Source organism: Pan troglodytes, chromosome 1 (assembly GCF_028858775.2).
Source record: "Pan troglodytes isolate AG18354 chromosome 1, NHGRI_mPanTro3-v2.0_pri, whole genome shotgun sequence".
Taxonomy (NCBI): Eukaryota; Metazoa; Chordata; class Mammalia; order Primates; family Hominidae; genus Pan; species Pan troglodytes.
Window position 1 is genome coordinate 163,530,065 of NC_072398.2, and position 71,372 is coordinate 163,601,436.

At 41.2% G+C, this 71,372-nt stretch overlaps 2 protein-coding genes and 1 non-coding gene across 37 annotated transcripts in view; 1 reads left to right on the plus strand and 2 right to left on the minus strand.

Moving 5' to 3' along the window:
- Positions 1-25,685: 25,685 nt before the first annotated feature.
- Positions 25,686-47,315, plus strand: SERBP1 (SERPINE1 mRNA binding protein 1). Of its 5 annotated transcripts, none has more exons than XR_010153584.1 (8): positions 25,686-28,411; positions 32,113-32,263; positions 33,148-33,288; positions 33,412-33,483; positions 34,093-34,170; positions 38,196-38,373; positions 43,031-44,334; positions 44,938-45,242. XR_010153584.1 is itself a non-coding variant. In XM_513475.9 (8 exons), the coding sequence occupies exons 1-8, from the start codon at positions 27,910-27,912 to the stop codon at positions 45,159-45,161; spliced, it is 1,416 nt and encodes a 471-aa protein (XP_513475.6). In that variant the 5' UTR covers positions 25,686-27,909; the 3' UTR covers positions 45,162-47,315. The 5 variants fall into 5 exon arrangements, 4 of the variants coding, with proteins under 4 accessions (XP_513475.6, XP_001164455.4, XP_001164349.5 ...); XM_513475.9 differs by having other exon boundaries at positions 33,394-33,483; positions 34,048-34,170; positions 43,031-43,204; positions 45,105-47,315; XM_001164455.8 differs by having other exon boundaries at positions 33,394-33,483; positions 43,031-43,204; positions 45,105-47,315.
- LOC112207048 (U6 spliceosomal RNA) lies at positions 41,059-41,163 on the minus strand. Its single transcript, XR_002941529.1, has one exon. It is a non-coding gene; the product is annotated as a U6 spliceosomal RNA (small nuclear RNA).
- Positions 47,316-59,613: 12,298 nt separating the features above from the next.
- IL12RB2 (interleukin 12 receptor subunit beta 2) overlaps positions 59,614-71,372 on the minus strand; it is a 90,470-nt gene continuing 78,711 nt past the window's right edge. For 20 of the 31 annotated variants that reach the window (XM_009460316.5, XM_063800616.1, XM_001163965.7 and 17 more), the window contains 2 exons: positions 68,172-68,271; positions 61,144-62,762 (listed from right to left, as the gene is read on the minus strand). In XM_009460316.5, the coding sequence (XP_009458591.1) occupies positions 62,220-62,762; positions 68,172-68,271 (643 nt within the window). In that variant the 3' untranslated portion in view covers positions 61,144-62,219. Of the gene's footprint in view, positions 59,805-61,143; positions 62,763-68,171; positions 68,272-71,090; positions 71,184-71,372 lie in introns of those variants that run through there. The other 11 variants (XM_063800618.1, XM_063800619.1, XM_063800648.1 and 8 more) reach the window with 4 other exon arrangements.

The window sequence follows — 71,372 nt, forward strand, 5'->3', positions numbered from 1 at the left end:
TGTAAGACTATTGACAGATTTTCTCATGCTGGCATTTAGAAACGTGTTTTCAACTTTTGACTATACCTATGTTTCCAAAAATATATTTGCCTTTATGTGTTTAGTAGAAATGCTTGTTTTGGGGGATTCACAGCTTCTCTCTTAGTTCACCTCCTCAGTTACTAAACTTAGCCTTACATTTTGATTCATACTAATGCTCTTCTCAGAGGATTTTGAGTCCATTCTTTGTTTGTTTGTTAGGTTTTGGTTTTGTCTTTGAGATAGGGTCTTGTTCTGTCCCCCAGGCTGGAGTGCAGTGGTATGATCATGGCTCACTGCAGCCTTGACCCCCTGGGCTCAAGCAATCCTCCTGCCTCTCAGCCTCTCGAGTAGCTGGGACTACAGGTGTGCACTACCACACCTGGCTAATTTTTTATTTTTTGTAGAGAGAGGGTCTCACTATGTTGCCCACACTGGTCTCGTACTCCTCCAGGCCCACCTCAGCCTCCCAAAGTGCTGGGATTACAGGCATGAACCTACTGCACCTGGCCAAGTTGAGTTGGTTCTGAGAAAAACTTATAGCTCAACGCCATGTTAACTATAGGGTATTTAGGTTTTAAGTGGGAAGCCACACTAGATGACATTTATTGTCCTTCTGAATTGAGGTTTTATGGTTCTATGAATAGAGCAGGGGAAAGAGAGATGCATGGGAAAAGTTGGAGAGTTGAGGCAGGGGAATAAGAGGAGGCTGGAGGCCAGATCTGATTTAATTAACTAAAAAAGTTATCTTTACCAAACTGGACAGAGATATGGAATTGTGTATGTTGAATTTTCTCTACTTTCATTGTTTATTGGCAAATGCTACTTTTGGCAGCTATGTATCCAGGGAGGCTCTTCTGTGAGACAAACTAGGCAGTTGCTCAGAATTGTGCCTGTGCAGTGGCCCCCATTGTGTAACGGCCCAGGTACCTTGCATAAGATCACTAAAAACACTTCCCAACTCCATGCAGGAACTGGTTTGGCCTCAATTCCATTTAGCTAAGTAGCTTGTTCTGTCCAGTAATTCATTTATTCAAATAACTTTTACTGAGCACTGAGCCAGATGCTAGCATAGAAAAATAAGGAAGATTGTTTCCACCCACAATCTAAGGAAGAAGAAAGATGTACAAATAATGGTTTTAAAATAGAAAGTTTAGTGTTTTGCAAAAGGAACATGAAAAATGCTGGGGGATTCAGAGGACAGAGATATACCTCCAAGTACTGCTTTAGTTGTATCCTGCAAAGTTTGATATGTTGCACTTTCATTTATTTCAATGAATTTTTTAAAAGTTCTCTTAAGACTTCCTTTTTGACCCAGGAATATTTATATGGATGTAGTTTTGCTTTCAAGTGTTTGGAGATGTTTCTGTTATCTTTTTGTTATTCTACTTATATTTCATTGTGATTAGATAACACATTTTGTATGTTTTCATTTCTTTTAAATTTGTCAAAGTTTTATGGCCCAACGGATCACGAGGTTGGGAGATCGAGACCATCCTGGCTAACATGGTGAAACCCTGTCCCTACTAAAAATACAAAAAATTAGCCAGGCACGGTGGCGGGCGCCTGTAGTCCCAGCTACTCAGGAGACTGAGGCAGGAGAATGGCGTGAACCCAGGAGGTGGAGCTTGCAGTGAGCCGAGATCGCGCCATTGCACTCCAGCCTGGGAGACAGCGAGACTCCATCCCAAAAAAAAAAAAAAAAAAGTCTTATGGCCCAGGATGTCGCCTATCTGTATATATGATCCATGGACAATTGAAAAGTTTGTTTACTCTGTTGTTATGGGGTGGGACAGTCTATAAACATCAGTTAGAGCCTGTTGATAGATGATATTGTTGAGTCCTTGTTAATTTTTTGTCTACTTATTATATTGGTTGTTGAAAGAGGTGTACTGAAGTCTCCAATTATAATTGCTAATTTGTCTATTTCTCTTCTCAATTTTGTCAGTTTTTGCTTCACATATCTTATAGCCCCGTTGTTTGGTGCACATACATTTAGGATTGTTATGTCTTCTTGATGTAATCCTCTTGGTATAGTGTTCCTTTTATCATTATACATGATCCCTCTCTCTCTCTCCCTCTCTCTTTAATAACTTTTTTTCTGCTGCAGTCTACTTTATCTGATATTATTATGGCCCACTCTTTCTTTGGATTAATATTTACATGATAACCTTTTTTCTATCTTTTTACTTTCAACCTGTCTCTGTCATTATATTTGAAGTAAGTTTTGTTTTTGTTTTGTGCTAACATGCTCAGCTTAATTTGTTTTGTTGTTGCTGTTGTTGTTGTTTTTCTTTTTTGGTAGAGATGAGGTCTCACTATGTTGCCCAGGTTTGAAGTAAGTTGTTTATAGACAACACTTAGTTGAATCACGATTTTTAATTCAGTTTTCCACTCTCAGTTATTTGATTGGTGTATGTAGATCATTTACACTTAACGTAATCAGTAACATGTTAGGTCTTAAGTTTGTCATTTTATCTTTGTTTTCTGTTTGTTCTGTCTGTTGTCATTTCTGTTTTCTCTGTTTTCTTTTTTATACCTTCCCATGAGCTACTTGAACATTTTTGATAATTCCATTTTGATTAATCTATAGTGCTTTTGAGTATGTCTCTTTGTATAAGCTTTTTAGTGCTTGCTTTTGGTAGCAATATTAAATACACATAACATATCTACTGGCATCATCTTTTTACTAGTTTGAATGATATAAGTGATTGAATCAGGTGAAGTTCTTTCCAAAGTCTTTAGTATTTAACAATAACACGTCACTTGAGAAGGTCTTGATGTCATAGAGGCCCAGATTTCTAACCTTCCTCAGGTCTTCAGAGGTGGCTGTCTATGAAATCCAGGCTGTCAACTCCATAGGAAAAGGAAATGTACTGAAATGTTCACCTAAAAAGCTATCAGTTATCCATGCTGGTGAGCAAAGGGAAGACTCAATAATTAAAATTCAAATGGAGCTTCCCAAATTCCAAATGTTAGCTGCATATGCCAATTTGTTAAAGTTTTAAGAGGAAGGCTTAAAAATAACAAAATTGAATTACTCAAAAATTTCACCTGATTATTTTATTCTCTTGCTAACTTTTTTTTTTTTTTTTGAGACAGAGTCTTGCTCTGTTGCCCAGGCTGGAGTGCAACGGTGTGATCTCGGCTCACTGCAACACCTCCTGGGTTCAAGCAATCCTCCACCTCAGCCTCCCGAGTAGCTGGGATTACAGGCACCCACCACCACGCCCTGCTAATTTTTGTATTTTTAGTAGAGATGGGGTTTCACCATCTTGACCAGGCTGGTCTTGAGCTCCTGACCTCGTGATCCACCTGCCTCAGACTCCCGAAGTGCTGGGATTACAGGACTGAGCCACCATGCTCAGCCTCTTGCTAACATTTTATGTAAAAAATGAAATGGATCATAAACGACTCACACTGGATCATCAGACTGCGTGTACTTTGAGTAAAGCTGTATGAATTGGCTATTTGGACTTTTGGAAGATGTTGAAACTTAAATGTCAGAGAGCTGTAAGGTTGAATCTCAGCTTTGCCACTTGCTATCTATATGACATTCGATAAATTACTTAACTTTTTGGATACCTTGTTTCCTAATTTGCAAAAGTTAATCACTTTTCCTGCATATAAATTATGAAAAAAGCCTAGCCGAGAGAAGGTGATCAGCAAAAATGAGTTCCCTTGCTATGATCCTGTTTACTTTTCACAGAGAAAAAGCAAATATCTCTGTTTCCCAACTCCATGCAGGAATTGGTTTCAGTGTATGTGTATTTCCAAACTAGACCTCTCTCACCAACCAAGGTTTGTATTTATTTATAGCATCTTGATGCATAGGCACGAGGTGGCTTATCAGAGAGCAGAAAGGTATGCTAAATAGTTAATATTTTTGTAGCAGTAAAGAAGGCCCTTCTTGGCCAGGCGTGGTGGCTTATGCCTGTAATCCCAGCACTTTGGGAGGCTGAGGTGGGCAGATTACTTGAGCCTAGGAGTTCGAGACCAGCCTAGGCAACATGGTGAAATCCTGTCTCTATCTTAAAAAACAATTTTTTTTAATTAAAAAAATAAGGAAGGCCCTTCTTAAAGAGCTTTTTTTTTTAATTTTTTCATTTTTTTTAAATTTATTTTTGGGATGGAGTCTCACTCTGTTGCCCAGGCTGGAGTGCAGTGGTGTGATCTCAGCTCACTGCAAGCTCCGCCTCCTGGGTTCATGCCATTCTCCTGCCTCAGCCTCCCGAGTAGCTGGGACTACAGGTGCCCACCACCACGCCCACCTAATTTTTTTGTATTTTTAGTAGAGATGGGGTTTCACCGTGTTAGCCAGGATGGTCTCGATCTCCTGACCTCGTGATCTGCCCGTCTCGGCCTCCCAAAGTGCTGGGATTACAGGCGTGAGCCGCTGTGCCTGGCCCAAGAGCTTCTTTTTTTTTAAAACCAGCATTTACTGATCACTGACTATGCGATAAGCAGGGAGTGGGCACTTTGACATCTGACATCATGGGTGTCTTTTCTTGCATCCATCTTGTCATCTCTGAGATCCAGAGAGACAAAGTGGCAGGCAGAAAAGGAGATGACCTGAAAATTAAAGTCTGGGATCCAGACTGAAGCTGCTTAGGTAATTGTTTGACCTTGAAGGAGTTACTTAGCTTCTTTACACCTCAGTTTCCTCATTTAGTAAATGAGGCTAGACCTGTCTTTGAGCAAGTTGTAAGGGAGAATTAGCTCATGTCCATAAAATACTTGAGGTCTTTGGAAGAAAAGCATTTACAAACCTATAAACGGCATAATTAATGTCATCATCACCATTATTATTGTTGATGATGGGGAATAGTTCAATGCACATGCCAACTTCAGAGTTGGGAATATTTGTTACAGAGAATGTGAACCTAAAGACTACTATGGATCATCTTTTTCCCACTCCATTTTCTACTGGATTAAAACATCCCACTCTCACAGAAGTATTCTTGTTCATAGAATTGGTGTTTTATAGCTGGCAACAAAATATGTGCCTATAAAGTCTCCTGACCCATCACTCTTCTTTTTCAAAATGATTCAGAGTCCCTTAGGAGTATCTTAGATGGAACCAGAAAGATTTTCACCTACTTAAAGCCTTATCTGTAATGCCATACTTTCTATGTTAATATTAACAACTAACACTGATAGAGCACCCAGTGCATTCCAGGTACTGTGCTAAGAATTCACCTGTGTTATCTCATTTAAATCTCATAACAACCTGATACACTCTTCACTCTCTCACTTTTGTTAGTCTCTACTCAAAGGGGAGGCTTTTCAGATCACTCTATATAAAAAAGTAACCTACCCACTCACTTCCTTTCCTTTTTCCTGGCTTCCCCCCTCCCCCCATAGCAATAGTTACCATCTGACATATTTACATTTCTTGGCTCATTCTCTGTCTCTTCCATTGAAATGCGAGGTCTATACAGGTAGAATTTTGTTTGGTTAACTGGCTATCCCCATCATATAACACAGTGCCTGGCATACACTGGGTGCTCAAAAAATACATATATTTGTGAGTGAATTATTGGCCCTGTGAGTTAGGTGTGATTATACCATTTATTGATGATCAAAAAGAGGCTTCAAGTTGTGCCCATGGTCACGCGATAAGTGGCAAAGCCGGGAATGGAACATTTCTGATTATGGCCTGATCACCAACCACTGATCTCATGCCCCACTTCCTTCAGGGAACAACACAAAGGTGATAATTTATTGCTGTGGGATGTTTCTATCAGAAGAGTCATGAAAGCAATAGAAATGAAATAAAGGCAAGTGTTGTGTCTAAAGCATCAGATAAACTGGAGGAAATAATTAGATTCTAGTAAGTGGCACTTTTCTGTCCTTCTAACATCTTTCACATCTAGAAAAGGTATCTCAGTCAATTTTCTTTTGAGGTTTAGCTAAGAAGACCTGTAATTTCAATTGCCTCAGGTGTCTCCCCTCTCTTGTCTAACTTCCATAACCTCTTCATCAGTTTGCTGGTGCCACAAGTTCCTATACGGAGAAAGAGGGAAATCACATTTATTATTTAATACACATCTCCACTGCATTAGGTATGCTACATTCTTTATCTGTACTACTCATTGATTTACTAGCAGCAGCTATTTTAAATTTTACAAATGAGAAAACAAAGTCTCAAAGACATTAAATGTCTATTCCAAGGTGTCTCAACCTGACTTCAAACCTCATGCTCTTTACCCGTGTAGATTACAGAAGACAGTAAAAGAGACTACTGGATTTGCCTATTGGGTAAACCCACTGGGATTTTCCTACTGGGATTCTGTTTGTTCTGCTAGGATATTGCTGACAAATGCCAGATCTTAAATATGATGATAGTCAAGATTGCAGGATTGCAACACCAGAGCAAAATGACAAGATTACTATCACTGTACATGAGTGAGCTATGTCACCACCGTCTTCCACAACTTGTCCTCAGATGCTCTCATACATACAAAAAGAGCAGGGTCCAGGACTGGGCATTCTCTATTCCTGAGGCTTTATTCTCTCCAGGTAGAGAGCCTATGCTTAGAGAAGAAGGTCTTGATTAAAATAAGTTATCCTAGGACTATAGCAGAGTTGGGCCCTAAGAAAATGAATCTGACTCTGGAAAACAAAAGGACAGGAGTATTGAGAGAAGGCAGCCTAAGACAGGAAAGGTGGTTAGGCTCCCCGGGAAGGACAGGAATTAGACCTGACACTTCCTCCTAATTCTCCACCTTCTTCCCCAACTCCTTTCCTAATTCCTCCCACCCACACCCCCTCTACCACTACACATATTCACTTTCTGTCCACCCTCCACCTACTTCCCACTCTCTCTACCCCACCCCGCCATCCTGCATTCTTAAAGGACTCCCTCTAACAGAAACAGGCTTAGAGAGAAATACAAATACTTAATCAAGATAAGAAAAGCTGCCAAACCTCTCTGGAAACCTAGGAAATGGAGATTTAAAACAAAGCTAACAAACCTTAGAAAAGTTTTTAAACAGGGAAGGGATGTGGTCAGAACATTTTTTAAAATACACCTTTGTTCAACTTTAGATTTTAATGCAGCATATAATTCCTTGAATACATTTCAAAAAATGAACGATTCCATTTCATGTTTAAAAAAAATACACCAACAAATACACTGATGTTTTGGTATTTAAAAATACTGTGGTATTCTTGTATATGGAAAACTAGTTTTGCAATTACTTGTTATCTTTCTTCTTCCATATCTGAAGAACTTCTCTTAAACTTCTCTTACCTTGGGACTTATAGGACAAGCAAAGAAACAAAATGGTCACTAATGAAGAAGCAAACGACAGCACACACTCTAACAAGAACAATTTACACTTCATAAATATTAATTGAAATATGACGGTTGAGTATCCCTTTTCTGAAATGCTTGAGACCAGAAGAAGTGTTTTGGATTTCTGGTATTTTCAGATTTTGGAATATTTGGATATACACAGTGAGGTATTTGGGAGATGGGACCCAAGTCTAAACATAAAATACATTTATTTATTTATTTATTTATTTCGAGACGGAGTTTCGCATTTTCACCCAGGCTGGAGTGCAGTGGTGCGATCTCGGTTCACTGCAACCTCCGCCTTCTGGTTTCAAGCGATTCTCCTGCCTCAGTCTCCGGAGTAGCTGGGATTACAGGCGTCCACCACCACGGCTGGCGAATTTTTGTATTTTTCATAGAGACTGGGTTTCACCATGTTGTCTAGGCTGGTCTCGAACTCCTGACCTTATGATCCACCTGCCTCTGCCTCCCAAAGTACTGGGATTACAGGCGTGAGCCACTGCACCTGGCCTGAAGTTTATTTAAATTTCATATATGCCTTATACATATTGCCTGAAGGTAATTTCATACAATATTTTTAATAATTTTGTATGAGACAAAGTTTGTGTATATTGAACCATCAGAAAGCAAAGGTGTCACTGTATCAGCTACCACATGGCATTATGTGCCTAATGAATCCTGTGGGATCCTAGTGATAAATTCTTCCTCTTTAGTAATTCCTCTTTAGTAATTCAGCACTCAAAAAGTTTCAGATTTTGGGACCCTTTAGATTTTGGATTTTCAAATTAGAAATGCTTAACCTGTGTGTAGATGTGCATGTTTTTTGTTTGTTTGTTTGTTTGTTTGTTTTTAGTTTTTTCTTGAGATGGAGGCTCACTCTGTCACCCAGGCTGGAGTGCACTGGTGCTATCTTGGTTCAATGCAACCTCTGCCTCCCGGGTTCAAGCGATTCTCCTGCCTCAGCCTCCCGAGCACCTGGGATTAAAGGCACAAGCCACCATGCCCTGTTAATTTTTGTATTTTTAGTAGAGACTGGGTTTCGCCATGTTGGCCAGGCTAGTATCAAACTCCTGATCTTAGGTGATCCACCTGCCTCGGCCTCCCAAAGTGCTGGGATTACAGGCACGTGCCACTGCACCTGGCCTCATAAATGTTATTTAATAGAAAGCATACATTTAGAGTGGTAGTAGGGTTAACTGCATAACTCAGAAATCTTTGAAAAGTTTTAAAAATTGAAAGTTGGTGGTTTTTTGTTTCATTTTGTTTTGTAACTCATTCTGTGGCAAGACCTAACATAACCTGAATTCATTTAGTAGCAAAACCTGAACTGAGCTCACGTGTCATGTGGCTATATATATTCTTTATTCACCACTTACTATGGGTATTCTAAATTTCACTGCAGAAATTACATTTGATTATGATTACAAGTCTGCTTTATTGGAGTGTTACATAATATACTTTACATGCACATATTATCTTTCCTAAATCTGAAAAATTCTTAATTCTGATAAACTCTGCCTCCAAAGGTTTTAGATAAGGAATTGAGGACACCTTTCTCTCACCTCAGGTATTAACAGCTGCTTAAAATGTCAAAGATAGAAACTATCTTACAGCAGTAAGTCCAACATTATCCCCTGTTTAAAGGGAGAAAACTAATGTCAATAGAGAAGGAACATACACAAATGGTTACTCATAAGGCTGGGGCCAGCATCCCCATGTCACATATCTGATTCTGGAGAAACTCAGCCAGGGAGTAGCACCTGTGGTGTCTTGACCTAAATCATCTATTTTCACTGTCATGATTCTGAGCCTGGCTTTCCCCTACCTTGTCTTAGAGGCTGAGAGAAGCCCAGGCCATGTATGGGTTTTGAAAATCTTGGTGGCCGGGCGCGGTGGCTCATGGCTATAATCCCTGCACTTTGGGAGGCCAAGGCAGATGGATCACTTGAGGTCAGGAGTTCGAGACCAGCCTGGGCAATGTGGTGAAACCCCATCTTCACTAAAAATACAAAAATTATCCAGGCGTGGTGGAGCATGCCTGTACTCCCAGCTACTCGGGAGGCCGAAGCAGGAGAATTGCTTTAACCCAGGAGGTGGAGGTTGCAGGGAGCCGAGATCACACCACTGCACTCCAGCCTGGGTGACAGAGTGAGACTCTGGCTTAAAAAAAGAGAAAGAAAAAGAAAATGTTAATTGATAACACATTACAGTGGTGGGGTCCAGTAATGAAACACAAGTTTAAAATTGCATAATGAACATGATTTTCTTTCAATTCTGTAAGTATATCTCTAGGACAAATATATAACCTCATTTGAAAATAACATCAAAAAAACCCAAGAATTACCCCCTTTGCCTGCCATGGGATGCGTGGAGATGGCTGAGAGTTTGTGTTTTATAAAGTGGGAGAAGGGATTGTATAAGGGAAAGTGGAGACTGAGAATCCCTATCACCTCATTTATCAGTGGGTTCTTAGTTAAAATAATTTTAGCAAAGAATACAAAGGGAGCACACAAACTGGAATTAGATTCCCTAAAGTCATCCATGCCTAAGAGCCCTTGGAAAGTCCATAAGTGGGCGGGCACGGTGGTTCATGCCTGTAATCCCAGCACTTTGGGAAGCCAAAGTGGGCAGATCATTTGAGCCCAAGAGTATGAGACCAGCCTGGCCAACATGGTGAAACCCCATCTCTACTGAAAATCCAAAAATTAGCTGGGCATGGTGTGCATGCCTGTAATCCCAGCTACTCAGGAGGCTGAGGCAGGAGAATCGCTTGAACCCCGGGAGGAAGAGGTTGCAGTGAGCTGAGATCTTGCCACAGCACTCCAGCCTGGGTGGCAGAGCGAGACTCCAGCTCAAAAAAAAGTCCATAGGTATTCTCAAGATATCTGTACTTTATTTTTAAGACTCACCAAGTGATGTGTTAGCTTTTTTCTCCAGAATACTTGCCTCCCCAATATATGGACTATGATCCTTTTGTTTACTGTTTATGGTTTCACAATGTTACCCTTAAATCTCCTATGGTGCCTACACATTATCTTTGCACATAAGAGGTTCTCTGCAAATATTAGTTGCAGTGGAAGAATCCATTGTATCACTTTAGGTGAGAAAAGACAAAAGGGCTGGGCACGGAGGCTCATGCCTGTAATCCCAACATTTTGGGAAGCTGAGGCAGGTGGATCACCTGAGGTCAGGAATTCGAGACCAGCCTGACCAACATGGCCAAACCCCATCTCTACTAAAAATACAAAATTAGCCGGGCATGGTGGCACATGCCTGTAATTCCAGCTACTTGGGAGGCTGAGGCAGGAGAGTCGCTTGAACCCAGGAGGTGGAGGTTGCAGTGAGCCGAGATCACGCCGTTGCACTCCAGCCCAGGCAACAAGAGCGAAACTCCATCTCAAAAAAAGAAAGAAAGAAAGAAAGAAAACACAATTAAAGATAGCAAGCATTGTGTACCATAAGGAAAAAAACAAGTGTACATGGGAGGGCTTTGGATGGGAAGCCCAGGCCACAGGGCTCTCCTGACAGTCCTGTGTCAAGCCTCCTGGCTATCCCTGGATTGTTCGCTTTCCTGTTTTAATGCTGATCTGCCAACTGCACAGAACTCTCACTTTCTGAGGGTACCAGGTTTGGTCCTTCAAGCATGGGCTTCCCCTATATGACATATTTCTGTTGCTGAAATCATATTATTCTTATGTTTTGGGTCTGGACATAATAATAATAAATCAGACCCACATATATCAGGAGCCAGGATTCTCCCTCCAGTGAAAATCCTTCCAAAGGCTCTGTCGCTCTTCTCTGCCCTCAAGATCAGGCTGTTAGGACCTCAGTGCCCAGAGTCTATTGAAAAAAAAGGCTATCTCCTGTGCCAAGTGCTGCCCGGAAGACTCTCCTCTTACTCAAAAACCTTTTCCTCTGGTTATTTCCTGCCTTTCACTGTAATTGTCTCCCTGGCAGAGAAACCACCTGCCCTAATTCTCTGGGGGCTGAACATAGCCAACTGACCTCAGGTTTTCCATTTAACTACTTCATGCCTACCCTATATGATCTGTGGTAGAGAGAGGTTATGTAACTTGCCCAAGTTCTTACCCCTAGCAAATAGCAAAGCAATGACATCAAAATCCATACTCTAGTCCATTATGCTAGATAAACCAGGTAGTATACTTCTTCTGACTCTTACAAAGCATTGGCAACTGACTGTTGAATCAATTACAAATCACCTAACTTTACTATCCTGTGACCTATATCTCTCTCCTTTTCTCAAGGAATTCATGAAACGCTATGCTAAATGCCATTAATTCTTTATGAAATGTGCAGTGACTCCATCAAAGAAAAAAATACGTTTAATTTGTGGAGCAAGTATTTCTTGAATACCTACTTTGTCTACCATGATTTGTTCCTAATGAATCCATGTGGGATCCTAGTAATAAATTCTTCCTCTTTTAGTAATTCGAAAAATATTCCCTCAACATGCTGTTCCAGAATCTAGCCCAAGATGTACATTGAAGTAACTAAGCTATAGTTTGTAGATTCCAACATCTTCACCTCTTAGAGAATCAGACTATTTATGCATGCACAGGATGGTCTCCTTGATGCCTCAGAGAGATAACCAAAGTAGTTTACTCCATCATTTTTTTTTCTGTTTTTTTAGATATGGGGTCTCTCTATGTTGCCCAGACTGGAATATAGTGGCTATTCACGGGGGTGATCGTGGTGCACTACAGCTTCAAACTCTGGGTTCAAGCCATCCTCCTGCCTCAGCATCTTGAGTAGCTGGGGCTATAAGCACACTCAACCATGCACAGCTGTTCACTTCCCCCCTCCTTTTTTTTTTTCTTTTTTTTTTTTTTTGAGCCAGAGTTTTACTCTGTCGTGCAGGCTGGAGTGCTGTGGCACAATCTCGGCTCACTGCAACCCCCGCCTCCCAGGTTCAAGCAATTCTCCTTCCTCAGCCTCCCAAGTAGCTGGGACCACAGGCATGCGCCACCAAGCCTGGCTAATTTTTTTTGTATTTTTATTAGGGATGGGGTTTTCCCCATGTCGGCCAGCCTGGTCTTGAACTCCTGACCTCAGGTGATCTGCCTGCCTCGACCTCCCAAAGTTCTGGGGTTACAGGCGTGAACCACCACCCCTGGCACACTCCCAATTGTTTTTGTTTGTTTGTTTGTTTTTGAGCCAGAGTTTTGCACTTTCACCCAGGCTGGAGTGAAGTGGCGCAATCTCGGCTCAGTGCAACCTCCACCCCCCGGGGTTCAAGTGATTCTCCTGCCTCAGCCTCCCGAGTAGCTGGGATTATAGGAGCCTACCACCACGCCTAGCTAATTTTTGTATTTTTAGTAAAAATAGGGTTTCACCATGTTGGCCAGGCTAGTCTCGAACTCCTGACCTCAGGCATCCCAAAGTGCTGGGGTTACAGGCATGAGCCACCACACCCGGCGCACTCCCACATTTTTAACTTCTTTCTATTGCACCAAAAAATCTATTGCAGAGTAAAACTTTATTCATACTTGGACTTTTATTTTTAATGGTAATGTCTCATCCTTAGCTATTTCTGAGGAAGGTATATAGCCTGCCTTCCTCTCCTAGGGTCTGCCCAAATGGGAATCTCTCTGATTCCAGGAAGGTCTTACTTCTGGATCTGAGATTTATGTGTTTCATTGTGTAAAATCAACCTCATTGTATGTATTTGAGCATAGGGTCCCTTCAAGGACTCACTGCTTTTAGCATTTTTCTGATTAGGACTACCAGCATCTGTCTTGTAGCAATGTTATGATTATCTATTGCAGCATAACAAATCACCCCAAAACTTATTGTATTAAAATAACAGTTTATAATTGTCTCTCATGGTTCTACAGGTTGACTGGGAATTCTTTTTATTTTTTCTTTTATTTATTTATTTTGAGACGGAGTCTTGCTCTGTCACCCGGGCTGGAGTGCATTGGCACGATCTCGGCTCGCTGCAACCTCCGCCTCCCAGGTTCAAGCGATTCTCCTGCCTCAGCCTCCTGAGTAGCTGGGATTACAGGCACCCACCACCATGCCCAGCTAATTTTTGAATTTTTTTTTTTTTTTTTTTTTGAGACAGAGTCTCTCTCTGTCGCCCAGGCTGGAGTGCACTGGCACGATCTCGGCTCGCTGCAATCTCCACCTCCCAGGTTCACGCCATTCTCCTGCCTCAGCCTCCCCAGTAGCTGGGATTACAGGCGCCCACCACCACGCCCAGCTAATTTTTGTATTTTGTTTTTTTTGAGACAGAGTCTCGCTCTGTTGCCCAGGCTGGAGTGCAGTGGCACCATCTCGGCTCACTGTAAGTTCCACCTCCCAGGTTCACGCCATTCTCCTGCCTCAGCCTCCCAAGTAGCTAGGAATACAGGCGCACGCCACCACGCCCAGCTAATTTTTTGTATTTTTTGTAGAGACGGGATTTCACCATGTTAGCCAGGATGGTCTCAATCTCCTGACCTTGTGATCTGCCCACCTCGGCCTCCCAAAGTGCTGGGATTACAGGGGTGAGCCACCTCACCCGGCCCTTAATTTTTGTATTTTTAGTAGAGACGGGGTTTCACCATGTTGGCCAGGTTGCTTTCAAACTCCTGGCCTCAGGTGATCCACCCGCCTCGGCCTCCCAAAGTGCTGGGATTACAGGCGTGAGCCACCGTGCCCAGCCCAGAACTTCTTAGAGTCTTTCGACTTGTTGTGGTCAATGTCTACTAAAGCCAGGGTTGCTTTGTGACAGGTAACCTGTGCAGTCACATAGGGCCCCATGCTTAGAAGGGGCCTCATGCTTGGTTCAATGCTGCGCTGTTGCTGTCTTGAATCCTTAATACTTTTAGTTATTTCGTTGTTGTTGGTTGGTTTTGTTTTTAATTTAAATGTTTAAAAATAATTATTACCTGGGAGCAGGGACATGGGCATGGCCTGCAGCGGCCTCACCCACTCCCACCCAATCTTATTTTTTGAACATGGGGCCCCAAATTTTCTTTTCTTTTTCTTTTTTTTTTTTTTTTTTTTTTTTGAGCCCCAAATCTTTGTTTTGCACTGGTCCCTGCAAGTTATGGAGCTAGTCCTTGCTGAGGCTGCGGTCATCTGAAGGCTTGGCTAGACTGGACATCCAAGATGCCTCACTCACAGGCTGGCACTTGATGCTGGCTGTTGATGCAGAGTTACACTAAGGCTGTCACCTGGAGTCCCCACATCTAACTTCTCTGTTTGGTCTGAACTTCTCAAAGAGAGTATCTCAAAAGCAAGTGTCCCAAGAGATCCAAGCATGGACATACTTCCTATTACTCTACTTCAGGAGACCCAGAGCATCACTTGCAACACATTCTATCGGTCAAGCAAGAGATTAAGAGCAGCATAGATTCAAGGGTAAGGGAATTAGACTTCACCTCTTTTATTTATTTATTTTTTATTCTTTATTTTTTTGAGATAGAGTCTTGCTCTGTTGCCCAGGCTGGAGTGCAGTGGCGTGATCTCAGCTCACTGCAACTTCTGCCTCCCGGGTTCAGGCGATTGTCCTGCCTCAGCCTCCCGAGCAGCTAGGATTATAGGCGCCTTCCACCATGCAAGGCTAATTTTTGTATTTTTAATAGAGACAGGGTTTCACCATGCTGGCCAAGCTGGTCTCGAACTCCTGACCTCAGGTGATCCACCCACCTCGGCCTCCCAAAGTGCTGAGATTACAGGCATGAGCCACTGCACCCAGACTCTTTTTTTTTAATTTAATTGACAAATAAAAACTATATGTTTTAATCATATACAAACATGTTGTTTTGAAATAGGTACACATTGTGGTATGGTTAAATTGAGCTAATTAATATATGCATTGCCTCACATACCCATAGACTCCACCTCTGAATCGGGGAGTTGCAAGATCACATTGCAGAAGAGCATGTGGGCTGAGACATATCTGTGTTCATCTTTGGAAAACACATTCTGCTGCAGGGATATTTGGGGTGCCTCATTGCTTTGATTGGGTGCTCTGCCTCTTTCAGGTTTCCCTGCAAGCCCTACCCTATTGGTAGTCGTTCATTACCATGTGTGGATGAATAAGGCAGCTTCAGTGTATGAACCCCATCTTTTGGCTTATTTCTAGTAGGATTAAAGATAGGTCTTTAAAACAAGTATGTGCCTATGAGAAGTGTGCTTAAGGAGGACTCTGATCTCAACATAGTGTCAGGGGATACTGAAACAAATGACTTTTTGAGCCCTTGTTACAGGTTCATGTTCAGTAAAAATATTGAGCTTTTCTAGATTACACTGCTAAATCTTTAAGATTTCAGCTCTAAGACCTTATAGGGGAGATAAAAGAAAGCTTGGAGTTTGACAATCCTAGAGATAAATCTCAGTTTTACCATTTACTAGGTAGGTAAGCCTCTGAGAGCCTCCATTTCCTTATTTGTAAAGTAGGATTAATGATACTCCCATATGGGCCATTGTGATGATTAAGTGGGAATAGTGGGCTGGACATGGTGTCTCACACCTGTAATCCCAGCACTTTGGGAGGCCGAGGCAGACGGATTTCTTGAGGTCAAGAGTTCAAGACCAGCCTGGCCAATGTGGTGAAACCCCATCCCTACTAAAAACACAAAAATTAGCCAGGCATGGTGGCACATGCGTGTAATCCCAGCTACTCAGGATGCTGAGGCAGGAAAATCCCTTGAACCCAGGAGGTGGAGGTTTCAGTGAGCCGAGATTGTGCCATTTTACTCCAGCCTGGACAACAAGTGCGAAACTCAGTCTCAAAAAAAAAAAAAAACAGTGGAATAACGTATCAGGTGCTTGAAAGATAATAGGTGCTATGATATTAATAAGTATACCACTTGTTCTTGATTCTTGATTTCTAGGGCAAAAAAAAACATGGGAAGTACAAGTGAAGGGAAGGAAAGAGAACTGTACAAGGGAAGTACAGTTCATTTTAGGTTTCTTTTGCCCTGGAAATTCATGGTCGAGTTATTAAACACACCCAGATTCTCTGGGGTGACTTATGAGCATAGACATAATGAAAATAAACTCAGACCGACAAAGTCTAAAAGCCTCTATACTAGGAGCTATAATATGAGGCATTGGTTTCCACTTACAAATGTTGAGAGTTAGTGAAACTAGTAGTAGTGGTAACTAACATATACTGAGCAGGGTACTTAAATGTGTTAGTAACTTTTGATTTGATTCTCACCACAACTCTGTGAGGTGGGTACTGTTTTACTCTTCATTTTAAAGCTGAAGAAATAGTAGTTTGGTGAGAATCAGCCATTCGCACAAAATCTCCAAGGTGGTTTAAGTAGTGGGCCAGGATCCAAACTGAGGTCTCTCTGGCCCCTGGGCCTGTGCTTTCTCCATCCTGAGATATGGCTTTCCAAAATCTGAAGACCTCTCCATCCTGAGATATGGCCTTCAGATTTTTGAATCCTCTGCACGTAACCTGAAATCCTAGGCTGTTGCTTAGTGACTGATTTAGGCGCTTAAGGCCCTAATATTTTACCATCAACTTTGGTTGTAGGATCTCCTTGGGACAGAGTTCCTGAAACCATCTGATTTTCAGGCTGTTGGTGTAAGTTTCCCTGGAGAGTTACCTAGTGGTGAGCCAGTCCCTCCAGCATATGTCTGGGTAGCTTTCAGCAAGGCCTCTGACATTTGGCATTTTTCCTGGCAGGCAGCCAAGGGACTGAGTATTTCTCTGTTTTCTTTTACTTTCATCCTTAACCGTTTTCTTCCCAAACAAAAAGGAACTCAAGGATTTTACCAGCGCATTTTAAAAAGTTGTTTGTGAGGGAAAGTTTGTAGCTGGAGGGGAAAGGAGGGAAAAAGATGATTGAGAGAAAGGTGAAAACAGGCTCTTGAAATTGTTCACAGAATTTAGAATGCTCTTGAGCTAGGAAGGTTCTGTCTAATTTAAAATGTTACTTAGATTCCTCAAAAGAGAGGTGTTCTCTAAGTATAAATATATGATCAGACACTCTCAGGAGCTGTGGAGAATCCCTAAAGTTATTGTTTATTTGTGTTGTCCCCAACATTTCCTTTTAGCAAACATTGACAATGGCCTTGTCTTTCCTAATGTTAAATTCCCAAACTTGCGGAAAAGTAGTAGAAGTGGTTTAAATTTGGATACTTTCTCTTCTTGCTTCTACTCATTTGGAAAAGGCGCTGGCAGCTATTCATAAACCACTGATATGATCATTTGGATCTGGTCCCCCTTTCCAAGGGGAAAAACTTTTTCCTTCTTATTTTTTGAGCACTTAACTGCATGCCCTGCCCTGTTTTAAGTGTTGTACATGTGTTAACTCATTGAATCCTCAGTCCTAAGAGATCCCTAATAACTATATTCCCATTTAACGGTTAAGAAAACTGAGGCTTATAGAGGCTAACAAATGTGCCCTAGGTCCCATGGCTATGAAGTAAGGTGATGGTTTGATGGGAGAGCCTTTATTCTATAGCAACACATAGAAACAGGTTCATACAGCCCCCAGATCAAAGCCAGGCTCTGCCACCTCCGAGAATGATCAGCCAACTCACATTTTGAACCATTGCCAAGAATATCCATGACATTACTCCTATGAGAAATGAAGTGCATTCCAATTCCTAATACATCTTCTTTCCTCCTCCCATAAATGGTCTCACAACTTCTACTTCTGTCAAAGTAGGAAAGGATTCTATTTATTCATTTCTTCGTTTGACAAGCACTTACAGACACACAGGCAATAGGGCGTAATGTTAGGAGAGCAGGTACTGGAACCAGACTGCTTCCTTTGAATGGTGGTTTTGCCAATTACTTGCTCAAGTTTATACAGCTTGTTGTTTAACCTTTCTGTGCCTCAGATCCCATGGGTAACATGGATTAATGATGACACTAACCTCACATAGGTATTATTATTTTAAATGAGTTAATCCATACGAAACACTTAAAACACTGCCTAGCACATAGTAAATCCTCAATAAGCATGAGGTATCATCAAACAGATATTTAGGAAATAGAAGTATACTAAGCATGGGGAAACAAAAGGACTCATAATCCAGTAGGAAGTACTGGATATTCATTCCTTCAATAGATATTTTTATGAGCTAAGCACTAGGCCCCAGGAGTATGACAGCTAAACAAAATACCCCACTACAAATATTTACAAACTACTAGAAGAGGTAAATAGAGGAACAAACAATGACAACGCAGTGTGATAAATTCTGCAAGTAGGGTGGAAGTAGGTAATGTTAGAGCACATGTGGGCCATGAGGTTTAGGAATCAGGAGGAGGCATCTCAGAGGAAGGGAGCCCAAGGTGAGACCTGATGGATGAGAAGAAATTTGCAACATGAATCACTAGAACAGAATGTGAATTATAATGTATGTAAAGGTCACGGAGCATGTGCCTGTGCATGGGGCACATGCAGAAGCAGGAAGAGGTAGAGCAAGTAATCCTGTATGGCTTGAGGGTTAGGGTACATGGGGCAATGGTAGGAAGAGAATGAGGAGGCTGGAAGGAAAATGGCACCAGCTTGTCAAAGGCCTGCGGTGCTTTGTAGAGGAGTTTGGACTTGATCCTTATGTAATGGGAGCCATGGAATGCTTTACCTCTAGCAAAGATATGATCAGATAATCCAGACCAGAGGAATGCTGGAGTCAGGGCTCCAGTTACAGTAACCCCTGGTGAGAAATAAAGGCCTGCAGTGGTTTGCTGGCCATTGGAATGGAGAAGTTTGAGAGATAAGACGAAGAAGAATTATTAGAATGTGATGACTGATTAGAGCAGAGTGGAAGCGCAGTAATATCTTACACTGCTTTCACAGGTTGTATCATTCTAGCCATTATGGGTACTTTGTTGGAAAAGTCTGAGAAGTACTGATAGCATAATGGAAAGCGCATGAGCTTTTGGAGCTCCTTGCAATTGAATTCAAATCCAGTCTCTACTATTTGTTGGTTTCAGGATTAGTATGGCTAATAAACCTTCATCATAGTTTGTTAGGATTCGTAATATATTAATAATACATGTAGAGTGCCTAGTATAGTGCCTAGCACATAGTAAACACTCAGTACATGATAGTTGTGAGTGTTGTGGGATTAGAAAATATAAAATGGACCAGGCACAGTGGCTCACGCCTCTAATCCTAGTATTTTGGGAGGCCAAGGCGGGTGGATCACTTGAGGCCAGGAGTTCAAGAGCCGCCTGGCCAACATGGCAAAACCCATCTCTACTAAAAATACAAACATTACCCGGGTGTGTTGGAGGGTGCCGGTAATCCCAGCTACTTGGGAGGCTGAGGCAGGAGAATCACTTGAACCTGGGAGGCGGAGGTTGCAGTGAGCCAAGATCGCGCCACTGCACTCCAGCCTGGGGGAAAGAACGAGATTCCGTCTCAAAAAAAAAAAAAAAAGAAAAAAAAAAAGAAAAGAAAACAGAACACGGTCAGAGGTTAATACTAAACAGCAGTGGTTCTTAGTCTTTTGAATGTCTTACGCACTTTTATTTAAAAAAAACTTTATTGAGATATAATTCACATATCATACAATTTACCCACTTAAACTTTACAATTCAATGCTTTTTAATATATTCACAATGTTGTGCAACCATCACTACAATCTAATTTTAGGACATTTTCATCAACCCTAAAAGAAACCATTAGCAATCACTAGCTGTTCTTCCCCATGGCCCCTCCACAGCCCTAGATAACCCCTATCTACTTTCTGTCTCTGTCAATTTGCTCTTAGATCCTTTTCATGATCTGATGAAAGTAAATTCTACTCTGGAAATATGAACAAATTTTGCATGCAATTTCTAGGAAGTCAGAGAACCCAGATTCAAATATACAAAGGAATATCCTTCATAAACTCAAACCCATTCTCTACAAAGTTGGCAATAAAGGGAGATTCTCCTAGTGGTGGTGCTGGACAGCAGGACCTTGTGACCCTCACTCTTGTATCTCTGTTTGACCTACGATCTCTGTGTACACACACGATTTACTCCAAAATTTCTACAGATAATCTTCACTATGAATGCCAGTCCTGGAGGCTCCATCTCTATTAAGCTTACCATTTGTTTCCTCTGGAAGCAGTAAAAACCTAAGAGATTCAAGCCAGCAATCAAGAGCAATATCTCTGGGGATTAGTCAAAGCTACTGAGATAATGGCTACCATTTATTAGGTGCTTACTATGGCTGAGTATTGTGCTTAGAATTATCTCTTTCAATTTTTCAGTTCTAGGGACACCACCTGGACATGTTTTGTCCCAGCTCTGTGGTAGCTCCTAGTAAATAATGTCATCACCATGAAGAAGGCTTCTGTCAGCACTATTTGTTATTCCTTCTAATCCACTTCACAGAAGCCAAAAAACAGAGTATGGAGAGGAAACTATTTTCTTAGTAAAAAAAGCAATGGTTGAAGTCAGAAGGCTAAGGCAGTAGGATCACTTAAGCCCAGGACTTCAAGACCAGCCTGGGCAACATAGCAAGACTTTTCCTCTATGAAAAAAGGAAAAAAGCAATGTTTGAGCTCCCATTGGATACAACAGAAATGCCTTTGCCCTCTCAGTACCTAAGGTATCAGGTTAGACCTTCAAGAATGGGTTGAGCTGGCTTCTCAGAATAACATGAGAATTTTGCTTACAGAATAGTTCATTGGTTGAAATGAAATTTTAAACTTTATTACTGTGTTAGTTGAAGGATTCTTCTTTATTATTTATTTATTGAGATTGAGTTTCGCTCTTGTTGCCCAGGCTGGAGTGCAATGGCACGATCTTGGCTAATTGCAACCTCTGCCTCCTGGGTTCAAGCAATTCTCCTGCCTCAGCCTCTCGAGTAGCTGGGATTATAGGGGCCCTCCACCAGGCTAACTTTTTTGTATTTAGTACAGACAGGGTTTCACTGCATTAGTCGGGGTGGTCTCAAACTCCTGACCTCAGGTGATGCACCTGCCTCAGCCTCTCAAAGTGCTGGGATTACAGGCGTGCACTACCATGCCCAGCCAGGATCCTTCTTTAAAAGGAAAACTAGAAGCAACTCGAAAGCACACACAGACTTAATTACTTTTGCATTCACCACAGGTTCTGTTTTCCAGCTCACTCCCCTACTTCATGTTCATTTGGCTAAGGACATACAGAGATCTTTGGGTTTGGTTTGGTTTTTTGTCTTGGAACTTGTAAGCAACTTCCTACCTCATGCTCTCTTGCTTACTGTTTCTTCAAATCTTCGCAAGGCTAGTTCCTTGTCATGATTCAGGCCTCACTCACCTCTAAGGGTTTCTGACCATACAATATAAAAAAGTTGTTCCCTATTCACAGCACATTCTCTAGTACTTATGACTCTGAAAATGATCTTGTTTACTTATATTTATTTACTTCCTTATTCTTTGCTTCTGTCTGCCAGCTCGTAAACTCCATGAAAACAGAGGGGTTGCTTGTTTTGTTTACCACAGAATCCTCAGGGCTCAGAACAGTGCTCGACACACTGGCGGATATTCAATAAATAGATATTGAACTACATGTTTATTATCAAGGTGGATAAATAGTAGTAAGTGTGAAATATATTTTCCACATTCAGAATGTCATTGGATGTATTTAAATTTAAAAACTGGAGCTCTGTTGTAATGTCTAAAATAAAATATTTTTAAAAGAAGCATAAGATGAATAACAGTATCTCTTTTATTTCTTCTGAAGTTTTTCTTTTTGGTTTTACTACTCAAAATTAACTTAAATTAAAAAGAAGGGGAATATACTGAACACAAAATTTTTTTCTTTTTTTTTTTTTGGAGACAGAGTCTCACTCTGTCGTCCAGGCTGGAGTGCAGTGGCGCCATCTCGGCTCACTGCAAGCTCCGCTTCCTGGGTTCGTGCCATTCTCCTGCCTCAGCCTCCCGAGTAGCTGGGACTACAGGTGCCTGCAACCACGCCCAGCTAATTTTTTTGTATTTTTAGTAGAGACGGGGTTTCACCATGTTAGCCAGGATGGTCTCGATCTCCTGACCTCGTGATCCGCCTGCCTCGACATCCTAAAGGCTGGGATTACAGGCGTGAGCCACTGCACCTGGCCCATAAAATTAATTTTTAATAGATTAAGGCCTAGCTGTAAGGCCTAAAACTATTTTTAAAAAATCTATAAAACTTTTTTTTTTTTTTTGAGACGGAATCTCACTCTGTTGCCCAGGCTGGAGTGCAGTGGCACCATCTCGGCTCACCGCAAGCTCCACCTCCCAGTTCACACCATTCTCCTGCCTCAGCCTCCCGAGGAGCTGGGACTACAGGTGCCTGCCACCACGCCCGGCTAATTTTTTTTGTATATTTAATAGAGATGGGGTTTCACCGTGTTAGCCAGGATGGTCTCGATCTCCTGACCTAGTGATCCACCCGCCTCGGCCTCCCAAAGTGCTGGGATTACAGGCGTGAGCCACCGCGCCTGGCGTAAAAATCTATAAAACTTTTAGAAGAAAACATAGAAGTAAATCTTTGTGACCTTAGATTAGGCAAAAGCTTGTTAGATATGACAATAGAGGGCTGGGTGCAGCGGCTCATGCCTATAATCCCAACACTTTGGGAGGCTGAGGTGGACGAATCGCTTGAGCTCAGGAGTTTGAAACCAGCCTGGGCAACATGGTGAAACCCCATCTCTACAAAAAACACACAAAAAATTAGGCGGGTGTGCTAGCGTGCACCTGTCATCCCAGCTACTCGGGAGACTGAGGAGGGAGGGTCACTTGATCCCAGGAGTTCAAGGCTACAGTGAGCCTTCATCAGCCCGCTGCACTCCAGCCTGGGTGACAGAGTGAGACCCTATCTCAAAAACAAACAAAGAAAAAACAAAACAAAAAAAGACAATAGAAACACAAGTGACCAAAAAAATAGATAAATTGGATTTTATCATAAAGAGCACATCAAATTAAAAACTTTTATGCCCCGAAGGATACTATCAACAAAGTAAAAAGTCTTATGATGTTGGCTATGGGAGAAAAACAAAAGAATAAAAGAATTAAAAAGAGAAAACAAAAAAAGAAAGTGAAAAGTCGATCCCCAGAATGGGGAAAAAAATATCTGCAAGTCATATATCTGATAAGAAACTTGCATCTAGAATATATGAAGAACTCTTACAATGTGATGATAAAAAAGAGAGGTACACCAGTTTTTAAAAAGGTAAAGGATCTGAATAGACACTTCTCCAAAGAAGATACAAAAATGGCTAATAAACATGTAAAAAGATGCCCAACATCATTAGCCATTAGGGGAACGCAATAAAAAACCACAAGCAGAACCAGTTCACACCCAGTAGAATGGTTATAATAAAAAAGACAGACAATAACAAACATTAGTGAGGACGTGGAGAACTTGGAACTCACATAATTGTTGGTGGGACTGTTAAATTGTGCAGCCTTTTTGGAAAATAGTTTGGCAGTTCCTCAAAATGTAAACACAGAGTTACCATATGACCCCAGCAATTCCATTCCAAAAGAATCAAAAACATATGTCCACCCAAACCCTGCAAACAAATATTCCTAACAGTATTATCCTTAATAGACAAAAGGTGGAAACAACCCAAATTTCCATCAACTGATGAATGGATAAATAAAATCTGGTCTATTTATACAGTGGAATATTATTCAGTTACAAAAAAAAAGAAGTAGTGATAAATGGTACAACACGCATGAACGTTGAAAACATTGTGATAAATGAAAGAAGCCAGTTACAAAAGACCACACATTGTAAGATTCCATTTATATGAAATGTCCAGAATAGTCAAATCTATGAGACAGAAAGTAAATTAGTGATTGCCTAGGGCTGGGGGTAGAAGGAATAAGGAATGACTGCTAATGGGTATAGTTTTCTTTCAGGGGTGATTAAAATGCTCTAAAATTAGGTAGTGGTGATGGCTGCACAACTCTGTGAATATACTAAAAACCATTAACTGGTATCCTTTAGGTGGGTGAATTATATAGCACATGAATTATATCTCTATATAGCTATTTTCTCCTTTTTTTTTTTTTTTGAAGAGCATAACACAGAAAATAAAAAAGGAAGTTTAAAACCAAGAAGCTCAACTTTCAAAGTGAGTTTGAGGTGGAAAAAGGAGTGTAATATTTCTATTTTTAGCTCTGATATTCTAACTTTAGCACGAGCCTAGACTTGCAATATTATACTTAGCATTCCATTGTCAGACATAGGGGATTTGTCCTTTTCTTCACAAGGAGCACCTTTAGTGGTTTTGTTTTAAAAATACATTATACATTGAATACGCTAAAAATTAATCTACTTACATTGATGTGATGCCTATATCCTGTGTCCCCAAACTGTTAGAATAGTTTGATTTTGCTACATATGGTAGCAATGTAAAGATGAAGGACTTTTTCCTCTTCCGTGTTACCACTGGGTGCCCAGGCTGTAAGGTCAGACTGCCAGACTCTTTCAGTCAATGTGAATTTGGGAGGGGCACTTAACCTCAGGTTCCCTATCTATAAAAGGGGGATAGAGGTAGTAATACCTTTTACTTCATAATGTCATTCTGAAAATTAAAGGAAATAATGCATGTAAAGTATTTAATACTTAGCAGTGTCTAGTGCATAATAAATGCTCAAACTGTAATACAGTAGGCCCAGTGCAGTGGCTCACGCCTGTAATTCCAACACTTTGGGAGGCCAAGATGGGTGGATCACTTGAGGTCAGGTGTTCAAGACCAACCTGGCCAACATGGTGAAACTCTGTCTAAATACAAAATTTCAGCTAAATACAAAAATTTAGCCGGGTGTGGTGGCACAGGCCTGTAATCCCAGCTACTCTGGAGGCTGAGGCAGGAGAATCAACTGAACATGGGTACAAAAAAATGTAGTACAGCAATTGTTAGTCATTGCTACTATTTATAGCAACAATAACGGGGTTGAGATTATCAAGATATGGATGAAAGCAGATTGTAATGTGGCTGAGAATTGAGTACTGTATTAGCATCCTGAAAGTAAATGAAGGCAGGAAGGAAGGAGATACAATATTGTTTCTCCATTTTGTTAACATTAGGCAACTCTATCAGATATTTAATCATGGTTTTCAGCATTTATTGCTAGAAAACCCTTGTAGATAAGACTGTGAAGTTTCATGAGTATTTTTCAGAGAAGAAGATGTGATTCAAATATTGCTACAGAGAGATGACATTTTAGGCCACATGTCTAGTGATATCGTCTGACACTTGTTGCTTTTATAAATCATTTCTTTAATTTGAATAATAGTGTCTTCCAGGAAATTTCTCTTCCCTTGAGGTTTATTTGGCTGATGTTCTCCTATTGAGAGTAGCAAGAACTTTTAGACATTTTAATATTTAATATTAAGAAATTAATATTTCAACTTTGTAGAATAAATGAAACATTAGTGAAAATAACTAGTTATAAAATAACGATTGAGAGACGTAAAAGACCACCTTGAGCTTTATTTGTATACTTTAAAAATGGGCTTCAAAACTTTTTGGAAATATAGAAGATTCTCCCCTTTTCTCCAAATGCTTATTCATAACATTTTTATGTAATCTTAATAGGTAAATTCTCTGAAGAGCATAAATGAACCTCATAAATTCATAGCCAGAAAATTCCTCTATGTGTAGCTTATTTTCAAATATTCTTATTGTAATAATGCTTGGTGGTTACGAAGCTCTGTTTGAGCAAACCAGAAATCTGTAATGGAGGAGAAAAATGAATAACAACAGGCCTGCCCCACCCCCCAGATTGTGGCAGGAGTAGTTAACTTACTTAAGCTCTTTGTTTTCATTTTCTTAATCTTAAAACAGGAGTAATAACTTTTTTTTTTTTGCGGGGGGGAGGTATGGAGTAATAACTTTCTTATAGAGTTGATGTAAGGTTTAAAGGAGATCACGTATGTAAAGTGCACCAAGCACACACTAAAACATCACGTTTTAGTATGAATATTGTTACTGTGGCCCTGGCCAGAAAGAGGTAAGAAGAGGAGCTTTCACAGATGTCTCAAAGATGTAGGTAGTCTCAGAGCTGCAACAGCCCGTGAAGAGAGAAAATCTGTCAAAATGTGGAGACCTTCTACATTGCACTTGAGCTATTTCAAAAAGGTGGGAAGAGTATGGTCAAAAGCTCCTTGTCTTGGTAGGTGCCACAGAACCAGAGCCTGTGGAAGGGGGTATGAGATAGGGGGTGTGTTTGAGGTTGGGCGTTGTGGGGAGGGTGCAGGACTGAGGCAGCAGGGAAATAAGTGAGGAATAGGGGAGGATTGAGAAACAAGAAAACCAGGAGGCTTGCTGCCCCATGTATGTAATATGACTCGTGTCTTCTATTTTCCCTGCTAAGGAATTGATTTAAAATCTGCTCGGAAATTGATGATTACATTCCGCCATGTTACATATCCTGACACGCAACAATGTTTAAATTTAATCGGAAATTTAAAAATTGGACTGCTTTCTATCAGGGCAGTCTGAATTAAAGAGCTGATGTCCAGTCTCCTAGTGGAGATAGAATACTGGGCTAATGCCTGTCACTAGCACTTACAGAGGTGTGAATTTGGTAAATCATTTCATCTCTGAAGTGGTTTCAACATTTGTGAAAAGAGGCAAACTATTTGCCTAACAAAATGTTGAGTTCAAGGTTATTCATAGCTCCTACCAAATAAGCGATGCATTTGCTACTTTGTGTTAATGGAAAAGGACTTAAAAATTATGATATACTTAAACACGGTGCTACCAAATGTGCTTAAATACGCATTCAAATTGTATTCTTTTAATGAATTTTAATATTCTCAACTAGTATCAATGCTCTGTCATTATTAAGTGTTGGCTTCAATATTTCCCTCCCCTCACCGCAACTCCTAGCACACATGCACTCGAAATGTTCTAAAATGGTATGTATTGAGCGCATGTGACTAACAACACAGCCACCTAAGCCCTGACTTGCCGGACACGAACGGACGATTAATTGGAATAATTGTAACAGGGTTTCTATAAACAGTGCTTCCTGGAGGCTTGCCCCGCGTCTAGCGCTGCACCGTCAGGAGTTAACCACTCCTACGACACCGGCCGCCACACGGTGAGAAGCCCGGGAAAGACGCGCCACGCTCCCATGTGATAGTTTCACTTGTCTTTTTGGTTAGTTCTGCTACCCTAGTTCATGTCCCCGCGAGAGGAAACGTATTCCCCCTCACATTAGACAGAAGAGCCTCGATTCACCGTGGAGGCTGACGGAGGGCCACTCCAGCAACTGAGCAGCTCGGACTTGGCACAGGCAGGGTCCAGCCTACCCGCGGCCGGCGCGGCGCCTCAGCAACACCCCCTCCCCCGGAAGTTTGTGCGTCTCAGATGTAAGGTCTGGGAGTCACCTTGACCCCCCTGGAGCGGTGGGGAAAGTTAGCCCTGAGCCCGAGGGGGCGTGAGTGAAACCAAAGAGCACTTTCGCGAGTCAGTTACGCCGTCACGGTTTTTTGGTTTCAGGGTAGCTGAAGACCTAGAGAGTTTAAGGGTGGCCAGAGCAGGTGGCAGGACTCCGCCCACCACCACGCTTCCCTTCCTTCAGCCCGCACGCTTCACTCCCTTCATGGGGTCCCGCCTCTCAGGCGCGCGCGAAGAGTTGTCGCGCGGTGCGTCCTGGGAATTGTAGTCCCGACGCGGAGAGTCGCCTCAGGAGAAATGACTCTGGCCTACATACCCCACAGTGCCTTGCCGCGCAGGCCGCTCCCGGATGCGTGCCTGGCGCCGGAAGAGAAGACGGCCCCCCTCTCTCGGCCCGGCCATCTTGTGGGAAGAGCTGAAGCAGGCGCTCTTGGCTCGGCGCGGCCCGCTGCAATCCGTGGAGGAACGCGCCGCCGAGCCACCATCATGCCTGGGCACTTACAGGAAGGCTTCGGCTGCGTGGTCACCAACCGATTCGACCAGTTATTTGACGACGAATCGGACCCCTTCGAGGTGCTGAAGGCAGCAGAGAACAAGAAAAAAGAAGCCGGCGGGGGCGGCGTTGGGGGCCCTGGGGCCAAGAGCGCAGCTCAGGCCGCGGCCCAGACCAACTCCAACGCGGCAGGCAAACAGCTGCGCAAGGAGTCCCAGAAAGACCGCAAGAACCCGCTGCCCCCCAGCGTTGGCGTGGTTGACAAGAAAGAGGAGACGCAGCCGCCCGTGGCGCTTAAGAAAGAAGGTAAAGCAGGGGCAGAATGTGGGGGAGACTGGGATGGAGGGAAGGAGCGAGGGGGCTGCCGGCTGCCACTTGTTTCTGGAGCTCCGAGGGTCCGCGGGAGACTTTGCCGCCTATATCCATCCTCACGTTTCTTCACGCGACAAAAGCCAGGTCCTGCGAAGGTGCAAGTTCAAGCCACCGCCGGCGAGGTTCTCGGAGCCATCCCCTTCCCGCCTCAGGTTGTGAGCAGAGGAGCGTGGTCGGAGATGAGCTGCTCCTCGAGCGCGCTCGAGGTCCTGGGAGGCTGTTGCCTTCCCGCCGGATTCCTTGGCCGGTGAGCGCATGGACTGAGGTGCGGGGAAGCCGGCCCCTCATCGAAGCTTTCCGTAGTTACGGAGGAGCTTGGGGGTCCATCGCTGCTTACTGCGCAGAGCTGCTCCTTTGAGGTGCTGTTGTTTCAGGCTCCTGTCCTGCCGTCTTGTCCCACGACGGCGCGGAGTATCCCCGCTGAAAAGCAGGGGGTCGTTCCAGGCCATCAGACGTGTGGAGTAAGCTGCAGGTTGGGGTGCCGCATGTCCTTTATTTGTTTCTCTTCCACCTCTCAACTGTTAGGACTTTCTCATAACTTGCTGGGGTGAGTTGAGCCGTTGGGAAATGGAGGAGTTTGGCCACACTCGATTAAGCAGGAGCGGGAATTACGAATGAAGACTGGTGATTGCAGGACATCCCGAGGAACGTCCTCGAGTCACGATCCTCTCTCTCGACTCCCCAAACTGAATCTTTCACGTGGTGGGGTCTGGGCCTCGTGGGTGAAGTGAGTGCAGAGGCTGTCACAGCGTTAGTCGCAGCAGAGCTCTTTAGAGTTCGCAGTTTTTTTTTTTCCACCACATGTGCGTGAAGCATGGTCAGAGTTTCACTGGCGGTTAATAGTTGTTTCCAGGGCACTGTGAGTTTCACAGGATTGTCTTGATTTTTGCATTCGCTTTACCAGTTTGTTGCGGATGAAAAAAAAGAGTAAGTAGTTTGGAGATAAGAACGTGCATGATCAATAGCAAGCAGGTGTTGGACCTAAGGTCTGACTCTTTAAAGCTGCATTTATATGTTGAAAGTTGAAATTACCCCTTCCTGCCACGTGCTTCTCTGAAAGGAGTTGTTTCTCGTTAGCTTTAGTTGAATTCTGTAACAGTGAACTAATTTTAAAAATCAAAACAATTTTCTCGTGGTAGGATTTGTTTTAGGAGGGTTTTTTTTTTTTTTTTTTTTTTTGAGGACTTTTGTGAGGCTTGGAATGAAGAACCTCGGTCCTAGGTGGTGAATAAAAGAAAATAATTAATTCTTGTGGTAAAATTATAGGTTGAGGAAAAATACAGTTGGAGTATTAGAAAGCATGTATATCACTTAGGCCAAGTATCTCTTCAGCCAGTTAAGCTTTATGGCAATCTAGCACAATTAAATAAATCATTTAATTCGTGTGTTAAGTAACGCTGACTTGTGTAATTATTTAAACTATGCTTAAGCTTAAGAAAGTACACGAAAAAGTTGAATCTGACGAATAATGTGTACCAGGTAGATGTGTTCACTCATTTTGAATGTTCAAAACATGAAGCATGGTTTAAATGCCTGAGTTATTTTGATCATGAAGCCCATCTATGAAATAAGCTCTTATCTGAAAAGTAGTATTTTAAGTTACAAATGTGGGGAATGATTTCATGAAGTTAGAACCAAGACTTAGGTTCACCGTTCAATGAGTCTTTCCATGGGAAAACTATTCCATGTTAGCAATCAGCATTTTCCTTAGGTCAGTATTTCAGAGCACTACTGTTAAGTTGCATAAAATACAAGCATGTAAAATACAGGAAAAGTGTTGAATGGACAATACCCGTTTTGAGATTCTACTGTCCTGTTTACTGGGAATAAATCTGTAAACAAAATCGCTGCATGTAGTAGGAGGGTTAACCTGATTGTGTTCTGTGATTTTGATAACACATTGTGACATAATGCTTGACATACTTTAGACAGATATTTAATGTTTATGTTTTATGAATTAATTTTGTAGATTCTCATGCCCATTTGAAGAACTTGAGAATTGACAGCAGAATGTCATTGAGAGTGTAGACCAGGGATTTTCTAAAAAAGAATGAATGCCTTGAAACTAGTGCAGTTAGTGAGCTTGCAAGTTATAGATAAGTATATCAAAAGAAGCTTGCATTTTTAAATGTCAGTCTTTTTCATTAGGTAGGTTTAATACGTTTTTAAGATTCTGTAAACTTAATATTGATATTGGGTGGGGACGCCAACTATTGTTCACTTGGGTGTGTTTGGCTTGGATATTATTGCAAGGACTGGTTCCATAACTCCACCCCAGTGCACTTGATTACTGATGACATTTATTTAAATACCTTGGTGTAAGGTCTAATATTTGTAGTCTATCTTGAGTATTTACAGGGAATGAACTTCAAAATTCTATTGAAGAGATTGATAGTTACTGTTTGGCTCCAGTTAACAGGCAGCAGAACAACTGGGTGTGTCTTGATGGTGTTCTACTTTCTTAGAAAGAACCAAAGTGAAGCAGCTTAAAATCTTGTAAAACCAATTCCTCAGCTGCTTTATGACTTTGTCAGAAATTGGGAATTAGAGCATACCAACAATCTTAAAGTCATTAATTTAACCATCAATCTGTTGATCCTTATGGGCACCAATAATTTAAATTGGTTGCCTTTGTGGGGTTTCAGACTATACAGGAAAAAAGTAGTAAAGGGGGAAATTAGTAAATGCTTCAGCTATCACTTAGTGTCACAAGTTTTCTTATTTCTTACATATTGCTTAAAAGGGGTCTTAACGTGTGTGTATTTGGTTTTTAAAGATTCTTTGAAAATAAAGATAGTTGTTAGGGCAAATTTTTTAGAGGACTCTCTCCATGCATAATAAGTAACTGTTTCCTAACTTGGAAGTACTTAGGGATGTGGGAGTGTGTACAAACATATATACACTTACATGCTATAAAATTTTAAACTTTAATAGGGGAAGATGGCCCTTTTTGTGTGCCTGTAGCTAAGAAGACCAAAAGATGACACTTTTTCTGGTTAAATGGCTGTTTTAAACTGAAGTGATGTTCTCTAATAATCCTAAATGCCATATTTTCCTTTCAGATTTGTAATTTTATAGAATTATGAGTCTTAATTGCATTTTTTTTTTCAGATTAGATAGAATAACATAGTGCGGCCCTCACTTTTGTGAGGGGCCATATCTAGTGAGTGTGTTGATTTGCTTGGTTATTTATGAATGGCTGCTGGTATTTTCTTTGGTATTTTAAAAGCCAAAATGTATTGCTTGCCTAAAATTTTTTAAATTTAAAAGTTTTTATTAAGAGACTATCTTGGAAAGTGACGGGAATAATGGTTGCCCAAATGATTTCCAAGTCAGTTATAGAAAATGCTTTTGAGGGGGAGAACTTGGCAAACTTAAATAGAAATTTAAAACAAGTTTATTGTTTTTATTTTATTTATTTATGTATTTAGTCGGTGGTATGGATTGGAAGGTTTATTGTCTTTAAATGGCAGTTTTCCTAAGGTATTTTGTTACACATTAGAGTTGCCCAGTGTTTGCTTTTTTCCAGCAGGAAATGGTAGTGGATTGGAAGAGAAGCAGCTTTTGACAGTCCAGGCCTAAAGTTTTTGGATTGCAAAAATAATTTGCTTATGCAGGTTATCTTATTGTTTTAGGAATAAGACGAGTTGGAAGAAGACCTGATCAACAACTTCAGGGTGAAGGGAAAATAATTGATAGAAGACCAGAAAGGCGACCACCTCGTGAACGAAGATTCGAAAAGCCACTTGAAGAAAAGGGTGAAGGAGGCGAATTTTCAGTTGATAGGTAAGTTGTTTTTTGATTTTGAGCCAGGGTCTTGGTCTAACATGTAGGCTGGAGTGCAGTGGTACAAGCTTAGCTCACTGCAGCCTCTGCTTCCTGGGCTCAAATGATCCTCTCATCTCAGTCTCCTCTTGAGTAGCTCGGACTACAAGGTCACGCCACCACACTCTGCTAATTTTTTTTGTAGAGCTGAGGTCTCACTATATATATTGCATTGGCTGGTCTTGAGCTCCTGTGCTCAAGCTGTCCTCCTGCAATATTGGGATTACAGGCGTAAACCAAAGAAGTCTTCATATTTTGTTACTTTATAGAGTCACATTTTAATGTTAAGCTATAAATTGGGCATAATTGCCAGATAGCAGTCTGGCTAATTGTTTCTATTAGTTTTTCACAGAAACATCTGTATGTGTGCATTGTTAAGCTTTAGATCTTTGGGTAACGGTTCAAACTTAGGTCTCTTGTAATGGAAACACTTTGTTGAATTGATAACCACAGAGTTAAAAGGAAAATACTGTTAGTTGAAGGAAAATACTGTTGGTTTATTGTTTATAGCAAATAAATTACTTATGCAAGTTAGATGTGTTTAATTTTTAAGTGTATTGGTAAATAGTGATGGACTGGATTATATGTGCAATGAATAGCAGTGGAAAAGTATATGCACTGGTAGTAATGCTTTAGAGTGCTAAAATAGTTTTCTTGTTTTGGGAGGCTGTCTTGTTCTGGTTTCCTTTGTGTTTAGAAACAGACTATTTTGAATTTTCTGAAGTGTATGTATTTAACTAGGTTTTTGAGCCAGTAAACATGTTCTGTATTTTTGATCTTTTGGATGAATTTTCCTCATTTCTTCTGGAAACCATGGAAGTATAATTTATTTGTTTATATTATAGACCGATTATTGACCGACCTATTCGAGGTCGTGGTGGTCTTGGAAGAGGTCGAGGGGGCCGTGGACGTGGAATGGGCCGAGGAGATGGATTTGATTCTCGTGGCAAACGTGAATTTGATAGGCATAGTGGAAGTGATAGATCGTAAGTCTTACTGGTTTTTATTTTACTTTAATATTTTAATCTATTTAATAAACAAACTTTGAATTTCTAGAACTAAAGAGTATTATGTTAACTCAGTTTTGTTAGTTCTTTTTCACATTACAGTGGCCTGAAGCACGAGGACAAACGTGGAGGTAGCGGATCTCACAACTGGGGAACTGTCAAAGACGAATTAACGTTGGTATTCTGATTTTCTTAAAAATTCTATACCTAACTAGAGGTTAATCCATACCTCTGTCAAATTTTACTTGTCTCTGAGATAAGAATGAATGCTCTCTTCTGAGAGTTACTATATTACAAGATAATGTCTTATGGGATGGGTTTGGGTTATAGTATATTGAATGACCGGTTTTTTAATATTTCGATATATTTGTTACTCATTTTTCCCCCCCATATGTATTTGTAGCTTTTCCTGAAACCCCACAATAAGGTTATTTGGGTATTCTGATTATCTTAGTGTCCTTAATAGTTCCTATTCTAGCTTTTGACTTTGTTGTCATTACAAAATTTGATAAGCTAGTAAAGCTTCATTTTATAATTAACTGCCTTGTTCTGTTACTTTTTAAGTATGAAGTATATGAACTAACTAGTCTATATTGTTTACTTTTTGACGTCTTCTGGGGAGTATATTTAGTAAGAAAGGAGTTAGAGAATGTGAGAGCTTATGGTATTTTTGTATGAAGAACTTTTCAGCTACATGTAAATGGACCTAGATGCCTTTCTTTTTCTTTCTTTCCTTAGAGAGTCCCCCAAATACATTCAGAAACAAATATCTTATAATTACAGTGACTTGGATCAATCAAATGTGACTGAGGAAACACCTGAAGGTGAAGAACATCATCCAGTGGCAGACACTGAAAATAAGTAAGTGGTATTGCGTGTAATAGTAATGACCCAGAATTGAAAGCACTGGAGTTTTACCAATAAGATAACCCATAGATTTAATGCTGTTACTTGATGGCTTTTTGTTTTTGACAAGGGAGACTTACTGTACCCTCATCCCTCAAAGAGTATTTGAAAGAATGCTTTTTTTTTCTTTTTTTAATAGAGACAGGGTCTCACTATATTGCCTAGGCAGGTCTCCAATTCCTGGGCTCAAGCGTTCCTCTTGCCTTGGCCTCCCAAAGTGCTGGGATTACAGGCATGAGCCACTGCACCCAGCCCTTAAAAGAGTGCTTTATGTGTATATATTTGACTCTAATCCTTTGAAAAATAGAATATTTTAATGTGGTTATTTCTGCTTGATTAGTCATTTTACCATTGTCATACAACTGTACAAATTTTACTTTGAGACAGTTAAAACTAGAAAATGTGGCCATTTTAACATTAGTTCTATCTTGAAGTTATTTCCAATGTAGAATTTGGAACATAGCATTACTGGCCTGATTTTAAATGTATGAAGAAAGCAAAGATCAGAGTATGTTATTCACTATCTTTTTTTTTTTTCTTTTTTTGAGACAAGATTTCATTCTGTTGCCCAGGCTGGAGTGCAGTGGAGTGATCTTGGCTCACTGCACCCTCCGCCTCCTGGGCTCAAATGATCCTTCCACGTCAGCCTCCTAAGTAGCTGGGACTATAGGTGCCTGCCACCAGGCCCGGCTAATTTTTGTATTTTTAGTAGAGACAGGGTTTCACCATTTTGCCCAGGCTGGTCTTCAACTCCTGAGCTCAGGCAAGCCACCCACCTTGGCCTCCCAAAGTGCTGGGATTACAGGCGTGAGCCACCTTGCCCAGCCCTTCACTAACTTTTTTGTGTGTGTGTGTGAGATGGAGTTCGCTCTTGTTGCTTAGGCTGGAGTGTAGTGGTACTGTCGGCTCACTGCAACCTCCGCCTCCCGGGTTCACGCGTTTCTCCTGCCTCAGCCTCCGGAGTAGCTGGGATTAACAGGCACCCGCCACCATGCCTGGCTAATTTTTTATATTTTTTAGACCAGCTGGCCAGGCTGGTCTCGAACTCCTGACCTCGGTGATCCACCCTCCTTGGCCTCCCAAAGTGCTGGGATTACAGGTGTGAGCCACCACACCCAGCCCTTCACTAGCTTTTAAAATTACATGGTGTTTTGTTTTGTTTTGTTTTGTTTTGTTTTGTTTTGTTTGGAGACATTCTCGCTCTGTTGCCCAGGCTGAAGTAACAGTGGCGCTATCTTGGCTCACTGCAACCTCCGCCCCCTGGGTTCAAATGATTCTCCTGCCTCACCCTCCCGAGTAACTGGGATTACAGGCATGCATCACCACGCCCAGCTAATTTTTTGTATTTTTAGTAGAGACAGGATTTCACCATGTTGGCCAGGCTGGTCTCGAACTCCTGACCTCAGGTGATGCATCCGCCTTGGCCTTCCAAAGTGCTGGGATTACGGGCATGAGCCACCACGCCTGACCTAAAATCATGTTTACTTTGCCAGGTATTTGTTACAGTATTGTGGTTTAAAGTCTTGGATTACAGGTTATTTAGGACAGTGATTTCCTAACCAGAAGCATATTCAAGTTAGTTGGGGGGTGGGAGGGGCAGATGTTTTCTAAACTTTTTCTTTTTTCTTTTTTTTGTTTGAGATGGAGTTTTGCTCTTGTTGCCTGTGCTGGAGTGCAATGGCGTGATCTCGGCTCACTGCAACCTCTGCCTCCAGGGTTCAAGCAATTCTCCTGCCTCAGCTCCTGAGTAGCTGGGATTACAGGCATGTGCCACCACGCCCGGCTAATTTTGTATTTTTAGTAGAGATGGGGTTTCTCCATGTTGGTCAGGCTGATCTCGAACTCTGACCTCAGGTGATCCGCCCTCCTTGGCCTCCCAAAGTGCTGGGATTACAGGCGTGAGCTGCCGCACCTTAAACTTTTTCTTTTCTTCAGAAAGAATTTGCTCTTATGGTGAGCACTGTTAATGATGGGAATATCATATTCCGTGGATTTGTTGGGATAAGGAAAAATGATATACTATTGGAGGGAGTAGATAAAAATACATGGTATTGGGTGATGTTTTGAACTTCGTAATAAAAATTTATGCAAAACTGTAATGGAATCATAATTTTGCATGATAAACAATGAAATTGTGATTGGTGCCTTAACAAATGAACCCTATGCAACGTTAAGTTTCTCATAGTGGTCAACACAACTTTTTTTTGTTTCTTTGAGACACAGTCTCCTGTCTCCCATGCTAGAGTGCAGTGGCGCGATTTTGGCCATTCTGAAGTTCAAGCGATTCTCCTGCCTCAGCCTCCCGAGTACTGGGACTACAGGCATGCTCCACCATGCCCGGCCAATTTTTGTATTTTCAGTAGAGACATGGTTACACCATGTTGGCCAGGCTGGTCTTGAACTCCTGGCCTCAAGTGATCCTCCCGCCTTGGCCTCCCAAAATGCTGGGATTACAGGTGTGAGCCACCGTGTCCAACCACAACTGTTTAATAGAGCCCATGTTCAATCACTCAGTGATCTGCAAAGATTATAACTGTTTACCAAAAGGTACTAATGTATTGATAGGCTATTGGTAGCAAATCCTTAGCTCAGTGCCCAGGAGTGAAACTGAGGGTGTTTGGTTTAAAGAAAATAATTATCCATCACATTAGAACTGTCTGTAATCTTATTCCAGACTAGGGGAGAATCTGGGCATAGCATATGGAAGTATAAATTTAAGAAACACAACATTGGCTGACTTTGATGAACTAACTTATATATAGCTTCCAGAGCTTCTGTTTGGTTTTTATTTAATCCTTGCAGTAATTCCTGAAAGGTAGGTGTCATGCCTCCATGATATGATAAAAGGTATGCTAAGTTCTATTCCTGACTGTGTCATAACATATGGGTAACCAGGACTTTTTTTATATTCTTAGATTTCTCATCTGTAAAATGACTAGGTGGACTCAGTACCCAAGATCCCAAGATCCTGTCAATTCAATATAAACTTGCTCTAGGAAGTTTTTTGTTTTTGTTTTTTGTTTTTTGTTTTTTTGCAGCATAGATGTAACTGGAGGAACTTTTAAGATAGCATTTGTCAAACAGTAAAGGGCAGCATCCAGGGAGATATTTGAGCTCTAAGGCTAACTGAATCACCTGCTATCTTTGGAAGGAAGCAGGGCTCCCCAAATAGCAAATGACTTGTTTGGTGACAATTGCAGATTGAGATTATACTAAAATAATGGATCCTTAGGCCTGTGCTTTGTTTCTGTAAAAAGAGGAAAGGATCATATTCTATAGTTAAGACCTGAGAATTATATTTGGAAATAAATGGTTTAGTATTAAATAATGAAACCAGTGTGTGTTTGTGGATAGTTCTATTAGTAGTGAATCCATGGCCTCCTTTCCATATACAGGTTGGTTTGAAAATTGGAGTATAAGGATTTTAGGATTTGTAGAAACACGGCTATTGTTTTGATTTGCTCTAAGTGCTAGTTGCTGAAACAAAGCATAGAGGAACAGTTCTTTTATATTCCAAAATTTGAACCCTGGTTGCTGACAGACATCCTAGAGGATTACCTTCTTGTATGTTATTAAGAGTTACATATTGTGGGAATTATGGAAATTAAAAATGTGGTTTAGGAGAAGATAGGCTGAGGATTTTACATAAGAGGGTAGTTTTTAAACAAGGTAGTGTTTTTAAGAAATGTGTATTTTAGTATTGGTAAAGCCAGTTCTAGATTGCATTACTGATAAATGATCATTTAAGAGTTCATAAGTATGAATTCCATATTCCTTACTTGTCTCTAATTAGCAAACACTGAATTCCTGGTCTCTACCAAGTTGCTTAGTTACATAGGAAACTAGGGTACCCTCATCCTTGAATAATCTTTCTCTAAAAGATTACAAGGTTAATTTTCTCAATTAAAATCATAAATTTAAAATACTTTTATGTAATATCAGCTCTCTACCAGGTATAAAACTTGAAAACCTTTTCACAGGGAGAATGAAGTTGAAGAGGTAAAAGAGGAGGGTCCAAAAGAGATGACTTTGGATGAGTGGAAGGCTATTCAAAATAAGGACCGGGCAAAAGTAGAATTTAATATCCGAAAACCAAATGAAGGTGCTGATGGGCAGTGGAAGAAGGGATTTGTTCTTCATAAATCAAAGAGTGAAGAGGTAAAACTAAGTTTTGTCGTGTTTGAAAATGTTCAGATGTGACTTGAATTGTATTTATAATTTTTGTTTTAAAATTTCACATGGGTTATTTGTCTGTAAAAAAAAGCTTTACATAGGATCATTGGGGCAGATAATTTGCTTTATAAGGAAAATAAACTGTATTATCACATATTCTAAGAAATTTAGTCCTTTGATCAATTTGTAATTATGTTTTATGTGGTAGAGTTACTTTTTCCTAAAAAGCTGTTAGTGGAGTATCTTGTAGTTATTGGTGTTCAGAAATATGATAGTTCTTTTCAAAGTTGTGGTTGTATTTTTGAAATCTTGCCAAACTGGGGATCATTAAAGGGCTGTGGTATTATGGTGTTAGGTTGAAATCTTGACATTTTCATATGGTTTAACCTAAAATGTAAGTGACTTCATTTAGAATTCAACTTTTGAAACTGTCTGCCTATACCATATATAATGGCCAGGACACTCAGTAAATGGCAATGTGCATTTTGTCTAAGGAATGACGACTTTAAAAACCAAAGTATATGTGGGTTTTACTTAAGAAACATGGAAACTAGTGAAAATACAGTTGACTTGTTGAACAACATGAGGATGCTAGGGGCACTGACCCCGCAGATCAATGCACATGTAACCTTTGACTCTCCCAAAACTTAACTACTAATAACCTGTTGACTGAAAGTGATAGCATAACCAGTTAACACATTTTGTATGTTGCGTATTATATACTGTGTTTTTACAGTAAAGTAAGCTAAAGAAAATGTTGAGAAAATATATTTACTGTTCATTAAGTAGAACTGGATCATCACAAAGGTCTTTATTTTGGATAGGAAGAAAAGGGATTGGGCTTGCTTGTCTCAAGACTGACAGAGGCAGAATGTTCAAAGCCACGTTGTTCAAGGGTCAACTGTATTGGAGAAAGTCACATTGATGGCTTTTGATTTGGTAGCTTCCGTTTAAGCTTTGGGGTGTGTTCTTAGAGGAATGTTTCAGTGCGGCTTCCTGTTTGGCTTTAAAAACTCATACAAGCCCTAACTATATTATTTCTTCTCCTAAATTCATTTTCTCTATCAGCTTCCTTTAACCTTTTGACATTTGTGTTTGATTTATTCATATCATAAATTGGGCTGTGCCAGAAATCCAGACTGAGTTTTATCATCCTAAGGTAAAGTTAAATTAAAATATTGTGAGGGCAAACCCTTTCAATAAGGTATTAGTTATTTTTACTTTTTTTTGAGACAGTCTGGCTCTGTCGCCCAGGCTGGAATGCAGTGGCACCATCTCTGCTTACGGCAACCTCCACCTCCCGGATTCAAACAGTTCTTGTGTGTCAACCTCCTCAGTAGCTGGGATTACGGACACTCGCCACCATGCCCGGATAATGTTTGTGTTTTTAGTAGAGATGAGGTTTCATCATGTTGGCCAGGCTGGTCTCAAACTCCTGGCCTCAGTGATCCCCGCCTGCCTCAGCCTCCCAAAGTGCTGGGATTATAGGCGTGTGCCACCATGCCCAGCCAATAAGCATAATTTTTTAAACTGCAAAATGGCTATAAGACAAACTTGGAAACATTTTAAAATAAAATGGAGGTTAAAAAGATTAAAAGTTTTTTTTAGGTTTAGAGATGATTTTTAACATTTACTTCATATGAGTAGTAAATGAGGACATTGTCTTTTTTAAGTCCTGTAGAAAAAAAAACTGCATTAGAACACGTGGTTTCAGCCAGGCGCAGTGGCTCACACCTGTAATCCCAGCACTTTTGGGAGACTGAGGCGGGCGGATCACCTGAGGTCGGGAGTTCAAGACTAGTCTGACCAACATGGAGAAACCCCGTCTCTACTAAAGATACAAAATTAGCCTGGTGTGGTGGTGCATGCCTGTAATCCCAGCTACTCAGGAGGCTGAGGCAGGAGAATCACTTTAACACAGGAGGCAGAGGTTGCAGTGAGCTGAGATCACACCACTGCACTCCAGCCTGGGCGACAGAGCAAGACTGTCTCAAAAAAAACAAACAAACAAAAAAACAACACTTTAACTTTCACATGTCTTCATTCTCGTGACAAATGTGAGGTAGTTAAGGGGAAGGAAGAAACTATTTACAAATGGAGAACTGTGTTACCGTGTTATTGACAGAACTCAGAGTTTCTGTTTTCTGCTCCTCATTGTCTGAGTGCTCTAGAAAAAAGGTCGGACACAGTGGCTTACACCTGTAATCCCAGCACTTCGGGAGGCTGAGGTGGGCAGATTGTTGAGTTGAAAGTTTGAGACCAGCCTGGGTAACATGGCAAAACCCTGTTTCTACAAAAAATATAAAAATTATCTGGATGCGGTTGCGTGCACCTGTGGTCTCAGTTACCTGGGAGGCTGAGGCGGGAGAGGATCACTTGAGCCCAGGAGGCAGAGGTTGCAGTGAGCCAAGATAGCATCACTGCATTCCAACCTAGTTGACAGAGCAAGACTGTTTCAAAAAAAGGAAAAAAGAAAAAAAGAAAAGGATCCCCCTGCCCTGACTTTATCCCAGTACAGTTTCTTGGTATCTGCAGGGGATTCGTTCCAGGACCCAGAGATATTAAAATTTTCAGATGCTCATGTCCATTATATAAAATGGCATAGTATCTGCATATAGTCTAAACACGTTTTCCCTATACTTTATTTTTTATTGTTTCTATTTTTTAATTTAAAATATAGAACAATTTACAGTTTTGCATGTCATCCTTGTGGGGATCATGCTAATAATCTTTGTATTGTTCCACTTTTAGTATATATGCTGCCAAAGTGAGCACTCCTTCATACACTTTATTTTGAGACAAGGTCTTGCTCTGTCATGTAGGCTGGAATGCAGTAGCATGGTCACAGCTTACTGCAGCCTCAACCTCCCCGTGCTCAAGCGATCCTTCTAGCTCAGCCTCCTGAGTAGCTGGAACTACACACCTGTGCCAACTCCTGGACTCAAGCAGCCCTTCTGCCTATGCCTCCCAGAGTGCTGGGATTACAAGTGTCAGCCACCACACCTGGCCTACTTTTTATTGTTATATGGTTGGTTGGTTTTATTTTTTTCTGAATATTTTCAATCTGTGGTTTGCAATAAATTGAAAGCATTGGTTTGAAATAGCAAACATTTAAAAATCACACAATTAGTATATATAATTGATTCTAATTTGCTGGTGTTTTGTGAATTTGTTTTTATGTTTCTAGCCTCCTTTAAAATTTGTATTAGAACATTCTATTGCCTTACAGTGTGTTGGTGTGGTACAAAGGAGTGACATTTAATACTAGTATGAGTTGATGTAAGGGGTGAAAACATGGATAAAAACACAAAAATTTATTTGTACTTTAAAGGCTAGTTATTAACAGCTGTAATATTTTAAGTTGAGTCTAATGGAATTGTAATAGTACAAGTTCTAATGAAAGAACAAAATGTTCTTTATCCCTTTAGAAAAGAAGATTTCTTACATGTATTTAGGAAAAGAGGAAAAGAAAGCTGTACTTTCAAGTCCTATAAGTACAGTTTTCAACTAGAAGATTAAAACCCATCCCAAGCGTACAAGAAGACATCAGGCATGAAGCAGTATAGAATTGTCTGGCTTTTTACTTTTTTCCCCCAGACTGGGTCATGTATCTTAAACGCAAATAGAAAAGAGGATCTGGATTTCACAAACATGACTTCATTTTTAAGAAGTTTCTAGCTGGGCATGGTGGCTCATGCCTGTAGTCCCAGCACTTTGGAAGGCCAAGGCCAGCGGATCGCTTGAGCCTAGGAGTTTGAGACCAGCCTGAGCAACACTGTGAAAACCTGTCTGTAAAAAATACAAAAAAATTAGCCAGGTGTCATGGCATGTGCCTATAGACCCAGCTACTTGGGAGGCTGAGGTGGGAGGATCGCTTGAGCCTGGGAGGTGGAGGTTGCAATGAACCCAGATCATGCCACTGCACTCCAGCCTGGGTGACAGAGTGAGACCCTGTCTCAAAAAAAAAAAAGTTCCTGTGACACATTTAAGGTGTGGTTTTATTTGTGCATAGCTTTACAAGATTTCCCCTCTTTATGTAAAGTGTGTAGTGTTTCACTTGAATTTGTAGCTCTCCAATTTGTGTAGAAAAACATAATGGTTGTGTATTAACAGAAAATGCTTCTGAGAAGTTTATATCTAGGAAGGTCTTTACCCTAGTTGTAGTTGGAAGAGTGTAGAACAGAGGTTTTCTTTTTGAGTGTTCTTTTTAACTTCAGTGTTAGTGCTAGTAGTAACCTTATATGTCATCTCTCCAGAGGTCTTCATCAAGGATTCACATTGCAGTCCTGATCTGAAGGGCATATTTAAAATGTACTTGTCCAGATTTCACTGCTAAAGATTATGATTCAGTAGGTCTAGGATGGGCTTCAGCCATTTGGGTTGATTGTGATAGCATACATGTCTTTAGTTGAGGACTGCTGATATTACCTGCAATTTTGAGATAGAGAAAAGTGCAGGAAAATCTTCCTCCAGGATCACTAAAGCTGAGCCCTAGCTTGTTACCTGTGGAGGCATTGAGACATTTGTTCACAGAAAGTACAGTTTGGATTTTTGGTTTTTTTTAGAAGAAAGCTCATTATTTAGAAATTTTGCAATGTTACTTTTCTACTAATAACCCAATCATCTTCACTTATATTTTTAGGCTCATGCTGAAGATTCGGTTATGGACCATCATTTCCGGAAGCCAGCAAATGATATAACGTCTCAGCTGGAGATCAATTTTGGAGACCTTGGCCGCCCAGGACGTGGCGGCAGGGGAGGACGAGGTGGACGTGGGCGTGGTGGGCGCCCAAACCGTGGCAGCAGGACCGACAAGGTAATTTAAGACTTTCTTTTCCTTTTACATAATTTAAGGACCTCTTATAAGTCACTGGCTGGGTCAGACTTATGTCACTTTTGGGAACATAAGTAGAAGTAGTAGCAGTGTCTTTAAGAAACCGCATGTTAGGTTATATTTATGTTTAAAGCACTTAAATGCCTTTTTGTGTAGTGCTGTTAGTAGTGTTAAGTTACCACCCTTTTGAGTTCTTTCTAGGTGCCGGTCATGGTGCTGGGCTAGGCATTTTACGTACTTAATGTCATTTAATTCTCGTTACTGTGATGACATTCTCATTTTCCAGATGAGAAAATTCTGGTATAGTGAATCAGGTTAACTCTTGGCCTTTGCTAAGGCTTACCTGAAATGAAAACCAATCTGTTCACTTTGATAATTCCTAACTGCTTTTTAGGTCTCCACTTAATAACCATTGTGTTCCTTGTATAATTCCTCTTACGACACTTAGGATTGTTGACACTTTTTTCTTTACTAGACTCTTCTGTGAGAGCTGGGATTCATTTTTGGCTTACTTTCTGTAATCTCTCCAATGCCTTGAACAGTATGTGGCACAAAACAAGTTCTTAGAGAAATATTTTGATGAATTCCCAAGTAATTGATAGATATGAACTCAGATCTGATGCTTGGAAACAACCATAATGTCCTCCTAAATTCTCAACACCTTACACACAAATTTGGGGACCCACCTACTTGATTGAGTCTGTTTTTGATGATTACAAGGGTAACTTACCATTGCCAGTGTAATGATACTTTGTTCCTCCCTCTAAGACCAATCTTTTTTTTTAAGGTGGTGGTTGTGTTGATGAGCTTTTCCCATACTTTCTTTTTTAGTTCTGTTATTTATACTTTAGGCTATAAAGAGCAGTTTGGATTCCTTTTTTCAGACTTTCAACCTTGATGATTATTGCTACTTAGATATTAGTTTCTTAGCATGCTTTCACATTGGTGCCATTCTTATTTAGCAAGTGGAAAAAGTATAAGAATACTGAACAATGCGAATTCACATACATAATTGCTTGTGAATCTACTTGTATGGTTTATTGGAAAAAGTAAAACAACTGGGCTGGGCGCACTGGCTCACGCCTGTAATCCCAGTACTTTGGGAGGTCTGGGTGAACAGATCACCTGAGGTTGGGAATTTGAGACCAGCCTGGCCAACGTTGTGAAACCCTGTCTCATTAGCCGGGTGTGGTGGCACACCCCTGTAACCTAGCTACTTGGGAGGCTGAGGCGCAAGAATCACCTGAACCCAGGAGGTGGAGGTTGCAGTAAACTGAGATTATGTTACTGCACTCCATCCTGAGCAACAGAGTAAGACTGTCTCCAAAAAAAAAGAGAAAAAGAAAACAACCCACATTATTACTCTGGAATGAAAATAGGCCTTGGTAGAAATTTAGGACAGGGCTCATTGCAAATACTTGTAGTTTTTTTGTGATCCATAATTTTGTCTTGTTACATTTTACCTAGAATTTTAACAGTAGGATTTTTTTTTTTTTTGAGATGGAGTCTCACTCTGTTTCCCAGGCTGGAGTGCAGTGGCACAGTCTCGGCTCACTGCAACCCTCGCCTCCCAGGTTCAAGCGATTCTCCTGCCTCAGCCTCCTGAGTAGTGGGATCACAGGTGCCTGCCACCACACCCAGCTAATTGTTTATATTTTTAGTAGAGACAGGATTTCACCATGTTGGCCAGGCTGGTCTCAAACTCCTGACCTCAGGTGATCCACCCACCTTGGCCTCCCAAAGCGCTGGGATTACAGGTGTGAGCCACTGTGCCTGGCCAACAGTAAGATTTTTTTAGAGTTCTGTCTTAATGTAGACACTAGCTAACAATGTAATTTTGAAGAACTGAGAACTGTGGTTAATTTTGGTTTTTCTTTTTCAGTCAAGTGCTTCTGCTCCTGATGTGGATGACCCAGAGGCATTCCCAGCTCTGGCTTAACTGGATGCCATAAGACAACCCTGGTTCCTTTGTGAACCCTTCTGTTCAAAGCTTTTGCATGCTTAAGGATTCCAAACGACTAAGAAATTAAAAAAAAAAAAAGACTGTCATTCATACCATTCACACCTAAAGACTGAATTTTATCTGTTTTAAAAATGAACTTCTCCCGCTACACAGAAGTAACAAATATGGTAGTCAGTTTTGTATTTAGAAATGTATTGGTAGCAGGGATGTTTTCATAATTTTCAGAGATTATGCATTCTTCATGAATACTTTTGTATTGCTGCTTGCAAATATGCATTTCCAAACTTGAAATATAGGTGTGAACAGTGTGTACCAGTTTAAAGCTTTCACTTCATTTGTGTTTTTTAATTAAGGATTTAGAAGTTCCCCCAATTACAAACTGGTTTTAAATATTGGACATACTGGTTTTAATACCTGCTTTGCATATTCACACATGGTCAACTGGGACATGTTAAACTTTGATTTGTCAAATTTTATGCTGTGTGGAATACTAACTATATGTATTTTAACTTAGTTTTAATATTTTCATTTTTGGGGAAAAATCTTTTTTCACTTCTCATGATAGCTGTTATATATATATGCTAAATCTTTATATACAGAAATATCAGTACTTGAACAAATTCAAAGCACATTTGGTTTATTAACCCTTGCTCCTTGCATGGCTCATTAGGTTCAAATTATAACTGATTTACATTTTCAGCTATATTTACTTTTTAAATGCTTGAGTTTCCCATTTTAAAATCTAAACTAGACATCTTAATTGGTGAAAGTTGTTTAAACTACTTATTGTTGGTAGGCACATCGTGTCAAGTGAAGTAGTTTTATAGGTATGGGTTTTTTCTCCCCCTCCACCAGGGTGGGTGGAATAAGTTGATTTGGCCAATGTGTAATATTTAAACTGTTCTGTAAAATAAGTGTCTGGCCATTTGGTATGATTTCTGTGTGTGAAAGGTCCCAAAATCAAAATGGTACATCCATAATCAGCCACCATTTAACCCTTCCTTGTTCTAAAACAAAAACCAAAGGGCACTGGTTGGTAGGGTGAGGTGGGGGAGTATTTTAATTTTTGGAATTTGGGAAGCAGACAGCTTTACTTTGTAAGGTTGGAACAGCAGCACTATACATGAAATATAAACCAAAAACCTTTACTGTTTCTAAATTTCCTAGATTGCTATTATTTGGTTGTAAGTTGAGTATTCCACAGAAAGTGGTAATTATCTCTTCTCTCTTCCTCCATTAGAAAATTAGGTAAATAATGGATTCCTATAATGGGAGCATCACCACTTATTAAAACACACATAGAATGATGAATTAAAAAAGTTTTCTAGGATTGTCTTTTATTCTGCCACATTTATTGATAAACAGTGAAGGAATTTTTAAAAAATTTTTAAGAATTGTTTGTCATGTCATTTTTAGAAATGTTCTACCTGTATATGGTAATGTCCAGTTTTAAAAATATTGGACATCTTCAATCTTAAACATTTCTATTTAGCTGATTGGTTCTCACATATACTTCTAAAAGAAACTTTATGTTATAAGAGTTACTTTTTGGATAAGATTTTTAATCTCAGTTACCTACTATTCTGACATTTTAGGAAGGAGGTAATTGTTTTTAATGATGGATAAACTTGTGCTGGTGTTTTGGATCTTATGATGCTGAGCATGTTCTGCACTGGTGCTAATGTCTAATATAATTTTATATTTACACACATACGTGCTACCCAGAGATTAATTTAGTCCATATGAACTATTGACCCATTGTTCATTGAGACAGCAACGTACGCACTCCTAAATCAGTGTGTTTAGACTTTTCAAGTATCTAACTCATTTCCAAACATGTACCATGTTTTATAAACCTCTTGATTTCCAGCAACATACTATAGAAAACACCTGCTACTCAAAACACAACTTCTCAGTGTCATCCATTGCTGTCGTGAGAGACAACATAGCAATATCTGGTATGTTGCAAGCTTTCAAGATAGCCTGAACTTAAAAAGTTGGTGCATTAGTTGTATCTGATGGATATAAATTTGCCTCCTAGTTCACTTTGTGTCAAGAGCTAAAACTGTGAACCTAACTTTCTCTTATTGGTGGGTAATAACTGAAAATAAAGATTTATTTTCATGCTCACTTCTTAAAAGTCATAAAAACAATCAAATAGGATCATGTTTATTGTCATGTGTTTCCTGGTTTCTGACCTGTGTGCACACCCCTGTGTGTTTATAATTTTTAAATTGAATTTTATATGGGGTTTTTATTTGCTAAAAACCAGGCTGTTGAATCACATTTGGGAAGGGTACTTATCTTAATGACTAATGACTTAATTGGGAAAGTTGAATTCTTATAAAATACAAAATCCAAGGACTTCTTGGATTTAATCTAATTGTCACTTCTTAGCAGATCACTTTTTTGATAATGAAAGTTAAGCATACTGAATGCTACTTTTGATTGACAAACTGGCTATAATAGTCTAGGGGAAAAATCCCTAAACAGATAAAGATTCCTAAAGTAATGGTGGCAGCTGATGTTTCAGTGAACTTTTATCTTGATGCGTTTAAATGGAAGTAATGCCAGAGCTGAGATTTTTAAGGCATTTTTACAGCTTGTATTGAAATGATTGGAGACATGGTTTCTTTATTAACTATTTTGAGACCTGTGGAGTTAAGCAAGACTTTTAAAAAGTGGCACCATATACATCTAGTTAGTTCCTTTACTCTTATTTTTTTAAATAAAAGTAGTACACATCATTTCCAGGGTTGTAAATATATTTGGGGCTTGTTTTTGGTATGGATTTAAAAGGAGGATATTAAGTATTCATTCTAATTTTGTTATTTTTCTAGTTGCCAGAGATGGTTGCACTGAAATAGAACAGGGAGTTGCATACAAAGCCTAAATGTGTATTGGATTTCGAAAATACTAGGTTGGTACAATTGGTTTTGTACCAACCTAACATGTCTTTAGGAAAGTACCATCATGTGGAAGGAAACAACAGGTGTTAAAAGGTTCAAAGGAATGAGAAATAGGAAGTTACTAGAACCTAACTGATGTTGACCTTAGAGGTAAGATTATTCAGGTATATTAGTGGACCTCTAGTCCAATGGTATAGCAAATTCCAGGGATCTCAGGTGCATGCAATTTTACTTTCTAAAGTAAACACTTAGAAAATAGATTATAACCCAGACATTTTGGATTATACTGAGACAAATACGTAAATAAGTTTTAGCAAGTCTGAACATGTACAAGCGAGATCTTCAGGTTAACTAAGAAAAGCCCAGAAACTTCATTATTTACTGTGCTTTGTATGGCATAACTGGTAACAAGGCAGTAAAATGATACATATTTGAACTGGACCATAGTAATTAAATGATTTATCAATATCATTTGCAAGATAATTGTCAGGTTGAGTTAATAGTAAGTGGCAGCTTCCCAGAAATTTGGGTTATTTGGCCTAAGCTGTGCCCTGGGATTACCTCTTCATCTTCCTTGACTTTTAAGTTCAAATTTGGAGGTTATGTGAAGTGTTTGAAATAAATCTTTCAGGCTGAGGAAGTCGGTAATTTCAAGAATATAGTGAAAACAAGGTTGTAATCTAAACATGAGAAGCTTAAGTTTAGGAAATGGTTAGAATATAAATTGCTAAAGCCATCAAGATTTTGGCCACAGATGAAAATATGAACACTGGAAATGAGCGCCATTTAAATGAGATGCTGTATGTAAGCCAGGGGTCAGCAAAGTTCAGCCTGTGACCTGTTTTGTGTGTGTGTGTGTGTGTGTGTGTGTGTGTGTGTGTGTGTGTGCATCCGTGAGTTAAGAATGGTTTTTAGGCTTGTATAGGATTAAAAAAAAAAAAAACCCACAGAAAAATGTAGGCAGCCCAGCATAAGATACCGCCTTTCACAGAAATGTTTGCTGACCCCGGAACTGTCACTCTCGGGTTACAAGAGTTTGTTTCTTTGAAACAGTCTGGCTCTGTCACCCAGGCTGGAGTGCAGTGGCATGATCTCAGGTCACTGCAGCTTCCACCTCCCGGGTTCAAGCAATTCTGCCTCAGCCTCCTGAGTAGCTGGGATTACAGGTGTGCACCACCACACCCAAGAATCACTTGAACCCGGGAGGTGGAGGTTGCAGTGAGCCAAGATCTTAGCACTGTACTCCAGTCTGGGTGACACACACTGTCTGAAAAATAAAAGTTTAGTTCTAGGTACAAATTAAGTGGTCTACCCAACAGGAAGCTGTGAAATTAGAAGTAATTTTAAAGCAAACTTTACACCTCTATATAATCAAAGTAAGGTCAAGATAAAACTTGTTAGTAAAACATGTTTTATTATTTTTTAGATAGGTAGCCTGCAACATAAAATATATTTTGAAAGCTGTTAAGGGGTGTATAATCTGTTACAAAAATACCATGATTATAGTTTAGTATTTCACATTTAGTGACTCAGATCCCTTTGTGTAAGTCCTTTGCGTTGTGCAAAGAGGTTTTTCTATGAGATGAGAATTATGAACACTTCATATAGGTAAATAAATTCCATAGGTTGAGCTGGGGCAGAAATTAATGGCTCCTGGAGATTGCATCTTTTTTTTTTTTTTTTTGAGCTTAGAATTCCCATTTGGACAGAATTTAGCTTTTGTGCTGTTGATTACTTCTGTACTAAACTGGTAGCCAATTGTTCACTTCTAAATGGAAGGGAAAAAGTTACCCACACAAGTTAGAAAATGATTTACTGAATTATTTTTTTGAGTTAGTATGTATATACTGTTTTAAATCAGTAATGTTTGTTCCTTTTGCTGCCCATTTGGGAGTATGTGGCAATTCCTAGTGCTCTTGTATGACATTACTCTTCTTGAGACTTGTATATGCAAGAAAGTATATATAAAAGATACCTGGTGGTAACTTTGTATCTGAGTTCTGATTCATTATGGACTTTTAGAAATCTATTTAGATAATTGGTTCATACTAGGTGCTCAATTACTCTGACTTTGTGTGGCTTAATCCTTAAATAGTTGCTTTAGGTGTTACTGGGTGGAAGCATGGAAAGTGAAGGGCTAATATTAAGGATTTTTATGTATTACTGAGTAGGGAAAGTGGGAAGTAGCTTATCTTTGGACAGTTGCATTACTTTGCACTAATCACCTTGTTTGCAGTTGTAGCTGATTCAGTTCTAGATTTTAGGACCAAAAAGATCTCTAATTTAAAGAAACAGTTTTTATATACCTAGAATGAAGATTCTGTTTAAAGCGGTCTTGGTTAACTTGGTTCTTGACATTTGCCTAAAATTTTGTTGGATTGGGACTAAAATGTTCTATTAGCCAATGAATAACGTCCAAGTAAATTTTTGTTTTATTTTGGGAACTTTGTATATTGAATTCTTGTTTTACACGTAACCCACAAAGAAATGTTGCTTCATATGGCAGCTGCACTCAGAGTACTAAGATAAGCATGTGTTTAGACATTTTCAGAGTGCTCCGACTGCTGGGGTTCTTTTGGAAAGAAATGGACTGAAAGTGGGTGGGTTTTGTATTTTTCCCATTACATGACGACATGTTTAGGCCTTCATGATTGGTGTGAACTAAACACATATCTTTGTTTAGAGATAAGACAATTGGTTTGTGTACTTACCCTGAAAATTCATAATTTCGTGTTTTTTGTTTGTTTGTTTTTGAGATGAGTCTCACTCTGTTGCCCAGGCTGGAGTGCAGTGGCGCGATCTCGGCTTACTGCAACCTCTGCCTCCCGGGTTCAAGTAATTCTCCTGACTCAACTTCCTGAGTAGCTAGAATTATAGGCGCCCGCCACCACGCCCGGCTAATTTTTTGTATTTTTAGTGGAGACGGGGTTTCACTATGTTGGCTAGGCTGGTCTCGAACTCCTGACCTCAGGTGATCCACCGCCTTGACCTCCCAAATTGCTGGGATTACAGGCATGAGCCACCACGCCTGGCTGTTTTGTTTTTTGAGACAGGGTCTTGCTCTGTTGCCCAGGCTAGATTGCAGTGGCATGATCTTGGCTCACTGCAACCTCTGCCTCCTGGGTTCAAGCAGTTCTCATCCTTCAGCCTCTCAAGTAGCTGGGACTACAGGTGTGCACTACCATGCCCAGATAATTTTTGTATTTTTGGTAGAGGGGCGGTTTCGGCATGTTGACCAGACTGGTCTGGAATTCCTGGCCTTAGGTGATCCACCCGTTTCAGCCTCCCAAAGTGCTGGGATTACAGGCATGAGCCACTAAACCTGATCAAAATTCAGAATTTCTAGTTAAACTTCCACTTTTTTTTTTAATAAAAAGAACTTTTCATTAACAACTACAGATAATTTGGTTTTAATTTGATTTTGTGTTCTAAGCTTTGTAGTATATTTCTTGCATATTTGCCAAGCCTTTAACTTAGGTGCTAAAACCTAAATCAGGATCTTCTGAAGAATGTATCGGAAGCCTGGATTGGATAAAGCTTTTCTTAAAGGCAGATGTTCATTGGTCACTAGTCACAGGCAAATCAATACACATGGCAGGTATATTGTGTGTGCTTCAGACCTCTGTATTTTGTTCATAACAGTATACGTTGAAGATGGAGTGGCACTTAGTCACAGTATATCAACGAAATTCAGTAGATTTTGTTGATACACAATCCAGTATTAACAATTGGACTGACCTCTTGCATCTTTAGTCAAATGCTAGACCTGGAAGTCATGTTGAATTAAGAAATGCTTTGTATGCTGAGTACTTCTAAGTGAAAATACAAACAACGTGAGAGGTTCTCTTCAGGAGAAAATTGACAGTTTATTAAGAGAAAATTTCCAATAAACTTGATTAAAGACTTTAACCAGCACTTCTCAGTTACAGGAGAGCATGGATGTTTCCTTTTTTCAAGATCATCAATCTCTTGCTGCTTAGGGTTATTAAACCTTAAAAATAACTGCAGATTTTTAGATGAAAAATTTTGAATTGAAGATTGCAGCTGTAGCTGATGAAATGACTTACTGATTATCCTTGCAAATTATTTTAATCTCACAAGCAGGTTAAAAGTGGGTGTAATTCTTTTTAAGCCATCTCTACAGCTACTCTGCCAAAGACAGATTAGAGTCGGTAAAGAGACTCTGAAGTGTTTACAGGAAGGCAAAGGAATCCAGTCAATTTAAGTATGAGAGTTGGAAAAAAAAAACTTTGGAAACAAGTGTTGTGAAAAGAAGGAAATGCTCTTTGTTACTAATTTTCATCAAATTTTGTAAGTGTTTTTACAGTTTTTCTAACTAGTGAAAATGCCCTGAGGGTGAGTGGGTGTTCTGCCCTTCCTTGAAGTGTTTCCTTGGGTCCTATTACTTATAGGTGGTAAAATGCCTGAAATTGGAAGGTATCTTGAACCTCACCTGTCACGGTCTTGCATAGGCAATGCCAAGGTCTCTTGATGGAAGAATTCCTTAAAGTTGTGGAACTTGAAAAGAGGCCTGAATTGACCTACAGGGACCCTTTGGCAGCATATGAGAGGTTTGTATCTTAGTGATGTGATTGAAGTCTCAGAGGAGCCAACTTTAGAATAGTGTTGACACTTGTAAATAAGAAAAGAAGTGACCACTAGCAAAGTATGGAGCCAGTTATCACAGAATGAAGGAAAGGCACTTATTTGTTTCAACAGCTCAGCAACAAAATTGAGTTAAATACAGCCCTAATTCCTTTTTGTTTAAGAAATAGCCTTTATTTTTAGAAAAAGTCAAGTAAATTGGGTGGAATTCTAGATATTTCAATTAAAGAGGGAAGAGCATATTTTCTGGTTCCTGTTTAAAAGAATGTTTTTATTAATGACTTAAAATACTCCATTTATCAGTTTACTTCAAATAGTTCTTTTCAAGGAGTGGTGCTTCCGTTTTCGTGGCCTACCTGTACCTTGTATTATAGGATTTAGATTAACTGGGTAGATAAGTTAGCAAATTCAAGAGTGCCAGATTTGTCCTAGTGTCAATTTGTTTTTAAATTTATCTGTTTTTTTAGGTTGATTTCTCAAGAGCCAAGAATGAACTAGAACTTCAGAAGTATGGAAACACCAGTTTTTGGTTGCCTCATAAAAATAACTTTTTTTGGTCTGAGTTTATTTCAAAGGTTTTTTGGAGACTTCAAAGATTTGTACAGAATCACAGTTACAGTCAACTACAGTGAGAATCCCAATTGATGTAAACTTGTACAACATTTGCACAGAATGGAATTCGAGAGTATTTAAAAGTTACGCTTTGAAACTAGACTGTCTGGTATAAGGTATTAGTTGTGTGAATTCCATTATTATTTAACCTTTGTATTTGTTCCTCACCTGTGTGGTGGTAAGAACTGATTTACAGTCCTTAAAAACTCTATGCACTAAGTACTGTTAGTGTTACTGACTATAATTAACAATTCCTATTAGAATAGGAATTGGCAAAAATTGGCTTATTATATTTTTATTTATTTTGAGATAGTTTCATTCTGTTGTCCAGGCTGGAGTGCAGTCGCACGATCTCACTGCAACCTCTGCCTCCTGGGTTCAAGTGATTCTCCTGCCTCAGGCTCCTGAGTAGTTGGGATTACAGGCATGTGCCACCACGCCCAGCTAATTTTTTTTTTCATTTTTAATAGAGACAGGGTTTCACTGTGTTGGCCAGTCTAGTCTCGAACTCCTGACCTCAACTGACTCACCCGCCTCGGCCTCCTAAAGTGCTGGGATTACAGGCATGAGCCACCACGCCTGGCCTATACATAAATTGGATTTCAAAGACTGATGACCTCAAATACTACCTTAACACTCCCATCCCCACATCACTTGATTGTGTCATGTGCTTTGCCTTTTCTTGGTCTGACAGAAGCACTAAGGGTCAATGCAAGTGCCAAACACAGAAGGCAGAGGGCAAAAGAAACATGGGACAGGGCCACAAAGAAAGTAGTCAGCAGTATCTGTTTCTAGACCCCCTGTCCCAGGTCTTTGAAAAGAAATTGGTAATATTTTATTGAGTATCCAATTATAAGAGTAGTGAGTAGGTGTGATTAAAAGAATGCAAAAATTTAGTTAAAAACTATGGCTAGAGGTAACCATGGTTAGCATTTTAATGTGTATTCTTTACAATTTTTTGCATTGATTTATGAAAGTGAAATGATTCTATTCAGCCTTTTTTTCCTTTTTCTTATTTTTTCCAGACGTCATTACAAATATTCAGCCTTTTGTAAATGACCGTTTCCATGTCAAATATATATATATATATATATATTTTTTTTTTTTTTTTAAAAGAGACAGGGTCTGCCAGGCATGGTGGCTCACTCCTTTAATCCCAGCAGTTTGGGAGGCCTAGGCGGGTGAATCACAAGGTCAGGAGTTCGAGGCCAGCCTGGCCAACATGGTGAAACCCCATCTCTACTAAAAATACAAAAATTAGCCGGGCATGGTGGCGGGCACCTGTAATCCCTGCTACTCGGGAGGCTGAGGCAGGAGAATCACTTGAACCCGGGAGGTGGAGTTTGCAGTGAGCCGAGATTATGCCACTGCACTCCAGCCTGGGTGACAGAGCAAGACTCCGTCTCAAAAAAAAAAAAAAAAAAAGGTCTCACTCTTGCCCAGGTGATCCTCCTGCCTCCACCTCCCAGGTAGCTGGGACTACAGGTATAAGCCACCATACCCAGCTAATTAAAAAAAAAAAAAAAAAAACTTGGTAGAGATGGGGTCTTGCTATGTTGTTGCCCAGGCTGGTCTCGAACTGGCTTTAAGTGATCCTCTGGCCCTGGCCACCCAAAGAGCTGGGAATATAGGCATGAGCCACTGCACCTGGCCTTGCTTATACTAAAAACAAAACAAAACTGCATAGAATGCTTTTTATCAATTCTAAGATAAATCCCAAATTTCAGGCGTATTAACATGTTAAATTGTGCATCATAGATATCAATGGCATATTATCGTTTTATTGGCATTTTTTTCTACTTAGAACATAAACTAATGAGATGTCTTAAAACTGCTGGAGTCTTAGATTCCTTGAAATTCAGTGTTTCATTGTACAGATATATCATGATTTAACCAGGTCTCTACTGAAGGGTATTTAAGGCTTTTCCCCCTCACTCTCTGCCCCTCACCATTTTATAAAATCAAATGCTGTTGAGGAATCCTGTATTCAATTTAATATAATTATACTGTTCCTTGGGCTATAGTGTAGGAGTGGAGTTGCTTATTCAGATTTTATCGAATATTGCCCATCTGCCCTCCACAAAGGGGCCAACTTACACTCCTGATTTTTATTTATTTTTATTTTTATTTTTTGAGATGGAGTCTTACTCTATTGCCCAGGATGGAGTGCAGTGGCGCAATCTTAGCTCACTGCAACCTCCGCCTCCCAGGTTCAAGCAATTCTCATGCCTCAGCCTCCTGAGTAGCTGGGATTACAGGCGCCCACCATCATGCCCAGCTAATTTTTTTTTTTTTTTTTTAAAGTAGAGACAGGGTTTCTCCATGTTGGCCAGACTGGTCTTGAACTCCTGATCTCAAGTGATCTGCCCACCTTGGCCTCCCAAAGTCCTGGGATTACAGGCATGAGCCACCATGGCTGACCTGTTGCAAATATTTGTGTGTGTGTCTGTGTGTGTGTGTGTGTGTGAGAGAGAGAGAGAGAGAGAGAGAGAGTTTTGCAAGGCTTTAATCTATTTTGGAAATTCATTCTAATCAGGCTGTGATGTAATGATCCAGTTTGTTTCCATCAGCCAGCAGATTGATTGAATTGCTTATCTTTTTCTAGGGTGGGAAGAAGACCCTCTGATCTCTTGAGAGGTGCTTTACTCATGAGGGTTCACCTGTAAGCCTTTCATAGAGGTGGATAATGTGAACTTCCATGAGTCCTGCAAGTTAGGAAGAGGAAAACATGCCTCCTTTGGAGGGCTTGAGTGGTGCTATTGGGACAGGTGACAACTGCATTAGATGCAAAATTTTTAATTTAGATTAAAAAGAGTAGAACCTGGTGGAGAAAAACCAAGAATCGTACATGGGGAGCTGACTATAATAGAATGTGCCTAGTTTGGCATTGCTTTCACAGGTCTCAGGGGATTGGTGACTTAATGCTGAAGCTGAAAGGCTATTAATGGAAGCTGAAAAATTGGGATAATGTGAAGAGAAGGAAGAGAAAAAAACTAACACTAGTTTAATTTTCCTATTGCCTATAAGGTAGGCAGAAACCCAGAAAATAAAATCTCTGGCTTCAGGGAAAGAGAGGTCCTTCAAAGATACTCATGGTGAGGATCTCACAGTTGATGGTGAGGATTTCCATGAATTCATTAAGAATGAACTCAAGGGCTGGGTGCGATGGCTCACACCTGTAGTCCCAGCACTTAAGGAGGCCGAGGCAGGCGAATCACTTGAGTTTAGGAGTTTGAGACCAGCCTGAGCAACACTGCAAAACCCTGTCTCTACAAAAAAATACAAAAATTAGCTGGGCTTTACTCTCAGACCACAACTAAATACAGAAGCAACTTCTGTGACCAGATGGTGGACATCGGGGGTGTTTCCCCGCACCAAGCAGCAGACGTCATCTGGGTGTCTTCTAGTTCAGTGCCAACACTATTCTGGGTATTGGGAACCCAGAGATAGTGTCAGATCCCACAAGTTGCGGGCTCAGTCCCCAAGACTGTCCCACTCCCACCGGTTGTAAGTCCAGCCCCCTGGAACTTCTGACCGATCAGCTTCAAGTTGTTCCCACAGCCCCCTCTTTGGGATTGATTAATTTACTGGAGCAGCTCACAGAACTCCGAGACACAACTTTGATTGGTTTATTCCAAAGGATACAGATAAAGAGATACGTAGTGCAAGGAATGGGGGAAGGGGCATGGAGCTCCCATGCGCCACCTTTTAGGAATCTCCACATGTTCAGCTATCTGGACGCTCTCACGCTCTCTGAATCCAGTCCTCTTGGGTTTTGCTTTTTGTTGTCTTTTAAGACAGTGTTGCCCTGTCGCCCAGGCTGGAGTGCAGTGGCATGATCTTGGCTCACCCCAACCTCCACCTCCCTAGTTCAAGCGATTCTCATGCCCCAGCCTTCCAAGTAGTCGAGATTATGGGCATGTGCCACCATGCTTGGTTAATTTTTGTATTTTTAGTGGAAATGGGGTTTTTGCCATATTAGCCAGGCTGGTCTCGAACTCCTGGCCTAGAGTCATCCACCCACCTCGGCCTCCAGAAGTGCTGGGATTACAGGTGTGAGCCAACCACACCTGGCCCTCTTGGGTTTTTATGGAAGCTTCATGACATCAGCCTTCCTTCTCCCAGGGTATGGGTGGGACCCTCTCATGGGAGGGTCTTAAGACTCACAATTGGAAAGGCAGGGGAATGTTAGAGTGAAAGGAGGGTAGGAGAAGGTCAGAGGCCGGTCCCTGAGGCCTGACACACCCAACATAGCAAAAGACTAAGGAGGGCTACGGGAGTTATTGTTATGGGACATCCATAACAATGGATGGAGTCCCCATCGAGACCCCAAGAGGGGATTCTTGGATCTTGAGCAAGAAAGAATTTGAGGTGAATCCACAGAGTAAAGCGAAAGTAAGTTTATTAAGAAAGTAAAGGAATGAAAGAATGGCTACTCCATAGAGCAACAGCGTGGGCTGCTCAATTGAGTATACTTACAGTTTTGTTGTTGTTGTTGTTGTTTGTTTGTTTGTTTGTTTTTTTGAGACAGTCTCGCTGTGTTGCCCAGGCTGGAGTGCAATGGTGCAATCTCGGCTCACTGCAACCTCCACCTCCCGGGTTCTAAGCGATTCTCGTCTCAGCCACCTGAGTAGCTGGGATTATAGGCACATGCCACTATGCCTGACTAATTTTGTATTTTTAGTACAGATGGGGTTTCACCATGTTGGCCAGTCTGGTCTGGAACTCCTGACACCTCAGGTGATCCACCCACCTCAGCCTCCCAAAGTGCTGGGATTACAGGCGTGAGTCACCATGCCTGGCCTGAGTTATTTCTTGATTATATGCTAAACAAGAGGTGAATTATTCATGAGTTTTCCAGGAAAGGAGTAGGCAATTCCCAGAGCTGTGAGTTTCTCCCCCTTTTAAACCCTATAGGGTAACTTTCTGACATTGCCTTGGCATTTGTAAACTGTCATGGAGGGAGTGTCTGTTAGCATGTTAACATATGCATATTATATGCTAATTATATGCATTATAATTAGCATATAATAAGCGTGAGGATGACCAGAGGTCACTTTCGTCACCATCTTGGTTTTGGTGGGTTTTGTTTGGCTTCTTTACCACAACCTCTTTTATCAGCAGGGTGTTTGTGACATCTTGTGCCAACCTATCTCATCCTGTGACTAAGAATGCCTAACCTCCTGAGAATGCAGCCCAGTAGGTCTCAGCCTTATGTTACCCAGCCTCTATTCAAGATGGAGTTGCTTTGGTTCAAACACCTCTGACATCAGGAGCCCGCAACCATGGATGGAAACCAATATATATCATTATAAGACCACAAAATTGCAATTTTCCTGAGGAATGAAAGCCTAGCTGTATGTTGGTGAGTATCACCTAGATCTGGTGAACCTAGTAACTTGGTTTGGGGTTTTTACTAGTGGTGGGGGGCAGGGGGTAGAAGGGCAGATTGTGAAAACCGCTTGGGGCAATGGCAGAACAGAGTTACCCATCTTCTGTCATTCATGGAAAGAGGACACCTTATCTGGCAGAGTGAGCTGCCAAAGACATGCTCAAATACGTCTTTAAAATGAGAAACACCCCTCCATGCATCACAATGGTGCTGTCAACAAATGGGAGAGAATGGGGTTTGGGAAGGAAAATGAACGAATGCAAACAATTGTTGCAATAAGGAGGAAATGGGCACAGATGGGCTGGCTTCTGGAATAGAAAGAATAAGACAAAGCAGTGGCAAGTGATACCGCTGCGAAAAGACAATCAGTCTAAGCCAAAGGGAAAAGTCAAGCTGGGAACTGCATCAGGCAAAGCTGCCTCCATTTTATTCCCCTTCTCCCCTGAAAAACTGCATACTTTCCTCACAATTTGCCTACGAGGGCTTCAAGATCTTTACTCTAAAACAGTTCTGTTGAATTTCACCATAGCTGATCTTCACAAGTGTGGGACAAAGGATACACAGAACTCAAAGTCACCCCTCTGTTCACCTGAGCTACCTCCTTCTCACCTGTAAACTGTGTATTTAGTAAAAGGCTGATCAAAACCCCAAAAGAATGCAATCTTTTGTCTCTTATTTACCTATGACCTGGAAGCCCCCACTTTGAGTTATCCTGCCTTTCCAGACCCAGCCAATGTACATCTTACATATGTTGATTGATGTCTTATATCTCCCTAAAATGTGTAAAACCAAGCTGTGCCTTAACCACTTTGGGCACATGTCCTCTGGACCTTCTGAGGGTGGGTCATGTGTGTCCTTAACCTTGGCAAAATAAAAACTTTTTAAATTAATTGAGACCTTTCTCAGATACTTTTGGGTTCATGATGCTTACTTTTTTATTGGTAGCTACTATGGACCAGGCATGATGCTGGTGCTGGGGAAACACTGCCAAAGTTCCTGCTTTCAAGTTGTCTGCAGTCCAACAGAGAAAGTAAGTATATGGAAATCACGCTAAGGAGGCCTCAGCATCCTTAGGAGTCTTTAGGAGTCAAGGAAGGATTCCTTAAAAAAAAAAAGAAAAATTCTTTTTTTTTTTTGGGAAGACAAATGAGGACTGCAGTATCATATGAGACTTTAAGGGAAAGAAAAGGATGGGGAGGTTAAATGGGAGACTTGGTAAAATGGGGTGTTGTAGACACAAGGGAGGGGAGGAGAATAGTGGCTGAGATGGATGAGAGATAATCAAAAGGAAACCAAAGACAGGAAAAACCAGGTATTGTAAGAAAACAGTGAAGTTAGCTCCCATTGCCAAAAGATAATAGGTTGTTCCGCTTCTGAGGAGGTGGCCTTGTCTGTCACGGTTTGTGCCAGTCAAGGGCATGTCCTGGGTACAGGCAAGCTACAGTGATGCTGAGAGGAAAGGAACCATTGGGGGTGCCGCACAATAATAGCTAAATAGAGTGGAATAGAAATAGAAAGGAAGGAACTTTTCAAAAAAAGCCTGAGAAAACTATAGGTGTTAAGTTTGGAATTTCAGGAAACAAGGATGTATCAAGAGTTCCAACCTGAAGAAGCAGAGCAACTGTCCATCGCTCAGTTTCTAGAGCTCTGAGGGAAATCTGGAAAACCTAAAGCCCGAGAACAGTTATTTCTACAGGACTGGGGTATGCATGGACAAGTTTTTAGTTCTGCACGTTAGGCAAGAAGTACACATTTACAACAAGTACTTTGTTAAATGAAAATCCAGACGATGATGGGGAAGCCATCTCAGTTCCAGTGTTCATGTGGGAAGGGGTAGGGGGTGGACCCCAGGCTTGACAGGAATTTAAGAAAAAGTATTTTGGATCTTTTATCCTGTTCTTTAGGGAAGAGCATTATTAGCAGTTTAGACCAAGACTTCTCCACTAGTTTGACAGAAGTGCCTATGGTGAAGAGACAGAGGCAGCAATGGGCTAGGGAGGGTGGCAAGCCAGGGGCCACAGCTTTAAAGAGCAAAACATGGATCATGTTCCAAGTCCATGTTGTGGAAAAGAGAGTTATCTTCCAGGCTCAACTTGAGCTGGCAGAGGACCAGCTCAATATCTTCTCCGGGAATGAAAGCTGTGCCTTTGGGAACAGGGGACAGACAACTTCTGAGGACAACCTCAGAGGTTGGGGTCTTAGACCCTGAGACAGCCCTGGTCCTGAAGGCAGGGCCTGCTGCAGCAAAAAGGAGAGGAAACAAGGGGTCAGGGAGCCTTTGGTCTAGCCCTTTACAAGACACCCGAGATTCAGAGGGGGAGGCTGGGTTGCCCAAGGTACTATGGTACTATGGTGAGTTTACAATATAGGTCTTCACCATCCAGCTGCCCTTGATTTGCTGAAAGAGGATGAAGCCAAAATAAAACAATAAACCAGCAAATCTAGGAAAAAGGTACATTTTTTTTTTTTTTTCTTTTTTGAGACAGAGTCTTGCTCTGTTGCCCAGGCTGGAGTGCAGTGGCTCACTGCAAGCCCCACCTCCCAGGTTCATGTCATTCTCCTCCCTCAGCCTCCCGAGTAGCTGGGACTACAGGCGCCCGCCATCACGCCCAGTTAATTTTTTAAAAAAATATTTTTAGTAGAGATGGGGTTTCACCATGTTAGCCAGAATGGTCTCGATCTCCTGACCTCATGATCCGCCTGCCTCAGCCTCCCAAAGTGCTGGGATTACAGGCATGAGCCACCACGCCCGGCCAGAAAAAGGTACATTCTTAGACTTCTACAAATGAGACCAGTCATGACCACCTTGGGGGCCCTTTTACATTGGTGTTTACCAGTGTCTTTTATGTCTTCATCTATAGAACTAGGTTGATTTGTTTTGAAGGCTCTCAATAATCTAGGAGCCATCTAGAGCTGTGCACTCCAATACAGTAGCCACTAGCCATGTGTGGCGATTTAAATTTACAATCAAAATTTAATTCCTCAGTCAAGCTAAACACATTCCAAGTGATTAACAGCCAATGTGCCTAGTGTCTAATGTACTGGACAGTGAGTGCAGAGGTAGAACATTTCCATCATCTCAGGAAGTTCTGTTGAACAGTACTGATCTGCTGTGTACAGCCTGCTGTGTAGCAGGTGCTTTAGAAATAGTCATTGCATGAATGGTCCTCTAGACTGTATGCCATTACTACTAAGAGCTGTGGTTTCTACTCTCCTCCTCATTTCCCTTTCTGGCCAGCATACCAAGAAAGTTACTAGGAATTCAAGTTGGAGTCTCTAGGTCCACACAGTGAAGGATGTAATTTTAAGGCCCTGGGAAAGGCAAGATGAGGCATCTGAGTGAAGACCAACTCCCAGTTCCTAAGACTCCCCTAGAGCTGGCTTGCCTGTCCTCTAGCTGCAGCCAGATCGATGGTGGCACCCAGAGATGACAGCTGCTGGAGCAGGGGCTGGGGGAATTGGGGCAGGCTGTGCTGGTTGAGGGCACACTGACGTTAAGGCTTGAAGCCTCACCACTCAGAGCATGAGGGAGTCACACCTCATCTTTAACTGATCCAGAGTCAGCTTATCACCACAGGAGAAGGTGAGTGGGTGAAGAGAACTTGAGGGGAAAACAGAAAGGGAGATGTGCTGAGGCTCCAGTTCTTCCAGAGAGTCAGCGAGAGGCGCCTCATGTGAGGGGAGGTCATCTATGTTGGAGGGTAAGTAGCCATCGTGGGTGGGAAGGTCACCTGCTGGGAGCACCGTCCAGGGACAGGCTGGGTTTTCTGGCTTTGGGTCTGAGCCCCTGCTCTCCAGCACCTTGTACAGATCCACCAGTTGTCTGCTCTCAGCTTGGAGAGCTCTTGGAGGTGGTGGGCTTGAGGCACTGTGCATCATGTCTTTCTCAGAGGCCTGATGACCTTGGATTCCTTTTTCCCTTTGTGGCCAGTTGGAGCAGGGGGGACGTCTGAAAACTGGGGTCACTTGATGAAGGACTTCACTGATGACCAGCGGTTCAGGATCTTCAGGCATGGGCCAGTCTATCAGGAGCCTGTCCAAGGGCAGCTGTGTCTTCTCCTGAGAGAAAGGAGGAGGAAGAGGCTCACACTGCTGTAGAAGTGACCTTCACAACCTATTTCTCCAGGGTTCCCAAAGGCCTCACAACCTGCACTGTCTCCTCAGCCCTGGCTGGAACATGGTGGGCACTGGAGTTTGCTAGGTAAGAGAAACAGTTAACATTGTTGGGGAGGCAGAGGGGCAGGAGCCGGAGACTCCTCTCAACCCCCAGCTAGTGAGTGATTCACTGCCCTGCTCAACCTTCAACCTGTTTCTTTCTTTCTTTTTTTTTTTTTTTTTTTTCTTGAGACGAAGTCGCCTTCTGTCACCCAGGCTCAAGTGCAGTGGTATGATCTCGGCTCCCTGTAACCTCCGCCTCCCAGGTTCAAGCAATTCTTGTGCCTCAGCCTCCCGAGTGGCTGGGATTATAGGCATGTGCCACCATGCCTGGCTAATTTTTATATTTTTAGTAGAGACAGGGTTTCACCATGTTGGCCAGGCTGGTCTCGAACTCCTGACCTCAAGTGATCTACCCACCTTGGCCTCCCAAAGTGCTGGGATTACAGGCATGAGCCACCATGCCCAGCCCCGTTTCTAATGTGAACCAAGCTGTACTACCTGCTTTTCCTCGAGGACAGAGGGCACCAGAGATGCAAAGGAAAGGCTGAGACTGCTTCTGTCTTGGGGAGGAGGCAGTGAAGCCTTTAGGATCACACTAAACAGGTGATGAAGGGACACGAGAGCTGAGCTGAGTCCTGAGAGATGTGTGGTGTTTTCCAGGTAGGGAGGTGCTGGCAAGGAGGACTGGTGTATTTTGGAACCTGCTAGTTATTTCTTATGACTGGTAGCCCGAGGCTTCAGAAATAGGAGGTGGTCACATCACACAGGGCCTTTTAAGTGATGCAAGGGTGTTTGTGCCTTGAGAGAACTACCGAAAGGTTTCAGGCAAGGTAATATTCCTTGTCAGATCTGCTTTTAAGAAAGACTACTTTGGAATAACATTTTTAGAAGAAATTTTCATCTTTTTTTGCCTTTAGCTAATTTTGTTTGTAACAGACTAAATTAGCTTATACTTTTGTTACTTAATTAATTCTCTCACTTATTTTCTCTTAGCATTCTGCCGGTGACCAGCTCTTCAATGTCCTATCTCTTTCCTTTCCGAACTTGCTGCCAATTCCTGAGTCCAAGTCCTTGGCACTTTATTAACGTTTTTAAAAAACTGGGCTTTAATTGGGGTCTCTTTGCATCCTAGAAACAATCCTATACACTGGCTGCCTGATCTTTCCCAAGCAGAGGGTCCAGAGCCTCTGCTGACTTGGCTTACATGCACAGTCAAGATTCCAGCATTGGCCTGGCAATTGGTTCCTGCCCTTCCTCCACCTCTCTGTCTTTCTCTTCAGAAGCTGCTCTTTCAACCACTGTCCCGGTCTTACTAATCATGCCCTTCTCTCAGTGCCCCACACACTTTTGCTTCCACTGCCGGCCTTCACCCTGCTTGTGTGTGCCTCCCACTGTCCCCTGCTTCGTGCCTTCTCCTTCCGTGAGGCCCCTGGTGACTGTTCCTTCCCCTGGATGCCCGTTCAGTGAAGAAACCACTGTTAGGTTCTTGGCATGTGATACTTTGTGCTGTCACTTTTTTTACATGTCTGTAAGCCATGTGTGCACAGGGACCATGTCTTACAGGAGGAGTAGGATGACAAAAAATAGCCGTGGGACAAGGCACACCCTGGGGACTAGTCCCAACTCCAACACTGTAGCCTGGGAAAAACCAATCAACCTCTCTGGGATCTCAGTTCTCTCATTTGTCCAGTGACAAGTTGTGCAAGAGGGGTTTGGTCTGGATCATCTTCTTACATCCCCTCCCTTGCCTTGGACATGGCAAGTGTCAGGAAAGTGAACAATGGCACTGTCTCAGAACAGATTTCCACAAAGGGCCCCGCCAAGCTAGAGGATGTGTGTTTGCGTTTCACTTCGGGGAGACTGCTCTTTTCTGATCACTACCCAAACTGGCCCTGGCACGTGGGTCTGGCTCGGAACACAGCTGGCAGCTCTGGGAAGCTGAGCTGCCAAAGTGCTGCTACCACAGATGTGGGAAAGATTACCCCCTGTGCGGAAATGGCTTGTCGTTTTCACAAGGTGAGGTGTTTGCTCTGCTGTCAGGAGAGCAACTCTCACGGCTTTTACAAAGCGGGCCCTCTGGCTGCCAAGTCCTCGGGGGCAGGCCTCTTAAACCACTGTCAGTTCAGGAACCTCATGGACACTATTTTAAGCTTTTACAAGCTAGATAACACTCCAGCAATCCCCTTTATGATTTGGCCTTTTCCTTCAGAGCTTTAGGGCACATGGTGGTGTAGCCACATCTTAAGAAACAGTAGGGGAGGGAAGGCCTGAGAGCTCAAAGCACATTTGCTAGGAGGGGAGGACACACTATTGTGTTTCTGTTGTCTGCCTCTGCCTAGCACCTGGAGAGCAGTTTCCTTTCTAAAAACAGTCCACCTTCTTCAAGGGTCAAGCCACATGGGGTTCTAAGGCCATCTCAAGGCCTTCATCCTCGAGGCCATATTTAAGCTGCTTAATTTTTAAAATTTTCTAATTCACTGGTTATTTTTGCAAAAAAATTATATGCACACAGTTTTCTTAAGATATTCTAGGCCAGGTGTGGTGGCTCATGCCTGTACTCCCAACACTTTGGGAGGCTGAGGCGGGTGGATCACTTGGGGTCACCAGCCTGGCCAACATGGTGAAACCCCATCTCTACTAAAAAAATACAAAAAAATTAGCCAGGCGTGGCAGCGTGCCCCCTGCAGTCCCAGCTACTCAGGAGACTGAGGCAGGAGAATGATGTGAACCCGGGAGGCGGAGCTTGCAGTGAGCCAAGATAGTGCCACTGCACTCCAGCCTGGCGACAAAGCGAGACTCCGTCTCAAAAAAAAAAAAAAAGATATCTAAAAGTTCAAAGGGACTATGTAATGAAAATTAAGTGGCCTTCATACTCTCAACCCTCTCCCTGGAGGCAACCACCAGTATCCATTTCATATGTATCATAGTGGGCTTCCAGAAATATCCTGTGCCCATGCTGCAGATGTATGAGTGTGTGTAAAATCGCCCTTATTTTTATATAAATAAACCCACTTTGGACAATTGTGATAAATATTGCTCTTTTTACTTTTAAGTATCTTGTAGATCTTTAGGCACATATAGATCTATCTCATTTTTTTAGTTTTTGCCTAATACCCCATTGTATGGATGTACCCAAAAAGTTTAATTTGCATCCTGGTGCACCTTTACATTATGTCCGAGTTTTTGCTTCTATTGATAATGCTGCAATGAATACACTTATACTACACAACTTTGGGCATATGTATACCAATTTCTATCACCTTCCTCCTGTCTTACTTTTAATAAGTCTCTTCAGCTCAGAGGTGTAGACTGCTAGAAACTCTCTCCTCACCCCGTGTTTAAAGATCCTTTAAAATGTGTAGTGCAATGATAGGCAGCATATCCTGCTTGGATATGAGTCCAGGATCCACCATGTACTCGCTGACTAACATTGGGCAAGTTATGTAGTCCTCTGTGCCTCAGTTTCCTCATGCGGAAAATGAAGATAATCATACAACCTCATGCCGGGCACGGTGGCTCACGCCTATAATCCCAGCACTTTGGGAGGCCGAGGCGGGTGGATCACGAGGTCAGGAGATCGAGACCATCCTGGCTAACACAGTGAAACCTCATCTCTACTAAAAATAAAAATAAAAAAAAATTAGCCGGGCATGGTGGCGGGCGCCTGTAGTCCTAGCTACTCGGGAGGCTGAGGCAGGAGAATGGCGTGAACCTGGAAGGTGAAGCTTGCAGTGAGCCGAGATTGCGCCACTGCACTCCAGCCTGGGCAACAGAGCAAGACTCCGTCTCAAAAAAAAAAAAAATCATACGACCTCATAGAGATGTTTATGGGTTAAATGTTAACGTATGAAAATGTTTTCAAAAGTGCCTGGTACATAGAAGATAATATATCTAAATTATAATAATGAATGTATAATATTATTATATAATTATATATTATATGACAGAATATAGAAAATATATAATTATATAACCTGTATATTATATATATAAAATAGTAATAGCAGTTTGTATACATATATATAAAACAGCAGTTTGTGTGTGTGTGTGTGTGTGTATAGACACACACACACACACACACAAACTGCTGTTATTATCACTATTTTTGCTGTTGTAACTTAATAGGGATGAAATCCCTCAGAGGAGACTTAAATTATGGGTCTTCTTGGGAAGAAAGTGAATGATCTTTGTCTTATATGACCCATGTGCTTTACATGGCATCTTATTTAATCCTCACAGTGGTAAGTAAGAATGATACTGTCAACTCCTGTTTTATTGAGGCTGAAACTTGGGCTCAGATAGTTGGGCAAGTTGCCCAAGAGTCACACACATAGTAAGTGGCAGAGGCAGGGGTGGCCTCTGGGCTTGATTTCAAAGGCACTAAACTATAGTGACTTAAATGCCTAAAGAAGCTGTGGCTGGGATCCACTCTTTTTTTTTTGAGTGGAGGTTGGGACTATGGACCACTGGCTTCTGGCCTGAGGAAGGGTGTGGATGACAGAACATACTCGGTAGTTGGAGAGAAGCATCTTGAGCAAGGAGTGTTATAAGGTCTTGGAAAGGGAGCCTGGAGTTGTCAAAGCCCCAGGTGATGGGAGGAATATTGACTTGCCACTTCTCTCTCCTATTTCTCCCCTTAAATGTAGTCTTCATATTCAGATACTTTCAACTTCCAGACCCTCCACCAGGGATGGCCCATCTTGCCCACTGTGAGCTTTCTCACCTCCTTTCCTGGGCTGCAGCAGTTCCCTTCACTTCCTTTACTCTCCCCTCTCTCATCTGCCAGCTGATCAACCTCTCCTTTAAAACCTTTTCTTTGCACAATGGAATGATGTACTGGCTTCTTGCCCAAACCAAAATAGTATGGGTTCTATTTATCTTTTCTATGCTTGGACAGGAAAATCAAAATCTTCAGTTCTCTTGAATTTTGGATGACTCAATGCTCAGGCTAGTACTCAACAAATGGCAAAAAAAAAAAAAAAAAAAAAGTTTGCTTTCTTCTTTTGAAATAAGTTAGGTGAGGAGAACAGGAGAGCAGTTTGGTGAGAAGGGGAAAGTGAGGCATACTGAGGTATAAAAAGCTAGGGGGTTTTAGTCTTATGATCATAAACTTCAGAAGATTCCTGTGCCTGGTTTCTCTTAAGTTCAGGAATTAAAATGAGAGTGATGACTCAGTGGTAGCCAAGCGTGAATAACTTAAGCTCAACCATAGGATCTCAGCACCCAGGCTTCCTCGTAACTACAATGGAAAACTTAGATGTGGTGATCACTAGAACTCCACTGACTGACCACAGAGGAATTGTACCTTACCTCTGCAATGGGATATTTCTTAGCACAAGTGCTATTTGCTGGATCTGGAATTTCTCTGCTACACCACTGAGGTCTGAGGGCTGCTAGGAGAACAAACACCCTATAGATAAAGAAAACAGTGACATTTCCTTAGGTGTGCACACAGTGGCATGGAAGCACAGGTTCTCAGTGCAGTAACTTCAGTGTAAGGGCTGCTTTTGTATGCAAATAAAAGGTAAACACTGAAAGACAAAGATGATTTATCATCCAAGACTACGGTAGTTTTCTGTAAAATTACAACACAGCCACTTGGGGTTTGCTAAATAAACCATGGAACTTTTGATCAACCTAATATTTAGCAATCTATCACTAGCCAGCTATGCATTCATTCAACAAATATTGATTGAACCCCTAATATGTGACCAGCACAATGCTACCTGCGAAGCATTGAAGATGACATGTTCCCTACCCTTACTATTTAGCTAATTAGAATATTTACAAAGAGTTTGTAATGACAGGTAAATTATGTGAACAGTTGAAAAAAAGACGGGATTCAAAATGGTATAAATAGCTTGAACACAACCATGTTAAAAATGCCAAGAAAAAAGTATTATAGGGAAATATCTGAAATATCTATTAACAGTGATTGTATTTGGCAATAAGAGGAAATACAGGTCTTTTATGATGTAGAAGGAAAAATCCTAAAAACATTTCTTATAAGTGCATGTGCCTTATTTTTTTTAAAGTTCATGAACAATATGAAACATTTTTAAAGACTTGGCTTTGATAAGCTTTGATTTTTTTTTTTGTTTTAAAAGTATGCTTTACAATTTGTCTAACCTTTTGAAGTAAGAGATGTGGCCATGTGACTAGGTTTTCTCCAAAGAAATATGAGCAGAAGTGTCTGTGATCTCATAGAGATCATGCAGATGAGGACAATACCTAAGGAATGGTATGCCAAAAAGATGGAAGAAAACTGAGTCCCCAAATAACTATGGAGCACAGCTGTCCACCAGTCTGGATACCTTACCTCAGGGCTGTTATATGGAAGATAAATAAAGTATTATTTAAGCCACTGTGCTTTGGGTCCTCTTTTTTTTTTTAAGGCAGTTTAGCCTGCACTGCAACTGATCTTCACAATTTCCATGAAGAGGATGCATGTGATCCTAGTTGACTCCTTTTGAATTAAACTTTTTCAAAGTCTACCCAAAGAGAGCTTCACGTTGAAGTATCTATCACACATTAGATCTTCAATAAATGTACAGCCTGTTAGACAAGTTCAATGGCTGGTAGAATGACTTTGAGTTAGAGGTCAAAAGACCTCTTCTCTTACTTTACACAGCATTTGAAGAAAACTTTGTATTGAATAACCAACTCATTAAAAATCTTTTCTTTGAAAAATAATACATGTTTACTAAGGAAATTCTAAAAATATAATTAAACAAGAAAAACTAAAATCACCTACAATTATATCCCCAGATATAAACACCATTAATATTGTGGTTTAAGCTGGGTGCGGTGGCTCACGCCTGTAATCCCAGCACTTTGGGAGACTGAGGTGGGTGGATCAGAGGTCAGGAGTTCGAGACCAGCCTGGCCAACATGGTGAAACCCCATCTCTACCAAAAATACAAAAAGTAGCTGGGCGTGGTGGCGGGCACCTGTAGTCCCAGCTACTCAGGAGGCTGAGGCAGGAGAATCGATTGAACCCAGGAAGCAGAGGCTGCAGTGAGCCAAGATCATGCCACTGCACTCCAGCCTGGGCGACAGAGTGAGACTCTGTCTCAAAACAAAACAAAACAAAAATATTGTGGTTTATATCCTTGGGGCACAGAGTAATTGCCACCCAATATTCATTTTCCCCTCCTTCTTAGGAAGAGGACCCAGATTTACTAGGACGACAATGCACTTGGCTGAAGTACCACAGTTTTGTTTTCTTTTCTTGCAGCTCTACCTTAAAGGAAAAACCACAGTGTTTTTTTTGTTCTTATTGCCGTTTTAGGCTGGAGTGCAGTGGCGCAATCTCAACTTACTATAACCTCTGCCTCCTGTTCAGGTGATTCTCATGCCTCAGCCTCCCGAATACCGGGACTACAGGTGTGCACCACCATGGCTGACTAATTTTTGTATTTTCAGTAGAGACAGAGTTTCACCATGCTGTCCAGGCTGGTCTTGAACTCCTGACCTGAGGTGATCTGCCTGCCTCAGCCTCCCAAAGTGCTGAGATTACAGGCATGAGCCCCGGCGCCCAGCCTCAGTCATGTTATTTTGACTTTTATATTATATATAACCAAATTTAATGCTAACTGATATATCTTACATTTGCATCTGTGTGTATGCACTATTTTTAAGAAATGAAAGTACATATTGTTTGGCAGGCTGCCTTTTAAATGGAACATGGTAAATATTGTTCATACCATTTAATTTCTTTCTTTTTTTTTTTTTTTGAGACAGTCTTGCTGTGTTGCCAGGGTGGAGTGCAGTGGTGCAATCTTGATTCACTGCAATCTCCACCTCCCAGGTTCAAGTGATTCTCCTGCCTTAGCCTCCTGAGTCTCAGCTGGGACTACAGGCTCGTGCCACCACACCCAGCTAATTTTTGTATTTTTAGTAGAGATGGGGTTTCAACATGTTGGCCAGGATGGTCTCCATCTCCTGACCTGGTGATCCGCCCGCCTCAGCCTCCCAAAGTGCTGGGATTACAGGTGTGAGCCACTGCGCCCGGCCTGCCATACTATGTAATTTCTACATCATCTTTCATGGACACATAATATGTTATAGTACAAGATATATCAGGATTTAGTTAACCAATCCCTTATCATTGGGCGTTTAGGTTGTCTCAAATATTTTTCTTTTCTGAAAATTATTACAGTGAACATATTTTCCACTAAATATCTGCAGACATCTATAATAGAATAGGCTTGGTGCAGTGGCTCATACCTGTAATCCCAGCACTTTGGGAGGCTGAGGCAGGTGGATCACTTGAGGTCAGGAGTTCGGGACCAGTCTGGCCAACATGATGAAACCCTGTCTCTAATAAAAAATACAAAAATTATCTGGGCATGGTGGTGGGCACCTGTAATCCCAGCTACTCAGGAGGCTGAGGCAGGACAATTGCTTGAACCCGGGAGGCGGAGGTTGCAGTGAGCCAAAATCACACCATTGCACTTCAGCCTGGGCGACAAGAGTGAAACTCTGTCTCAAAAAAAATTTTGGGGGGGG

Excerpts from the sequence above, each read along its gene's own strand:
- SERBP1 (XM_513475.9), top strand. The coding sequence starts at position 27,910 with ATGACTCTGGCCTACATACCCCACAGTGCCTTGCCGCGCAGGCCGCTC. Across the intron at positions 34,171-38,195 it reads GTGGCAGACACTGAAAATAA|GGAGAATGAAGTTGAAGAGG; the intron begins GTAAGTGGTATT and ends ACCTTTTCACAG. Across the intron at positions 43,205-45,104 it reads GTGGCAGCAGGACCGACAAG|TCAAGTGCTTCTGCTCCTGA; the intron begins GTAATTTAAGAC and ends TTTCTTTTTCAG.